This window comes from Nerophis lumbriciformis, linkage group LG26, assembly GCF_033978685.3.
Source record: "Nerophis lumbriciformis linkage group LG26, RoL_Nlum_v2.1, whole genome shotgun sequence".
Taxonomy (NCBI): Eukaryota; Metazoa; Chordata; class Actinopteri; order Syngnathiformes; family Syngnathidae; genus Nerophis; species Nerophis lumbriciformis.
The window spans coordinates 37225001-37287500 of record NC_084573.2 but is presented as its reverse complement, the minus strand read 5'-3'; the positions used below and the strand labels follow the sequence as shown (position 1 = coordinate 37287500).

At 39.5% G+C, this 62500-nt stretch overlaps 1 protein-coding gene across 2 annotated transcripts; it reads right to left on the bottom strand.

Moving 5' to 3' along the window:
* Positions 1-7740: 7740 nt before the first annotated feature.
* Positions 7741-46002, bottom strand: LOC133623670 (Golgi resident protein GCP60). 2 transcript variants are annotated; one of them, XM_061986942.1, is made up of 8 exons: positions 45688-46002; positions 34954-35095; positions 31460-31600; positions 31205-31363; positions 30953-31127; positions 23542-23788; positions 13199-13486; positions 7741-8887 (listed from the first exon to the last, which is right to left on the bottom strand). In XM_061986942.1, the coding sequence occupies exons 1-8, from the start codon at positions 45953-45955 to the stop codon at positions 8673-8675; spliced, it is 1635 nt and encodes a 544-aa protein (XP_061842926.1). In that variant the 5' UTR covers positions 45956-46002; the 3' UTR covers positions 7741-8672. The 2 variants fall into 2 exon arrangements, with proteins under 2 accessions (XP_061842926.1, XP_061842927.1); XM_061986943.1 differs by having other exon boundaries at positions 13199-13483.
* Between the last annotated feature and the right edge of the window lie 16498 nt (positions 46003-62500).

Genomic DNA, 62500 nt, shown 5'->3' with positions numbered 1-62500 from the left:
CATTGCAGTTATGTTTGGCTTCTAACAGTGAATAACTATTATTACACCATTGTTTTCATGCATTTTATTAGATTTTTTAAAAACTAAAATATAACAAAAAAATGGTTATCTGCAATAATTTCACCTTAAAATATAGTGTATATTACTGTAAATGGAAAAACAGTAGTTTTATGTTTTTAAAAAAAGGCAGCTCAGTTGCCACAATTTTACTGTAAAATGTACATGTTTTAACTGTAAATTTAAAAAAAAATTACAGTAAAATGTACATTTGTTTTTTTACAGTGAATTCAAAAATATGCAATTTTACAGTAAAATTTTGGCACTTGAGCAGCCTTTTTTTAACCATAAAAACAGCAGTAGTGTTTTTACATGCACAGTAATATACACTACATGTTGAGGTGAAATTGTTGCAACTCACCATATTATTTTTTTTACATTTTAATTTGTAAAAAAAAGCTAATAAAAGGCATTTAAAAAATGGTGTAATAATAGTGTTCAGTTAGACGCGGCCCTCTGGGGCCAAACATAACTGTGACGTGGCCCTCAGCCAAAACGGCACCACAGTTTATTACATTAAAAAAAAAAAAAAGTAGTTTTTTTTCATTTAGAGAAAAATGCTGTAAAAACCACAGTAAATGTCTAAATTTTACCACAAAATCTATTGCTACTTTTACATTGCACAATTTGATGGATAACTTGCTTTGAAATCATTATTAGTATTTATTTCCATTTTAAAAATTGTTTGATAGAATATTTTTGCATAATTTGCGATTACATGGACTTTTTTTTTTCTCTCCCAAAATAGAAAAAAATAATACATTTAGTAAGAAAAGTTACAGTACTTTGATACATATTTCCAGGCTTTTGAGGGCCATATCTGGCCCCCGGGCCTTGAGTTTGACACCTGTGCATTAGATAGTATTGAATACAAATATATGCTAAGTGTGTGTGTATATTTGTCTGTCAACAAGGAAAGACCGAATAGTAAGAAATGAAGTGCTTTGACGCATATTTGCAGGCTTTCGCTTGCCACATAAAATGTGGCGGGCCAGATCTGGCCCTCGGGCCTTGAGTTCGACACCTGTGCCCTAGTGTCTTCCTGTGATACTTTAATTGCACTCTAAAGGGTTAAAACTACACTTTAACGCTTTTTGCCTTATCTAATAGGATCCAATGCAAAACGCTTGATTTGCATTTCTATAAACACAATAAGCAGTATACTAGATGAAATAAAGCAATGAGAATAATAATAATAATATTAATTAAAGCTGCAACGGGACCGACTTTAAGGGCTCATAAAATCCAAACCGGAGCAGTAATTAAAACTCTTTCATCAACTTTTAATCAGAAGGGTTCAATCTCTCTCCTGTGCTAATTTGAAGCCGACACGACAAACGCGCTCAGAGGAGATAATGTTTGAAAAAAGGTGACCGGTTTTTACAAAAATTTTGTTTTGAAGGGGGAATAGCAAACTTCCTGTAGATTTTTGCTGGGGGTTGTCAATTTATGAAATGTAGGTCTAAGTTAGACCTACATAGAGGTTTTTGTTTCATGTCTCTCCGACCTTCCCAGTGGGAGTTACAGGCAGTTTTGTCATTTTTTTCTTCCGAGGAGCAGTTTTTTCTGTGTTTTATTAACAAATTGCGGTAGAGCGCAATTTTGAGATTTGGGGTTAGGTTTTTTTATTAGATCGCAATTTCTGCTAGTCCTGATGTGTGCATTCAGTTTGGTGAGTTTTGAAGCATGTTAAGGGGGTCAAATTACAGCTCAAAGAGGCAAAAGTGACTGTTTTTATTAAAATGTTGTTTTGAAGGGGGAATTGCCAACTTCCTGTTGATTTTTGCTGAAAGATGTCAATGTATGAAATCTAGGGCTAAGTCAGACCTACATAGAGGTTTTTGTTTCATGTCTCTACGACATTCCTACCGGAAGTTACAAGCAGTTTTGTCTGTGTTTTTTCCTAGGGGGCGCTAGAGCGCAATTTCGAGTTTTGGGGTGTGGTTTTTATTAGATGGCAATTTTTGCCAGTCCTGATGTGTGTGTCAAATATGGTGAGTTTTAAAGCATGTTAAGGGGGTCAAATTAGAGCTCAAAGAGGCGGCGGAATAATAATAATAATAAAACGCACAAAATACAATAGGGTCCTCTGTCCCAAAGGGACATTGCGGTCCCTAATAATAATTAAAGCTGCAAGCAGCGATGGACGGGACCAACTTTGAAGGCTCATAAAATCCAAACCGGAGCAGTAATTAAAACTCTTTCATCAACTTTTAATCAGAAGGATTCAATCTCTCTCCTGTGCTAATTTGAAGCCGACACGACAAACGCGCTCAGAGGAGATAATGTTTGAAAAAAAGGTGACCGTTTTTACACAACTTTTGTTTTGAAGGGGGAATTGCAAACTTCCTGTTGATTTTTGCTGGGGGTTGTCAATTTATGAAATGTAGGTCTAAGTGAGACCTACATAGAGGTTTTTGTTTCATGTCTCTATGACATTCCTACTGGGAGTTAGAGGCAGTTTTGTCTGTGTTTTCTTCCTCGAGTGCAATTTTGAGTTTTGGGGTTTGGTTTTTTGATTAGATCGCAATTTTTGCCAGTCCTGATGTGTGTGTCCAGTTTGGTGAGTTTTGAAGCATGTTAAGGGGGTCAAATTACAGCTCAAAGAGGCAAAAGTGACTGTTTTTATTAAAATGTTTTGAAGGGGGAATTGCCAACTTCCTGTTGATTTTTGCTGAAAGATGTCAATGTATGAAATCTAGGGCTAAGTCAGACCTACATAGAGGTTTTTGTTTCATGTCCCTACGACATTCCTACCGGACGTTACAAGCAGTTTTGTCTGTGTTTTTTCCTAGGGGGCGCTAGAGCGCAATTTCGAGTTTTGGGGTGTGGTTTTTATTAAATGTCAAATATGGTGAGTTTTGAAGCATGTTAAGGGGGTCAAATCAGAGCTCAAAGAGGCGGCGGAATAATAATAATAATAAAACGCACAAAATACAATAGGGTCCTCTGTCCCAAAGGGACATTGCGGTCCCTAATAATAATTAAAGCTGCAAGCAGCGATGGACGGGACCGACTTTGAGGGCTCATAAAATCCAAACCGGAGCAGTAATTAAAACTCTTTCATCAACTTTTAATCAGAAGGGTTCAATCTCTCTCCTGTGCTAGTTTGAAGCCGACACGACAAACGCGCTCAGAGGAGATAATGTTTGAAAAAAAGGTGACCGTTTTTACACAACTTTTGTTTTGAAGGGGGAATTGCAAACTTCCTGTTGATTTTTGCTGGGGGTTGTCAATTTATGAAATGTAGGTCTAAGTGAGACCTACATAGAGGTTTTTGTTTCATGTCTCTATGACATTCCTACTGGGAGTTAGAGGCAGTTTTGTCTGTGTTTTCTTCCTCGAGTGCAATTTTGAGTTTTGGAGTTTGGTTTTTTGATTAGATCGCAATTTTCGCCAGTCCTGATGTGTGTGTCTATTTTGGTGAGTTTTGAAGCATGTTAAGGGGGTCAAATTACAGGTCAAAGAGGCAAAAGTGACTTTTTATTAAAATGTTGTTTTGAAGGGGGAATTGCCAACTTCCTGTTGATTTTTGCTAAAAGATGTCAATGTATGAAATCTAGGTCTAAGTCAGACCTACATAGAGGTTTTTGTTTCATGTCTCTACGACATTCCTACCGGAAGTTACAAGCAGTTTTGTCTGTGTTTTTTCCTAGGGGGCGCTAGAGCGCAATTTCGAGTTTTGGGGTGTGTTTTTTATTAGATGGCAATTTTTGCCAGTCCTGATGTGTGTGTCAAATATGGTGAGTTTTAAAGCATGTTAAGGGGGTCAAATTAGAGCTCAAAGAGGCGGCGGAATAATAATAATAATAAAACACACAAAATACAATAGGGTCCTCTGTCCCAAAGGGACATTGCGGTCCCTAATAATAATTAAAGCTGCAAGCAGCAATGGACAGGACCGACTTTGAAGGCTCATAAAATCCAAACCGGAGCAGTAATTAAAACTCTTTCATCAACTTTTAATCAGAAGGGTTCAATCTCTCTCCTGTGCTAATTTGAAGCAGACACGACAAACGCGCTCAGAGGAGATAATGTTTGAAAAAAGGTGACTGTTTTTACACAACTTTTGTTTTGAAGGGGGAATTGCAAACTTCCTGTTGATTTTTGCTGGGGGTTGTCAATATGTCGAAATATATGAAATGTAGGTCTAAGTGAGACCTACATAGAGGTTTTTGTTTCATGTCTCTAAGACGTTCCTACTGGACGTTACAGGCAGTTTTGTCTGAGTTTTCCTCCTAGGGGGCGCTAGAGCGCAATTTCGAGTTTTGGGGTGTGGTTTTTATTAGATGGCAATTTTTGCCAGTCCTGATGTGTGTGTCAAATATGGTGAGTTTTAAAGCATGTTAAGGGGGTCAAATTAGAGCTCAAAGAGGCGGCGGAATAATAATAATAATAAAACGCACAAAATACAATAGGGTCCTCTGTCCCAAAGGGACATTGCGGTCCCTAATAATAATTAAAGCTGCAAGCAGCGATGGACGGGACCAACTTTGAAGGCTCATAAAATCCAAACCGGAGCAGTAATTAAAACTCTTTCATCAACTTTTAATCAGAAGGATTCAATCTCTCTCCTGTGCTAATTTGAAGCCGACACGACAAACGCGCTCAGAGGAGATAATGTTTGAAAAAAAGGTGACCGTTTTTACACAACTTTTGTTTTGAAGGGGGAATTGCAAACTTCCTGTTGATTTTTGCTGGGGGTTGTCAATTTATGAAATGTAGGTCTAAGTGAGACCTACATAGAGGTTTTTGTTTCATGTCTCTATGACATTCCTACTGGGAGTTAGAGGCAGTTTTGTCTGTGTTTTCTTCCTCGAGTGCAATTTTGAGTTTTGGGGTTTGGTTTTTTGATTAGATCGCAATTTTTGCCAGTCCTGATGTGTGTGTCCAGTTTGGTGAGTTTTGAAGCATGTTAAGGGGGTCAAATTACAGCTCAAAGAGGCAAAAGTGACTGTTTTTATTAAAATGTTTTGAAGGGGGAATTGCCAACTTCCTGTTGATTTTTGCTGAAAGATGTCAATGTATGAAATCTAGGGCTAAGTCAGACCTACATAGAGGTTTTTGTTTCATGTCCCTACGACATTCCTACCGGACGTTACAAGCAGTTTTGTCTGTGTTTTTTCCTAGGGGGCGCTAGAGCGCAATTTCGAGTTTTGGGGTGTGGTTTTTATTAAATGTCAAATATGGTGAGTTTTGAAGCATGTTAAGGGGGTCAAATCAGAGCTCAAAGAGGCGGCGGAATAATAATAATAATAAAACGCACAAAATACAATAGGGTCCTCTGTCCCAAAGGGACATTGCGGTCCCTAATAATAATTAAAGCTGCAAGCAGCGATGGACGGGACCGACTTTGAGGGCTCATAAAATCCAAACCGGAGCAGTAATTAAAACTCTTTCATCAACTTTTAATCAGAAGGGTTCAATCTCTCTCCTGTGCTAGTTTGAAGCCGACACGACAAACGCGCTCAGAGGAGATAATGTTTGAAAAAAAGGTGACCGTTTTTACACAACTTTTGTTTTGAAGGGGGAATTGCAAACTTCCTGTTGATTTTTGCTGGGGGTTGTCAATTTATGAAATGTAGGTCTAAGTGAGACCTACATAGAGGTTTTTGTTTCATGTCTCTATGACATTCCTACTGGGAGTTAGAGGCAGTTTTGTCTGTGTTTTCTTCCTCGAGTGCAATTTTGAGTTTTGGAGTTTGGTTTTTTGATTAGATCGCAATTTTCGCCAGTCCTGATGTGTGTGTCTATTTTGGTGAGTTTTGAAGCATGTTAAGGGGGTCAAATTACAGGTCAAAGAGGCAAAAGTGACTTTTTATTAAAATGTTGTTTTGAAGGGGGAATTGCCAACTTCCTGTTGATTTTTGCTAAAAGATGTCAATGTATGAAATCTAGGTCTAAGTCAGACCTACATAGAGGTTTTTGTTTCATGTCTCTACGACATTCCTACCGGAAGTTACAAGCAGTTTTGTCTGTGTTTTTTCCTAGGGGGCGCTAGAGCGCAATTTCGAGTTTTGGGGTGTGTTTTTTATTAGATGGCAATTTTTGCCAGTCCTGATGTGTGTGTCAAATATGGTGAGTTTTAAAGCATGTTAAGGGGGTCAAATTAGAGCTCAAAGAGGCGGCGGAATAATAATAATAATAAAACGCACAAAATACAATAGGGTCCTCTGTCCCAAAGGGACATTGCGGTCCCTAATAATAATTAAAGCTGCAAGCAGCAATGGACAGGACCGACTTTGAAGGCTCATAAAATCCAAACCGGAGCAGTAATTAAAACTCTTTCATCAACTTTTAATCAGAAGGGTTCAATCTCTCTCCTGTGCTAATTTGAAGCAGACACGACAAACGCGCTCAGAGGAGATAATGTTTGAAAAAAGGTGACTGTTTTTACACAACTTTTGTTTTGAAGGGGGAATTGCAAACTTCCTGTTGATTTTTGCTGGGGGTTGTCAATATGTCGAAATATATGAAATGTAGGTCTAAGTGAGACCTACATAGAGGTTTTTGTTTCATGTCTCTAAGACGTTCCTACTGGACGTTACAGGCAGTTTTGTCTGAGTTTTCCTCCTAGGAGCAGTTGTGTCTGTGTTTTCTTCCTAAGGGGGCGCCAGAGCGCAATTTTGAGTTTTGGGGTTGGTTTTTTTTATTAGATCGCAATTTTTGCCAGTCCTGATGTGTGTGTCCATTTTGGTGATTTTTGAAGCATGTTAAGGGGGTCAAATTACAGCTCAAAGAGGCAAAAGTGACTGTTTTTATTAAAATGTTGTTTTGAAGGGGGAATTGCCAACTTCCTGTTGATTTTTGCTGAAAGATGTCAATGTATGAAATCTAGGGCTAAGTCAGACCTACATAGAGGTTTTTGTTTCGTGTCACTACGACATTCCTACCGGAAGTTACAAGCAGTTTTGTCTGTGTTTTTTCCTAGGGGGCGCTAGAGCGCAATTTCGAGTTTTGGGGTGTGGTTTTTATTAGATGGAAATTTTTGCCAGTCCTGATGTGTGTCAAATATGGTGAGTTTTAAAGCATGTTAAGGGGGTCAAATTAGAGCTCAAAGAGGCGGCGGAATAATAATAATAATAATAATAAAACGCACAAAATACAATAGGGTCCTCTGTCCCAAAGGGACATTACGGTCCCTAATAATAATTAAAGCTGCAAGCAGCAATGGACGGGACCGACTTTGAGGGCTCATAAAATCCAAACCGGAGCAGTAATTAAAACTCCATCAACTTTTAATCAGAAGGGTTCAATCTCTCTCCTGTGCTAATTTGAAGCCGACACGACAAACGCGCTCAGAGGAGATAATATTTGAAAAAAGGGGACTATTTTTACCCAACTTTTGTTTTGAAGGGGGAATTGCAAACTTCCTGTTGATTTTTGCTGGGGGTTGTCAGTGTATGAAATATAGGTCTAAGTGAGATCTACATAGAGGTTTTTGTTTCATGTCTCTACGACATTCCTACTGGGAGTTACAGGCAGTTTTGTCTGTTTTCTTCCTAGTTTTGTGGTTTGGTTTTTCGATTAGATCGCAGTTTTCGCCAGTCCTGATGTGTGTGTCCAATTTGGTGAGTTTCGAAGCATGTTAAGGGGGTCAAATTACAGCTCAAAGAGTAATAAAACGCTAGAAATACAATAGGGTCCTCGGTCCCTAATAATAGGCAAACTAGTCCAGTCCAAGAGATGACCATAACATAATTTTAATCATGATTAAATATATGACCAAATATATCTTGGAGAACTCATGAGACCCAAACAAGTCAAAACAATACAAAAAGTGTCTCCCGACAGATTTTTTTAAACCTCCTTTTTTTTTTCTCCTATTTGTGGGGTAAAATGTATAAAGTCTTATTTCATTCCTCCTACACTTTTAACAGTGCGTCGACCTTTTTGCCCAAGTCTAAAACACACCCGCCCCATACTTAAAGTTATTTATATCATTATTTACATACAAAAAAAAAACTCCATTTAGTGAGAAACAACAAGAGAGAAACCACACACATGGTACAGGAACATTGGAGATGGACGAAAATGATGAAATGAACAAAAGGTGGTAAAATGTTTGAACGGGATATTTGTCGTTGGACTTCAATCATGCATTTGTCTATTTGCACGGGGACTTTTGTGGACCAACAAAGACATGGACTTCCTTCATTAATTGTGCCAAAAGCGCACGTCTTGACGACGTTCACAAAGAAAGTGATGGCTGTTACTCTTTACGCTGCGCCTTTTAGCGTATTTGATCTCCCTGGAGAAAGAGCAAAGAAGAAACACTGGCTGAAGAGTGCAAGATCCCAGGCTGAAAAGAGGCCGAATAAAACATGTGTGACAAGGACAGGTAGGGAGTAGATAGACACTCCTCTTCCATGGAATCAGCTTGGGACACAAATAAATCCATAACATTGGTCCCTTCACCTAAAAAAGGAAAAAAAAACAGGGCTCCAGGTGTGTCTATTTGTCTCCCTCTGGTGGTGGCTTTCAGAATTGCTCCTGACATAAACCCAGGCACCTGCTGCCTTCATACAAACACACACAGACGTATATATATATATATATATATATATGTATATATATATATATATATATGGACATAGACACTCCTCGGTTCAGGCTTATCTGGTGTAGTAGACTCTGTAATAAACACTCTTGGCGCGCCACAGCGAGTAGGAGTTGTCGAACTTGAGCAGGTAGACGCCGCGGCCGGGGTACTGGTGGCTGCCGGCGTACACCTCCTCGTGACAGTCCCGCCGGTACACCGGCACAATCTCGTCCACCTGAGGCTTCCCCGCCCCCTTCTTGGCCTTCTCCTCTTCACTCGGGGGCTCCCCTGAAGTCACACGGGCAAGTGGAGGCGTTATAAAATGGTAGAGGTGGAGGACACTTGGAGCAGTTTCTCTCATGGGCTGTGCAACACTGCCACCTACTGCTCATTTTTTATGTCTTCCCTTGGCCCAAAACAGTTTTTCCCGGTATTTTCCTGTCATGTCTTCCTTTGAGCGATATTTCCCGCATCTACTTTGTTTTAGCAATCAAGAATATTTCAGTTGTTTTTATCCTTCTTAGTGGGGACATTGTTGATTGTCATGTCATGTTCGGAAGCACATTGTCTTTGCTCCACAGTAAGTCTTTGCTGTCGTCCAGCATTCTGTTTTTGTTTACTTTGTAGCCAGTTCAGTTTTAGTTTCGTTCTGCATAGCCTTCCCTAAGCTTCAATGCCTTTTCTTAGGGGCACTCACCTTTGGTTTATTTTTGATTAAAGCATTAGACACCTTTTTACCTGCACACTGCCTCCCGCTGTTTCCCACATCTACAAAGCAATTAGCTACCTGCTGCCACCTACTGATATGGAAGAGTATTACACGGTTACTCTGCCGGGCTCTAGACCAGTGTTTTTCAACCTTTTTTGAACCAAGGCACATTTTTGTGCGTTGAAAAAATGCGGAGGCACACCACCAGCAGAAATCATTAAAAAGCGAAACTCAGTTGACAGTAAAAAGTCGCAATTGTTGGATATGACTTTAAAACATAACCAAGCATGCATCACTATAGCTCTTGTCTCAAAGTAGGTGTACTGTCACCACCTGTCACATCACACCCTGACTTATTTGGACTTTTTTGCTGTTTTCCTGTGTGTAGTGTTTTACTTCTTGTCTTGCGCTCCTATTTTGGTGGCTTTTTCTCTTTTTTTTGGTATTTTCCTGTAGCAGTTTCATGTCTTCCTTTGAGCGATATTTCCCGCATCTACTTTGTTTTAGCAATCAAGAATATTTCAGTTGTTTTTATCCTTCTTTGTGGGGACATTGTTGAATGTCATGTCATGTTCGGATGCACATTGAGGACGCCGTCTTTGCTCCACAGTAAGTCTTTGCTGTCCTCCAGCATTCTGTTTTTGTTTACTTTGTAGCCAGTTCAGTTTTAGTTTCGTTCTGCATAGCCTTTCCTAAGCTTCAATGCCTTTTCTTAGGGGCACTCACCTTTTGTTTATTTTTGATTAAAGCATTAGACACCTTTTTAACTTCACACTGCCTCCCGCTGTTTCCCACATCTACAAAGCTATTATCTACCTGCTGCCACCTACTGATATGGAAGAGTATTACACGGTTACTCTGCCGAGCTCTAGACAACACCGACACTCAACAACAACACATCATTTGCAGACTATAATTACTGCTTTGCAAAAAATATTTTTAACCCAAATAGGTGAAATTAGATAATCTCCCACGGCACACCAGACTGTATCTCATGGCACAGTGGTTGAAAAACACTGCATTAAATCATTTATAACCGACCGCATTTTCTCCTACTTAACTTTGGCCAGACACAGCAATAAGCTTGTTCATAGATGTATTATAAAACTCCTGATAGGAAGTCGCAATTTGTTATATTTGTTACATCTTTGTCATATGGGACAATGCACATTAATTAACATATAAAATGTAACGGTGCCTAATTGTAGGCAAAAGCGAGGTTCCGTCCAGCTAGGTTGATGACCTAAGATCAGGGCAGATCAGGAACCAAGGGACTATAGTAGTTAAAGTGCAAAAGGCAGATGGAGAAGTACTACATTTGTTGCATATAATAATTGTGCTGAAGGAAAAAAACTACACATCTCCTTTGGCCTAGTGCTGCTATTATTGTACATTGTCCTATTACATAAGTAGTTAGCAATAACGGATGTATTTACGCATGGAAAATTGGATCAAAAAAGCTATTATAGTGAATTTACGTATGAAATATTGCACAAAATATGAATACATAACTTTTAGAATGGAAACAGTAACCCACAGAAATTTATTAGAACTAATGCCAAGTATTTCTAGCTTTCTTATATATTCATGCTCTTGAATGTGATGCATCACCTATAACCCATCAGACACTAAAGCCAAAACAAAGCCTACTACTACCAAAAATGAGCAAAAAACTAAAGTCTATGGAGAGCTTTTATGCAAAGGGAAAAGTTCAGGTGGCTCCCACTAGTTAAATGTTATGGGGACTTTTTTCATGTATTCACTTTTCATGCACTTATTTGCGATATCATCCTGCCACACGTGGAAGGCCGGTCGGTGGAAATAATGCCGACATTAAACCGGTCCCTGGTGCAAAAAAAGGTTGGGGACCCCTGACTTATTGTATGAAAGTGAACTGATCTGGCTTGTGTTTATATTGCAGAGTGATCAGCTGTGCATAAAGTGTGACACGACACATTCTAGCACTGTCGTACTGCATTGTAAACCTCACCACTGTGTTCATACCCCTTTATAGGCCGAGTACTTAATAGAGATGTCCGATAATGGCTTTTTTGCCGATATCCGATATTGTCCAACTCTTAATTACTGATTCCGATTATCAACCGATACCGATATATACCATGTTTTTCGGACTATAAGTCCCAGTTTTTTTCATAGTTTGGCCGGGCTCCAGTGCGACTTATATTTGTTTTTTTTCTTTTTTTATTATGCATTTTCGGTAGGTGCGACTTATAGTCCGTAAAATACGGTACAGTGGTGGAATGAACACATTATTATGCCTAATTTTGTTGTGATGCCCCGCTGGATGCATTCAACAATGTAACAAGGTTTTCCAAAATAAATCAACTCAAGTTTTGGAAAAAAATGCCAACATGGCACTGCCATATTTATTATTGAAGTCACAAAGTGCTTTTTTTTTTTTAACATGCCTCAAAACAGCAGCTTGGAATTTGGGACATGCTCTCCCTGAGAGGAGGTTGAGGTGGGCGGGGTTGGGGGGCGGTGTATATTGTAGCATCCCGGAAGAGTTATTGCTGCAAGGGGTTCTGGGTATTTGTTCTGTTGTGTTTATGTTGTGTTACGGTGCGGATGTTCTCCCGAAATGTGTTTGTCATTCTTGTTTGGTGTGGGTTCACAGTGTGGCGCATATTTGTAACAGTGTTAAAGTTGTTTATACGGCCACCCTCAGTGTGACCTGTATGGCTGTTGACCAAGTATGGATTGCATTCACTTGTGTGTGTGAAAAGCCGTAGATATTATGTGACTGGGCCGGCACGCAAAGGCAGTGCCTTTAAGGTTTATTGGCGCTCTGTACTTCTCCCTACGTCCGTGTACACAGCAGCGATCTAAAAAGTCATACATTTTACTTTTTGAAACCGATACCGATAATTTTGAAACCGATAATTTCCGATATTACATTTTAAAGCATTTATCGGCCGATAATGTCGGCAGTCCGATATTATCGGACATCTCTAGTTTTTATCCTTCTTTGTCGGGACATTGTTGATTGTCATGTCATGTTCGGATGTCCATTGTGGACGCCGTCTTTGCTCCACAGTAAGTCTTTGCTGTCCTCCAGCATTCTGTTTTTGTTTACTTTGTAGCCAGTTCAGTTTTAGTTTCGTTCTGCATAGCCTTCCCTAAGCTTCAATGCCTTTTCTTAGGGGCACTCACCTTTTGTTTATTTTTGGTTTAAGCATTAGACACCTTTTTACCTGCACCCTGCCTCCCGCTGTTTCCCACATTTACAAAGCAATTAGCTAGCGGCTGCCACCTACTGATATGGAAGAGTATTACACGGTTACTCAGTACAGACACTCAACAACAACACATCATTTGCAGACTATAATTACTGGTTTGCAAGAAATATTTTTAACCCAAATAGGTGAAATTAGATAATCTAACACTGACCTAAGGACATTTTACTTTTTGAAAACGATACCGATAATTCCCGATATTACATATTAAAGCATTTATCGGCCGATAATACCGGCAGTCCGATATTATCGGACATCTCTACTCAGGACCTTCGTATTGTATGTAATAAAAGAATATAAGCAACTGGTTTAAATATTGTAATATTGTTAACTGAACTGTCAATAGCAATTAGTATAAAATGTAGTGGATACACGGTATTGGTATTGTATTGGCCGGATGATCGTGTTTGAATCTGCAGCATACAACTCTGATTCTGAACATCCCTAATGGAAACGTGCATATGCACACTATACCACATTTGCGGGTGCAAACTATATGTGGAATGTTTGGTGGTGGTCAAGTGTGAATGTGGACTAAATGACAGTTCTCACTGTAAAGCGCTTTGAGTATCGAGTATAAATCTGATCATTGTTATTATTTGGACTACACAGGACTGTTGAAAAGTGCCTCACCTTCCTCCTCCTCGTCCTCATCGGTGGACTCCGACACGTGCACGCTGACCGAGGCCGACGCCGCATCCGTCCACTCGAAGAAGACCCCGAAGCCGATGTCGTAATAGTCTGTGGCGAACTCCCAGAACAGGTAGGAGCCTTCCTCGTGCGTGGGGACGCGCACCGTCACCACCTCGCCGCGCCCCACCGTGATCACGCTGTCGGCGTCCTGGCGGATCTTCTCTTTGAAGTCTTTGATCTGCGGGCGCGTCCACATGGAGGGAGCAGCGATGACGGGTGGAGAGTCTGCTGTTGTGCCAGAAGACGTATTCATTACGATCACGGAGAGAATTGTGTCATCTGGATGTGCCGAAACACATTCCAAACCTTTGAACTGGTTAAATGTGTGGTATCTACATATACCGTATTTTCCGCACCATAAGCCGCGCCTTCAATGAACGGCATATTTCAAAACTTTGTCCACCTATAAGCCGCCCCGTGTTATAAGCCGCATCTAACTGCGCTAAAGGAATGTCAAAAAAACAGTCAGATAGGTCAGTCAAACTTTAATAATATATTAAAAACCAGCGTGATGTGGGCGCGCATGGAGTCGTATATCAACATGGACGGAGCTGCGTGAAAAAAGCCACCCGGCCTCTTCGCGTAAACTTCCCTTAACCACTCGCTCATCTTTTCTTCATCCATCCATCCCTTCGAGTTAGCTTTTATGATGACGCCGGCTGGAAAGGTCTCTTTTGGCAAGGTCTTCCTTTTGAATATCACCATGGGTGGAAGTTTCTGGCCATTAGCATGGCAAGCTAGAACCACAGTGAAGGATGACTTCTCATTCCCTGTGGTGCGAATATTCACCGTGCGTGCTCCCGTTGTATCCACAGTGCGGTTCACAGGAATATCAAAAGTCAGTGGAACCTCGTCCATGTTGATAATGTTCTCTGGCCGGATCTTTTTTTCAGCTATCTTGTTTTTACAATATGCACGGAAAGTAGCCAGCTTTTCTTGAAAGTCTTTAGGCAGTTGCTGTGAAATAGTAGTCCGTGTGCGGATGGAGAGATTGCGTCTTTTCATGAACCGGAAACCTGTCGCTTAGTAGGAGCCATTTTGTGGTCTTTACAGATGTAAACACACAAAGGTAATGAAACGTAATATCCGCGCGCTTCTTCTTCTTCTACGCGGGCGGGTGGTTGCTTACAGTAGAAGAAGAAGCGCTTCCTGTTCTATGGGGGCGGGTGCTTACCTTGGCGGTTGCTTGCGTAGAAGAAGAAGCACTTCCTCTTCTACGGGGAAAAAAGATGGCGGCTGTTTACCGTAGTTGCGAGACCGAAACTTTATGAAAATGAATCTTAATATTAATCCATATATAAAGCGCACCGGGTTATAAGCCGCACTGTCAGCTTTTGAGTAAATTTGTGGTTTTTAGGTGCGGCTAATAGTGCGGAAAATACGGTAACAGTGACAGTACCTCAGGTCCTTCAGAGTAGGATAAGTTTAAAAGGTTCAGTTACAATGCAAGCTCTTTGAGCTAAAACAAAAACAGTTTGAGCATATTTCTTCTTTGCCGTCCTAATGTTCATATTTTTACAAGGATTTGTTTCCTTAAACGTTTGTCCTTGCCTTACCCACAATATCATGCTTCGTAAGCTCCGCAGTTCAAGTAGTCGTTAACCCTTGAGGAAACCTCGGGCTCTAAACTGGCATTACATATGTTCCTTAGGTCAGTGTTAGATGATCTAATTTCACCTACCGTATTTTCCGCACTATTAGCCGCACCTAAAAACCACAAATTTACTCAAAAGCTGACAGTGCGGCTTATAACCCGGTGCGCTTTATATATGGATTAATATTAAGATTCATTTTCATAAAGTTTCGGTCTCGCAACTACGGTAAACAGCCGCCATCTTTTTTCCCCGTAGAAGAGGAAGTGCTTCTTCTTCTACGCAAGCAACCGCCAAGGTAAGCACCCGCCCCCATAGAAGAGGAAGCGCTTCTTCTTCTACTGTAAGCAACCACCCGCCCGCGTAGAAGAAGAAGCGCGCGGATATTACGTTTCATTTCCTTTGTGTGTTTACATCTGTAAAGACCACAAAATGGCTCCTACTAAGCGACAGGTTTCCGGTTCATGAAAAGACGCAATCTCTCCATCCGCACACGGACTACTATTTCACAGCAACTGCCTAAAGACTTTCAAGAAAAGCTGGCTACTTTCCGTGCATATTGTAAAAACAAGATAGCTGAAAAAAAGATCCGGCCAGAGAACATTATCAACATGGACGAGGTTCCACTGACTTTTGATATTCCTGTGAACCGCACTGTGGATACAACGGGAGCACGTACGGTGAATATTCGCACCACAGGGAATGAGAAGTCATCCTTCACTGTGGTTCTAGCTTGCCATGCTAATGGCCAGAAACTTCCACCCATGGTGATATTCAAAAGGAAGACCTTGCCAAAAGAGACCTTTCCAGCCGGCGTCATCATAAAAGCTAACTCGAAGGGATGGATGGATGAAGAAAAGATGAGCGAGTGGTTAAGGTAAGTTTACGCGAAGAGGCCGGGTGGCTTTTTTCACGCAGCTCCGTCCATGTTGATATACGACTCCATGCGCGCCCACATCACGCTGGTTTTTAATATATTATTAAAGTTTGACTGACCTATCTGACTGTTTTTTTGACATTCCTTTAGCGCAGTTAGATGCGGCTTACAACACGGGGCGGCTTATAGGTGGACAAAGTTTTGAAATATGTCGTTCATTGAAGGCGCGGCTTATAACCCAGGGCGGCTTATGGTGCGGAAAATACGGTATTTGTGTTAAAAATATTTTGTTGCAAAGCAGTAATTATAATCTGCAAATGATGTGTTGTTGCTGTCTAGAGCTCGGCAGAGTAACCGTGTAATAGTCTTCCATATCAGTAGGTGGCAGCCGGTAGCTAATTGCTTTGTAGATGTGGGAAACAGCGGGAGGCAGGGTGCAGGTAAAAAGGTGTCTAATGCTTAAACCAAAAATAAACAAAAGGTGAGTGCCCCTAAGAAAAGGCATTGAAGCTTAGGGAAGGCTATGCAGAACGAGACTAAAACTGAACTGGCTACAAAGTAAACAAAAACAGAATGCTGGAGGACAGCAAAGACTTACTGTGGAGCAAAGACGGCGTCCACAATGCACATCCGAACATGACATGACAATCAACAATGTCCCCACAAAGAAGGATAAAAACTGGAGATGTCCGATAAATGCTTTAAAATGTAATATCGGAAATTATCCGGTGGTCCTGGGTGTGACGTTAAACTACATCCAGGCATGAGATGGGAGGTTGTGTGTGGGGTTAGTGAGTCCCAACCAGAGGTGGGTAGTAACGCGCTACATTTACTCCGTTACATCTACTTGAGTAACTTTTGGGATAAATTGTACTTCTAAGAGTAGTTTTAATGCAACATACTTTTACTTTTACTTGAGTATATTTATAGAGAAGAAACGCTACTTTTACTCCGCTACTTTTATCTACATTCAGCTCGCTACTCGCTACTAATTTTTATCGATCTGTTAATGCACGCTTTGTTTGTTTTGGTCTGTCATAGTGCCTGCGTTTCAACAAATACAGTCACTGGTGACATTCACTCCGTTCCACCAATCAGATGCAGTCACTGGTGACGTTGGACCAATCAAACAGAGCCAGGCGGTCACATGACCTGACTTAAACAAGTTGAAAAACTTATTGGGGTGTTACCATTTAGTGGTCAATTGTACGGAATGTGTACTGTACTGTGCAATCTACTAATAAAAGTTTCAATCAATCAATCAAAAGTGTGAAGGAAAAAAAGACCATTTTATTTCAACCGTACATCCCGTCAAAAGCCTAAAGACTGACTGCACAGTTCCTGTCTTCACAATAAAAGTGCCGCTCCATCGCGACTGCGCTTTCAAAATAAGAGTCTCCGAAAGCCAGCGCAAACAAGCTAGCAAGCTACGGAGTTTGCCGCCAATGTATTTCTTGTAAAGTGTATAAAAACGAATATGGAAGCTGGACAAATAAAATGCCAAAAACCAACCACTTTCATGTGGTATTAGACAGAAAGGAGGAACTTTTTTTCTCCTCCATTTGAAAACGTGGACGCTATCATCACTACGGTCTGATTCCAATCAATGCAAGTCATCAGAATCAGGTAATACACCAACTTATATTCTTGTCTTCATGAAAGAAAGGAATCTATATGTGTTAAACATGCATGTATATTCATTAAAACACCTTTAACATGTAAACAAAAACGGCAAAATAAATAAATATAAATTATATACTGTATATATATATGTGTGTGTGTATATATATATATATATATATATATATATATATATATATATATATATATATGATATGAGTGTGTATGTTACTCATCAGTTACTCAGTACTTGAGTAGTTTTTTCACAACATACTTTTTACTTTTACTCAAGTAAATATTTGGGTGACTACTCCTTACTTTTACTTGAGTAATAAATCTCTAAAGTAACAGTACTCTTACTTGAGTACAATTTCTGGCTACTCTACCCACCTCTGGTCCCAACTAACGTCTATAAAATGCACACAAAGAAGCGTTTGCACCTTCTCTTGTGACTGGCGGGCGGTCAGCGCCATAAAGCTGAGCGGGTCCCTGGGTAATTGGGGCGCGGACAACCAACAGGACAGACTAAGTTCAACAGTCCAGTAAGGCAATTAGTCTAGGAGAAGGATCTCTGATATAAAATACCCCTTCCAAGCCAGCGTGGAAGGTGTAGGCTAATAACCAGCATGAAAAGTACGCCAAGAAGACGGCCCCCAGTCCCCAGCAGTTCCAGAGGGAACAGTGCAGTGGCAGGGAGCAGCTAGAGATCGTTCACTATGGCAGAAACATGCTGAGGCTTTCGTCCAGCAGTGGACTGACAACGGCTGATGATGATCGGAAATTATCGGTATCGGTTTCAAAAAGTAAAATGTATGACTTTTTAAAACGGACGTAGGGAGAAGTACAGAGCGCCAATAAACCTTAAAAGGCACTGCCTTTGCGTGCCGGCTCAGTCACATAATATCTACGGCTTTTCACACACACAAGTGAATGCAAGGCATACAGGTCACACTGAGGGTGGCCGTATAAACAACTTTAACACTGTTACAAATATGCGCCACACTGTGAACCCACACCAAACAAGAATGACAAACACATTTCGGGAGAACATCTGCACCGTACCACAACATAAACACAACAGAACAAATACCCAGAACCCCTTGCAGCACTAACTCTTCCGGGACGCTACAATATACACCCCCCGCCCAACCCCGCCCACCTCAACCTCCTCATGCTCTCTCAGGGAGAGCATGTCCCAAATTCCAAGCTGCTGTTTTGAGGCATGTTAAAAAAAAATAATGCACTTTGTGACTTCAATAATAAATATGGCATTTTTTTCCATAACTTGAGTTGATTTATTTTGGAAAACCTTGTTACATTGTTTAATGCATCCAGCAGGGCATCACAACAAAATTAGGCATAATAATGTGTTAATTCCACCACTGTATATAATGGTATCGGTTGATGTCGGAATCGGTAATTAAGAGTTGGACAATATCGGAATATCAGATATCGGCAAAAAAGCCATTATCGGACATCTCTAATAAAAACAACTGAAATATTCTTGATTGCTAAATCAAAGGAAGACATGAAACTGCTACAGGAAAATACCAAAAAAAGAGAAAAAGCCACCAAAATAGGAGCGCGTGTAATACTCTTCCATATCAGTAGGTGGCAGCAGGTAGCTAATTGCTTTGTAGATGTGGGAAACAGCGGGAGGCAGTGTGCAGGTGAAAAGGTATCTAATGCTTTAATCAAAAATAAACAAAAGGTGAGTGCCCCTAAGAAAAGGCATTGAAGCTTAGGGAAGGCTATGCAGAACGAGACTAAAACTGAACTGGCTACAAAGTAAACAAAAACAGAATGCTGGACGACAGCAAAGACTTACTGTGGAGCAAAGACGGCGTCCACAATGTACATCCGAACATGACATGACAATCAACAATGTCTCCACTAAGAAGGATAAAAACAACTGAAATATTCTTGACTGCTAAAACAAAGTAGATGCGGGAAATATCGCCTAAAGGAAGACATGAAACTGCTACAGGAAAATACCAAAAAAAAAGAAAAAGCCATCAAAATAGGAGCGCAAGACAAGAAGTAAAACACTACACACAGGAAAACAGCAAAAAAAAAGTCCAAATAAGTCAGGGTGTGATGTGACAGGTGGTGACAGTACACCTACTTTGAGACAAGAGCTATAGTGATGCATGCTTGGTTATGCTTTAAAGTCATATCCAACAATTGCGACGACGACTTTTTACTTTTTCAACGCAAAAAATGTGGCTTGGCTCAAAAAAGGTTGAAAAACACTGCCTTCGGTGATATGATTGTTTAGTTGAAAGGTTAGTTGTGTTGACCGCGAATGCAGCTGGTATAGGCTCTAGCCACCCCCGCGACCCCGAGAGGGACAAGCAGTAGAAAATGGATGGATGGGTCTTACATTTTTTCAGCAGGTGTTTTATTAGAAGTGAAAAAATAAAATAAAACAATAATAATAATTGTATTGCGTTTTGGATTGAAGCATTGTTGGACTAGAATATAAATATAAACACTCTTTAGGCCCCATTGACTCCCATTATAAGTGATATTTTTTTTTTTTGTCCATGAAAGCCGAATTAATCTCAATGATTGAAAAACAAGGAAATTGTTTTGGTGTAATTGCGCCCTTTAACCACCAGATGACGCCAGAAGACCATAGTGCTTGATTATCTGAGCTGAAATGTCCACTGTAGCAAAATTCAATTAATGAATTCTTGACCTACTCAATGCTGTAAATACCTAACCTCAACTATTCTACTTTGCAACTTATTCTTTTAGACACATTACATATTTTCCATTTTTCCATGTATTTGGACAAAAAGTCATAAAACAAATTTAAACAAATGAAAAACTTTCGACCAATAAATTGATTGGAAGACGTTAAAAGATTTCAAACGTTGAAAGTAAAACAAAAATAAATCCATCACTAACTTATTCAACTTTGATGAGAGAGTCCCTTAATATAATATAAGTGAAGAGGTGCTAAAAATAGGATTTGACTTTGGATTAATAGAACTTGTCTGTTTTACTTGATCTCAAACAAGTGACCTATTCTGTCCTGTCAGTCATTTTAAAGCATGTCCTCCAATAATTCAGACACTTTTCTTAATCCTGAAACGTTACTTTAGACGATTTCAAGCATCCTATACACAGCAAAGTTTCATGACTTCCATGCTATACCCCGCACCTGCTTTGTGTTAGCAAGCAAGGCTATTTAAGTTGTTGCTATCTTTCTTTGTGGGGACATTGTTGATTGTCATGTCATGTACGGATGTACTTTGTGGACATCGTCTCTGCTCCACATGCTGCAAGTTTTTGCTGTCGTCCAGCATTCTGTTTCTGTTGACTTTGTATCCAGTTCGGTTTTATTGTTGTTTTGCATAGCCTTCCCTATGTTTCAATGCCTTTTCCTTTTGTTCATTTTTGGTTTAAGCGTTACATACCTTTTTACCTTTTGCATATTGGGATCACGACAAGCCGTCCTCGTCTCACCCGACACGTTCCGACTTTTACAAAGCCATTAACTACCTGCTGCCACCTACTAGAGATGCGCGGATAGGCAATTATTTCATCCGCAACCGCATCACAAAAGTCGTCACTCATCCGCCATCCACCCGAACTAACATTTTATCAAAACCGCACCCGCCCGTTGTTATATATCTAATATAGACGATGCAAGGCATTAGTGAGGTTATAAAGCTTTTTGCCTGTTAAAGAAAGGAGACTGATCCAATGTAGCAGAGACATTCAATGCGTGCCACGCTGTCACGGCCCAGACGCACACCAGCGCGCAATCATCTGGGAGCCGCGCTGAGCGCACCTCCAAGCGCGCTCGCGCCACTCAAACTGCTGCAGGCAGCTGCGTTCTATCTTGTTTTAACATCCTGTGGCACTCTTCTGGGATCACGGCGGACGAAACTGCTCATGCTCAGGGTGTTTGTGGAGGTTCGGGGTTTTGCACAAATGTGATGCACCATGTTAGATGTCCCGGTTTTGTGACTGTCGTAGACATAAACAGCGTCGCAGCTCTTGCAAATCACGTAGCCAGCATTACTATCATCCTGATTTACAACCTCATAAAAACGAGTCCACGCTGAACTTTTCTGGCCTTTTTTTCCCCCTGGTCTTTAGTATTCCCTTTTTTAGTTTGTCGCGTACCACGTTTGCTGCCGGCGTTGCCATCTTTTTTTGTTTTCTTCTTCTTCTGTTGTGGCGTGCTGCAGGTGCCTGATGATAAATAATTGCCTGTTTCAAAGAGTGCTGCTCGTTTTTCGTATGTGGGTAACATTTAACTTTGTATATATATTTCCGAATTGGTTTAACTGCCCTGAGGTTGCTGAGGTAGTTAAAAAGCTCCTCGGTGGCAAGGCCCCGGGGGTAGATGAGATCCGCCCGGAGTTCCTTAAGGCTCTGGATGCTGTGGGGCTGTCTTGGTTGACAAGACTCTGCAGCATCGCGTGGACATCGGGGGCGGTACCACTGGATTGGCAGACCGGGGTGGTGGTTCCTCTCTTTAAAAAGGGGAACCGGAGGGTGTGTTCTAACTATCGTGGGATCACACTTCTCAGCCTTCCCGGTAAGGTCTATTCAGGTGTACTGGAGAGGAGGCTACGCCGGATAGTCGAACCTCGGATTCAGGAGGAACAGTGTGGTTTTCATCCTGGTCGTGGAACTGTGGACCAGCTCTATACTCTCGGCAGGGTCCTTGAGGGTGCATGGGAGTTTGCCCAACCAGTCTACATGTGTTTTGTGGACTTGGAGAAGGCAGTCGACCGTGTCCCTCGGGAAGTCCTGTGGGGAGTGCTCAGAGAGTATGGGGTATTGGACTGTCTGATTGTGGCGGTCCGCTCCCTGTATGATCAGTGCCAGAGCTTGGTCCGCATTGCCGGTAGTAAGTCGGACACGTTTCCAGTGAGGGTTGGACTACGCCAAGGCTGCCCTTTGTCACCCATTCTGTTCATAACTTTTATGGACAGAATTTCTAGGCGCAGTCAAGGCGTTGAGGGGATCTGGTTTGGTGGCTGCAGGATTAGGTCTCTGCTTTTTGCAGATGATGTGGTCCTGATGGCTTCATCTGGCCAGGATCTTCAGCTCTCACTGGATCGGTTCGCAGCGGAGTGTGAAGCGACTGGGATGAGAATCAGCACCTCCAAGTCCGAGTCCATGGTTCTCGCCCGGAAAAGGGTGGAGTGCCATCTCCGGGTTGGGGAGGAGATCTTGCCCCAAGTGGAGGAGTTCAAGTACCTCGGAGTCTTGTTCACGAGTGAGGGAAGAGTGGATCGTGAGATCGACAGGCGGATCGGTGCGGCGTCTTCAGTAATGCGGACGCTGTATCGATCCGTTGTGGTGAAGAAGGAGCTGAGCCGGAAGGCAAAGCTCTCAATTTACCGGTCGATCTACGTTCCCATCCTCACCTATGGTCATGAGCTTTGGGTTATGACCGAAAGGACAAGATCACGGGTACAAGCGGCCCAAATGAGTTTCCTCCGCCGGGTGGCGGGGCTCTCCCTTAGAGATAGGGTGAGAAGCTCTGCCATCCGGGAGGAGCTCAAAGTAAAGCCGCTGCTCCTCCACATCGAGAGGAGCCAGATGAGGTGGTTCGGGCATCTGGTCAGGATGCCACCCAAACGCCTCCCTAGGGAGGTTTTTAGGGCACGTCCGACCGGTAGGAGGCCGCGGGAAAGACACAGGACAAGTTGGGAAGACTATGTCTCCCGGCTGGCCTGGGAACGCCTCGGGATCCCACAGGAAGAGCTGGACGAAGTGGCTGGGGAGAGGGAAGTCTGGGCTTCCCTGCTTAGGCTGCTGCCCCCGCGACCCGACCTCGGATAAGCGGAAGAAGATGGATGGATGGATGGATGGTTTAACTGCCACCCGCCTGAATCTATTTAAAATCTAATTTTTTTTTATTTCAACTGCCCGACCCGCGGATAATCCGCGGACTCCGCGGTTGTGTCCGCAAACTACCACTACCACCTACTGACGTGGAGTATCACATGGTTACACTGCCGAGCTCTACACAGCACAGGCACTAAAGAAACAGCACATAATTCCCCCCCACCCCCAGTGGCGTATGACCAATAGTCGCATTAGAGAGTGCATGGACACTTGGACTTCACAAAAAAAACTAACAATTTGAAAAATCAGACTAATTTAGTGCATGGAGACGTAGTGACTTTACAGCAAAGACAACCTTAGCAAGGCTAACTTACCTAATAACGGCCCGTTCTCCGAGACCTCCTCTGCCGCCTCGGGGTCCAGCTCTCGGTCCGTGTTTTCCATGGAGGGGTCGGAGTGGCCGCCGCCGCCATTCACGGTCGGGGTGTCCTCGCTGGAAGGTGAAGCCGCGCACATCGGCCCCGCTGCCGACGCTGCGATGGGATCGCCGCTGCAGAAGCCACCGGCCTCCTGGTGGGCGTGCGCCGTCGGGTCAACCTGCTGCTGCCTCTGTAAGGCCGCCTGGGATGACAGCAGTTGGCACTCACTAATAGAAGAACGTTTTGTCACTTGACTCATTCTACATTCTGAATTGAGCAACTAGAGGGAGGGATATGCAAAAATCATGTAGTGTGTCCAAACAATCCCGCATGAGAAATGATGATGTAATAAGGGGAAGGGTGTAACGGTACGTGTATTTGTATTGAACCGTTTCGGTACGGGGGGTTCGGTTCGGTTCGGAGGTGTACCGAACGAGTTTCCACACGGACTTATTAAGTAGTGCACCACATGTGTAAACAATGCACACTGAGGCGCAACACACGGCATGCTAGCAATGACATACCTGCCAACTTTTGAAATCAGAAAAACCTAGTAGCCAGGGTCCAGGGGCCGCAGGCCCCGGTAGGTCCAGGACAAAGTCCTGGTGGGGGGTTCCCCCCGACGCAAAATGATTGATTGCATTCAGACAGGTTAAAATGTTGCTAAAACCATCACTTTTCTATCAGTCACAGTGACTTTTCAAAACAAAAATATTACAGCAAAATTCATATGGGTTGATTGACATGTTTATTCTGTAAGCTAACTTCAATAGTTTGAGATTATTTTGACAGTTAATGCCAGTTATCCTGTCAACCTTTCACAAGACTTCAATTTGTTAATTGAAAGTATAAACAGTATAAACACTTTTTACAGTAAACAAATGGTAAAACAGTACTAAACAATTCCATTTAAAAAAAAAATTGGTGTCATTAACTTTCTGTCCAAGCTTGTATAATCTACTGCCTTGTTCAATTGTATAAAATATTCTGTGCCTAAAATTCACATTTCTATCACAATTATCATACTGTAAACATGGTAAGCTAACTTCATTAAAATTAATAGTCCTGTCAATAGCATGGAATTACAATTCAAATGTAGTTTTTTTGTAAGCCTTTCAAAAGAATTCAAAATATGAAAAATGAATGAAAATTAATTTAAGCCATCAGACACTTGAAAAGTGGCACATCACATCTCTAATGTAATCATTTGAACTTTTCAACAGAAATAGCACTGCAAAAATATTAAGGACATACTTCTGTATTTTGGTAGTTATGCTGTCAACATTTAACAAGATTTCTTCAACTTGGACTTGAAAGCATAAATAGTATAAACACTTTTAACAGTACTAAACAATTCCAATAGATAACATTGGTGTCATTACCTTTTTGTGGCTAAAATCCAAATTTAGCAACGGCATTAGACTTGTGTTTTTTTGTCCCAACGTGGTCTTTTACATCGCTAATTCCTCCGTGTCCGATCGAAAAATCTTGTCTGCACAAGGTGAAATTCGCGTAGTTTTCACCCTTTTTGGAACGGATAATTATTCCCGGATAGGCTTTTGAATATTCTTCACGGAATGACTGCAGTTTTCTTTTCGGTTTAAGACTCGTTTGCGATTTTTCTCCGGCTGATTCCATGATCGTTCGCTCGTTTGGAAACAATGGGCAACAGGTGCCTCGTGCTTGGCAGCGGTGCTATAAATGCCTCGCGCATGGCATTCGGAATGGCTCGATAGGAAGTTACGGGAAGCAGTGTCGATTGTGATTGTTGTTACGCGATTTCGTGAATAAAACTTTAAAAAAACATTTTTTTTTTTAATTAATGAAAAACTGTATTTTTTATCACTGCAACCGTAACCCGGAATAGGTTGATGAAAACCGTACTAATTACGGGAAAACCGGAGTAGTTGGCAGGTATGCAACGACCAGGCTACTACAACATGTAAAAGCCAGAGCTGGAAGACCGTTTGGGAACATTTGGGCTTCGCGGTGCGATACAACAATGGATAACATCGCTTCGACGAAGAGAAAGACAAACAAACACAGCTCCCACCGCATTTCAGCAGCCTCTCCTCGGCGAGTCAGGCAGGGCTAAAGCAATAACAAATGTTTTTATAGCAGCAGATTTAAGACCACATTGCATTAAAAACTAGATTTTGAGCCACTTCTATGGTGGAAGAACAATGAGCCCATATATCCTCAGGCACTACCTCGCCCATACTTGCCAACCTTGAGACCTCCGATTTCGGGAGGTGGGGGCGGGGGCGTGGTTGGGGCGGGGGGCGTGGTTAAGATATATATATATATATATATATATATATATATATATATAAGAAATACTTGACTTTCAGTGAATTCTAGCTATATATATATATATATATATATATATATATATATATATATATAAATAAAATAAATACTTTAATTTCAGTATTCATTTACAAACTACAACTCACAAACACTTTAGAGTTAGGCTCCACCGTCAGAATGTGTACTTAAACTTATAAAGATCACATGGATATTATTCAGTGAGTTGATTCACCAAAACTAACCTGTTATACAGGAGGAAAAAGCACACAGGACGTTTCAATTGTTCACAGACTGGTCGCGCTCATCAGAATGACAAGACACTTCCGGTCTGCAGGTGATAGCATTCAATTGGGAAGAAACGCCCTACTGCCCCCTACTGACCAATGTGAATACTGATAAATGTGTAATGACAGCTCCAAAAAACGAATTCAAACCACAAAATAAAATAAATAAATCAACACAAAAATGTGACACATTATGGGTGGGTCACATATGCATGTACAGTAGATGGCAGTATTGTCCTGTTTAAAAGTGTCACAACATTGCTGTTTACGGCAGACGAACTGCTTTACGGTAGACACTGTTGTTGTGTGTTGTCAACACGTCACTCAGGTCCGCCTGAATTTCAGGAGTTTTTCGGGAGAAAATTTGTCCCGGGAGGTTTTCGGGAGAGGCGCTGAATTTCGGGAGTCTCCCGGAAAATCCGGGAGGGTTGGCAAGTATGACCTCGCCATACCTGCTACCTCCGTGCCCAGTCAAAGGGTATTTTCCACAGCTGGAGACATTTTAACTGCAAGCAGGTCTGCTCTTTCTGCAGACAATGTGGATAAACTGATTTTTCTGGCAAAAAACATGACAATTGAGTGAAAGTCACCAGGGTTAAAGACTGGGGGGGAAGAAAAGTTAATCTGAGGCTGAGTTGTATGTAGAAGAAAAGTTTTGTCATTTTATTTAATCTGAGCAACAACTTGAAGCAGTTTAATGTTGCACTTTATATGTAGAAAGGCTTTGTTAAGAAACCAATTCTGAGCCTTATCTTATTTAGTTTTTACTGTATATATGTTGACTGCATGAACCCTGGCAATGGACCCTGTGTGTATATGTATGTTATTGTTATGCTTAGCATTCATGACTGCCTGCTGTTGCACTGATCAGCCTAGTGGTGGCTCACATCCATCACACACACACACACAGCTATTTTAAAGCAATGTTCAAAGGATAAAGCCATTGTTTACACATTTTGGTAAATGAATAACCAGAAAATGGAAATTTTCTGGTTACCCCCTGAGTGGACCGCTCGCCTGTGCATCGGTTGGGGACATCTCTGCGCTGCTGACCCGTCTCCGCTCGAGATGGTCTCCTGCTGGCCTCACTATGGACTGGACTCTCACACTATTATGTTAGATCCACTATAGACTGGACTCTCACTATTATGTTAGATCCACTATGGACTGGACTCTCACACTATTATGTTAGATCCACTATGGACTGGACTCTCACTATTATGTTAGATCCACTATGGACTGGACTCTCACACTATTATGTTAGATCCACTATGGACTGGACTCTCACTATTAAGTTAGATCCACTATGGACTGGACTCTCACTATTATGTTAGATCCATTATGGACTGGACTCTCACTATTATGTTAGATCCACTATGGACTGGACTCTCACACTATTATGTTAGATCCACTATGGACTGGACTCTCACACTATTATGTTAGATCCACTATGGACTGGACTCTCACTATTATGTTAGATCCACTATGGACTGGACTCTCACACTATTATGTTAGATCCACTATGGACTGGACTCTCACTATTATGTTGGATCCACTATGGACTGGACTCTCACTATTATGTTAGATCCACTATGGACTGGACTCTCACGATTATGTTAGATCCACTGTGGACTGGACTCTCACTATTATGTTAGATCCACTATGGACTGAACTCTCACTATTATGTTAGATCCACTATGGACTGGACTTTCACTATTATGTTAGATCCACTATGGACTGGACTCTCACTATTATGTTAGATCCACTATGGACTGGACTTTCACAATATTATGTTAGATCCACTATGGACTGGACTCTCACACTATTATGTTAGATCCACTATGGACTGGACTCTCACTATTATGTTAGATCCACTATGGACTGGACTCTCACTATTATGTTAGATCCACTATGGACTGGACTCTCACTATTATGTTGGATCCACTATGGACTGGACTCTCACACTATTATGTTAGATCCACTATGGACTAGACTCTCACTATTATGTTAGATCCACTATGGACTGGACTCTCACTATTATGTTAGATCCACTATGGACTGGACTCTCACTATTATGTTAGATCCACTATGGACTGGACTCTCACTATTATGTTAGATCAACTATGGACTGGACTCTCACTATTATGTTGGATCCACTATGGACTGGACTCTCACTATTATGTTAGATCCACTATGGACTGGACTCTCACGATTATGTTAGATCCACTGTGGACTGGACTCTCACTATTATGTTAGATCCACTATGGACTGAACTCTCACTATTATGTTAGATCCACTATGGACTGGACTTTCACCATTATGTTAGATCCACTATGGACTGGACTCTCACTATTATGTTAGATCCACTATGGACTGGACTTTCACAATATTATGTTAGATCCACTATGGACTGGACTCTCACACTATTATGTTAGATCCACTATGGACTGGACTCTCACTATTATGTTAGATCCACTATGGACTGGACTCTCACACTATTATGTTAGATCCACTATGGACTGGACTCTCACACTATTATGTTAGATCCACTATGGACTGGACTCACACTATTATATTAGATCCACTATGGACTGGACTCTCTCACTATTATGTTAAATCCACTATGGACTGGACTCTCACACTATTATGTTAGATCCACTATGGACTGGACTCTCACTATTAAGTTAGATCCACTATGGACTGGACTCTCACTATTATGTTAGATCCACTATGGACTGGACTCTCACTATTATGTTAGATCCACTATGGACTGGACTCTCACACTATTATGTTAGATCCACTATGGACTGGACTCTCACACTATTATGTTAGATCCACTATGGACTGGACTCTCACTATTATGTTAGATCCACTATGGACTGGACTCTCACACTATTGTGTTAGATCCACTATGGACTGGACTCTCACTATTATGTTAGATCCACTATGGACTGGACTCTCACAATATTATGTTAGATCCACTATGGACTGGACTCTCACTATTATGTTAGATCCACTATGGACTGGACTCTCACACTATTATGTTAGATCCACTATGGACTGGACTCTCACTATTATGTTAGATCCACTATGGACTGGACTTTCACAATATTATGTTAGATCCACTATGGACTGGACTCTCACTATTATGTTAGATCCACTATGGACTGGACTCTCACACTATTATGTTAGATCCACTATAGACTGGACTCTCACACTATTATGTTAGATCCACTATGGACTGGACTCTCACACTATTATGTTAGATCCACTATAGACTGGACTCTCACACTATTATGTTAGATCCACTATGGACTGAACTCACACTATTATGTTAGATCTACTATGGACTGGACTCTCACTATTATGTTAGATCCACTATGGACTGGACTCTCACACTATTATGTTAGATCCACTATAGACTGGACTCTCACACTATTATGTTAGATCCACTATGGACTGGACTCTCACACTATTATGTTAGATCCACTATAGACTGGACTCTCACACTATTATGTTAGATCCACTATGGACTGAACTCACACTATTATGTTAGATCCACTATGGACTGGACTCTCACTATTATGTTAGATCCACTATGGACTGGACTCTCACTATTATGTTAGATCCACTATGGACTGGACTCTCACTATTATGTTAGATCAACTATGGACTGGACTCTCACTATTATGTTGGATCCACTATGGACTGGACTCTCACTATTATGTTAGATCCACTATGGACTGGACTCTCACGATTATGTTAGATCCACTGTGGACTGGACTCTCACTATTATGTTAGATCCACTATGGACTGAACTCTCACTATTATGTTAGATCCACTATGGACTGGACTTTCACCATTATGTTAGATCCACTATGGACTGGACTCTCACACTATTATGTTAGATCCACTATGGACTGGACTCTCACTATTATGTTAGATCCACTATGGACTGGACTTTCACAATATTATGTTAGATCCACTATGGACTGGACTCTCACACTATTATGTTAGATCCACTATGGACTGGACTCTCACTATTATGTTAGATCCACTATGGACTGGACTCTCACACTATTATGTTAGATCCACTATGGACTGGACTCTCACACTATTATGTTAGATCCACTATGGACTGGACTCTCACACTATTATGTTAGATCCACTATGGACTGGACTCACACTATTATATTAGATCCACTATGGACTGGACTCTCTCACTATTATGTTAAATCCACTATGGACTGGACTCTCACACTATTATGTTAGATCCACTATGGACTGGACTCTCACACTATTATGTTAGATCCACTATGGACTGGACTCACACTATTATATTAGATCCACTATGGACTGGACTCTCTCACTATTATGTTAAATCCACTATGGACTGGACTCTCACACTATTATGTTAGATCCACTATGGACTGGACTCTCACACTATTATGTTAGATCCACTATGGACTGGACTCACACTATTATATTAGATCCACTATGGACTGGACTCTCTCACTATTATGTTAAATCCACTATGGACTGGACTCTCACACTATTATGTTAGATCCACTATGGACTGGACTCTCACACTATTTAGGGCTATATAAACAAACATTGATTGATTGATTGATATTTTGTTGTTTTCTTACTGTACCGAAAATGAACCGAACCGTGACCTCTAAACCGAGGCACGTACCGAACTGAAATGTTTGTGTACCGTTACACCCCTAAATAAGGGTATAAAAACATTGTAGATTGAGAGGAGAGCAGACCTGTTGCTGGGCCAGCTGGACTTGGTAGAGCTGCTGCATGTACTGCTGGTAGTGCTGCTCCTGGAGCTGGCGGATGAGTCCGATCTGCTGCTCGGGGCTGTTTGGGTACTGCTGCGCCGCGTACTGCTGGAACTGCACGGCGGTCTGGGCGTTCAAGGCCGCCATTATCTGCTGCCTGGGGGGGGAAATATGTCACGGGGCAGGAGTCAGAGTGAGGAGGACGACGCAGGAAACATGGTTAGGATGACATACTTCTGCTGCTCTATGCGTAGCTTCTCTTCCTCTGCCAGCCGCCTTTCCTCCTCCTCACGCCTCAGCCTTTCCTCCTCCTCCAGCCGTCGTCTCTCGTCCTCTTGCCTTTGTCGCTCCCTCTCCTCCTCCTCCTGCCTCTGACGCTCCTCCTCCTCTTTCCTGTTAAAAAAGCAAACATGACCATACACGTCAGTACCAATACTCAGGTTATACCTGACTTACACGGTCTTCTACATTTGCAGCATCCAAGTATACCTTTTCCTCTCCTGCTCCTCCTTTTCTATCTTGTGTGAGGTGACGTAGGGCGCAAAGAGGTTGCAGCACTTGTTAAGCAGTTGGACAAACTCCACCATGGCCTCCTCCCTCTCCATGTTACCCAATGAGGCCCACTCTTTTCTGTGCAAAAGTAAAAAGCATAGTTTTATATGAAATTTAGAACTTTTTTGGGGGGGGCAGGATCATACAATATGTTGAATTAATAACACTGTACCGTATTTTCCGCACTATTAGCCGCACCTAAAAACCACAAATTTACTCAAAAGCTGACAGTGCGGCTTATAACCCGGTGCGCTTTATATATGGATTAATATTAAGATTCATTTTCATAAAGTTTGGGTCTCGCAACTACGGTAAACAGCCGCCATCTTTTTTCCCCGTAGAAGAGGAAGTGCTTCTTCTTCTACGCAAGCAACCGCCAAGGTAAGCACCCGCCCCCATAGAACAGGAAGCGCTTCTTCTTCTACTGTAAGCAACCACCCGCCCGCGTAGAAGAAGAAGAAGCGCGCGGATATTACGTTTCATTTCCTTTGTGTGTTTACATCTGTAAAGACCACAAAATGGCTCCTACTAAGCGACAGGTTTCCAAGACGCAATCTCTCCATCCGCACACGGACTACTATTTCACAGCAACTGCCTAAAGACTTTCAAGAAAAGCTGGCTACTTTCCGTGCATATTGTAAAAACAAGATAGCTGAAAAAAAGATCCGGCCAGAGAACATTATCAACATGGACGAGGTTCCACTGACTTTTGATATTCCTGTGAACCGCACTGTGGATACAACGGGAGCACGTACGGTGAATATTCGCACCACAGGGAATGAGAAGTCGTCCTTCACTGTGGTTCTAGCTTGCCATGCTAATGGCCAGAAACTTCCACCCATGGTGATATTCAAAAGGAAGACCTTGCCAAAAGAGACCTTTCCAGCCGGCGTCATCATAAAAGCTAACTCGAAGGGATGGATGGATGAAGAAAAGATGAGCGAGTGGTTAAGGTAAGTTTACGCGAAGAGGCCGGGTGGCTTTTTTCACGCAGCTCCGTCCATGTTGATATACGACTCCATGCGCGCCCACATCACGCTGGTTTTTAATATATTATTAAAGTTTGACTGACCTATCTGACTGTTTTTTTGACATTCCTTTAGCGCAGTTAGATGCGGCTTATAACACGGGGCGGCTTATAGGTGGACAAAGTTTTGAAATATGCCGTTCATTGAAGGCGCGGCTTATAACCCAGGGCGGCTTATGGTGCAGAAAATACGGTACTCAAAATTTGACGGAAATACAATATATCGCTGTACGCATACACGGCACCTGTATTGTCCACACGTTTAAGTCAGGACTTTAGGAAGGCCATTCTGAAACATTAATTCTAGCATGATTTAGCCATTCCTTGAACCCAGGGGTGCTCATTACGTCGATCGCGATCTACCGGTCGATCGCGGAGGGTGTGTCAGTCGATCACCAGCCAGGCATTAAAAAAATAGTCCTAAAAACGAGCGATCATAAATCTTCACTATGACGTCACTTTCGTCACTTGATTGACATTCACGGCACCCGAGGGTCTTCTGAGATGACGCTGGCTGCTGCCAGCTCATTAATATTACCGACTGGAAGGCGAGAAACACTTTATTTCAACAGACTCTGGCGCCGTACCGGTCGTCAAAACGCCAAAGACCGACTGCAGTTGCACAATAAAAGCTCTGCTTCATCCTGCCTGCGCTACCAAAATAAGAGTCTCAGAAAGCTGGCGTGCACAAGCTAGCGAGCTACGGAGTTTGCCGACAATGTATTTCTTGTAAAGTGTATACAAAGGAGTACGGAAGCTGGACAAATAAGATGCCAAAAACCAACCGCTTTCATGTGGTATTGGACAGAAAGGAGGACTTTTTTTCTCCTCCATTCGAAAATGCGGACGTTATCATCACTACTGTCTGATTCCAATCAATGCAAGTCATCACAATCAGGTAATACACCAACTTATATTCTTGTCTTCATGAAAAAAAGGAATCTATATGTGTTAAACATGCTTGTATTATCTTTAAACACCTTTAACTTATTAACAATATTAACTATATGTGTTAACCATGCTTGTATTATCTTTAAACACCTTTAACTTATTAACAATATTAACTATATGTGTTAAACATGCTTGTATTATCTTTAAACACCTTTAACTTGTTAACAATATTAACTATATGTGTTAAACATGCTTGTATTATCTTTAAACACCTTTAACTTGTTAACAATATTAACTATATGTGTTAAACATGCTTGTATTATCTTTAAACACCTTTAACTTATTAACAATATTAACTATATGTGTTAAACATGCTTGTATTATCTTTAAACACCTTTAACTTGTTAACAATATTAACTATATGTGTTAAACATGCTTGTATTATCTTTAAACACCTTTAACTTGTTAACAATATTAACTATATGTGTTAAACATGCTTGCATGATCATTAAACACCTTTAACTTGTTAACAAAAACATATATTTCATAAATAAGTAAATATAAATGATATATATGAATGAGGTAGATCCCCACGACTTGATCAATTGAAAAGTAGCTCGCCTGCAGAAAAAGTGTGAGCACCCCTGATGTAGATAGTCCAACACATACTGACTGGAATACACAAGCTATGGAGATGATATCAGTAGAAAAAACTGCATTTAGTTTGGATAATGAGTCATATATTGGAATATGGGATCCATTATTTAAATTTGTTTTAACAATTAAATGAACCAAAAATATGACTTATTTTATCTTTGTGAAAATATTGGACACAGTGTGTTGTCAAGCTTATGAGATGCGATGCAAGTGTAAGCCACTGTGACACTATTGTTCATTTTTATTTATCTTTTTTATTTTTATTTTTAATAAATGTCTGTAATGATAATGTCAATGAGGGATTTTTAATCACTGCTATATTGACATTTTTACTAATATTGATACTGTTGTTGATAATATTCATTTTTGTTTCACTACTGTTTATTGCAGTTCTGAGTGTTGCTGGGTCGGGTTTGGTTTTGGAATTGGATTGCATTGATATGGTATTGCTGTGTATTGTTTTGTTGGATTGATTAATAAAAAATAAAATATAAAAAAATATATATATATTTTTTTTAAAATAAATAAAAATAATCAGGATTCAAATGACAATCCATTTTCTTTGACATGGTACTCGGGTGAGGAAATAACCAGCCACAGTCACTGTATGAGGAAATAATAAACTTGCGAGTACATTCTTAACTTGAAACACTTGCATTTTAAAGCATAACAAAAAATCTGACAGATTGCCCATATCTTAAAATACTGGGAAATGAAAGTACAACTTTGAATCAAAACATTATTGCTTATTATATCGCCACATATAAGACATTGAAAACGGACAGCGTGTTTTCAGACAAATTAAAAAAAGGGCTCAAAGGTCACATTCCCATGCAAGCTATTCTGTGGCTTTTACCTGCGGTCGTTGCCCAGGACGTCAAAGAAGCCGACCTCGGGGGAGGCATCGGGATTATAAGGGCCCAGCAGCACCTGTTTGTGGAGGGCCACCAGGCGAAGCTTCTCCTCGTAGGTGGGGTGGAAGGCCTTTCCATCCTTATCTGGGGGGGGGGGGTGCAATGGCAGACATTTGCATTAGAGAGCAGCTGCGGGGCACTTTATGATGCCTTCAAGGTGTTGGCTAAGTAAACAGTAACACACAACTATTGACATTATAGATGTTGAATGGCCAGTAATTACTCGACTCAGTACCTATTTCCCGTCATGTTTTTTTTCACACTAACGAGACACTGCATTAGACACACCTGCACAATCTAATTAGAAGTATTTAGTTCGAAAGCTATAGCAATGATTCCGGAAAATCCCACCAGACTTGTCTACTTTAATGGACGCCATGTCTCAGTGTGTTAAAGGGGAACATTATCACAATTTCAGAAGGGTTAAAACCATTAGAAATCAGTTCCCAGTGGCTTATTATATTTTTCAAAGTTTTTTTCAAAATTTTTCCCATCACGCAATATCCCTAAAAAAAGCTTCAAAGATATTTGGATCGGATCGGCCGCCGATATTTGCCAAAAAATGCGTATCGGCAAGGCATGGGAAAATGCCGATCCAGATCCAGTTTAAAAAAGAATACTCCGGTCCGTGTTTTCCAACGCACCGATTTAAATAATACATTCCACTTTTCTGCTGCTCCCTAATTTCCGTTCCGCATTTTCCAGCACACCTTCAGCACATCCACAGGTCTGTGGATTCTCACGCAGTTGCTTTTAGCTGCTGGCATTACACGACAGGCTCTTCTCACTCTTTCCTGTGTCTCCCTCTCACAGACAGCAAGCGCACCTTCTTACACACGTCACATACTGTCACGTCATACGTCACATACGTATACGTCCTCCCCGAGCAGAGAGGTAGCAGCATGGCTAACGTTAGCTGTGATGCTAGCGCAGCCGTGTGACCAACGTTCTCTCTAAGGTGCGCGCCTGTGCGCATAGCAATTATATGCCACGCACAAAATCAAATAAAAAAATAAGCGCATAACAATTTTCGACACACCGACACGACAGAGAAAACAGTTTTCGTCATCATTGTTCAAATATTGTGACGTCTGTCGAGACGCTTATCTCCGTTCGGTGCCACACGCCCACACCATCAAAATGCTGAGGCAAAAATTTCCAGATCAACACCGTCTGAAAAAATTAGTGATCTATTTAGTTGTGATTTCCTTCTCTGCATGAAAGTTTAAAAGTAGCATATATTAATGCAGTATGAAGAAGAATGTTTTAATGTAGACATGCAAGGCTTGAAAGAAAATGTTGAAAATCAAGACTACATGTCCTGCAAATGGGTGCATTTCTACTCTATATTTTAACTTTAGATTTATTCTCATATCAAACTCTTTTGGCTGTCTTTTTGACACTTACATCCGGCGCCCCCCTCCACACCCTGGATTATAAATAATGTAAATAATTCAATGTGATTATCTTGTGTGTTGACTGTATTATGATGATAGTATATATCTGATAGTATATATCTGTATCATGAATCAATTTAAGTGGACCCGACTTAAACAAGTTGAAAAACTTATTGGGGTGTTACCATTTAGTGGTCAATTGTACGGAATATGTACTTCACTGTGCAACCTACTAATAAAAGTCTCAATCAATCAATCAAAACACATAGAATCATCATACTGCTGTGATTATATGCATCAAGTGTTCATTCAAGGCTAAGGCAAAATATCGAGATATATATCGTGTATCGCAATATGGCCTTAAAATATCGCAATATTAAAAAAAGGCCATATCGCCGAGCCCTAGTTTCAATGATGCCATTTCTGTTTGTCATGTATAATTTTGTCTATTTTGTGTTCATCCTTGAATAAACAGGTCAGTTTCTTGTTACCAACCATTGTGTATTATTCAAACTCCCCTAATTCAGCTGGCTAGTTGTTATCAAGAGTACTAAAAACCCTTTTCAACATGATTCTGACAACTAAGGAGGCTAAATAACTTTAAACTTTAATACATGCTCGGATAGGCCATTATCGGTCGGTATCGGTCAATATCGGTATCGGATCGGAAGTGCAAAAACCTGGATCGGGACATCCCTAAACACAACTACATCAGTGAATGATTAATCCAGCAGTTCTTGTAATATATAATTAAGTCAGTCATTATACACACACTTAGATTAAGAATAACCCATTTGCAATAAAGTTGAAGGTGTTTGTCATAATTCTTCTTCTTTGTACTTTTGTACGCACTATTCATTTGAACAACCTCTTAAACTGGATCATATCTGTACATTGTTTAGCTTCTTTACATAATCCATTCCATAATTGAATTCCACATACTGATATGCTAAAGGTTTTTAGTGTTGTACGAGCGTACAAATGTTTTAAATGAGTTTTTCTCCTCAGGTTATATTTCTCCTCTTTCGTTGAGAAGAATTGTTGTACATTTTTAGGCGTTATGCAACAAATCACAAAAAAAACATGCAAAATCCTGGGAAAATACACCATATTGCCAAAAGTATTTGGCCACCCATCCAAATGATGAGAATCAGGTGTCCTAATCACTTGGCCCGGTGTATCAAATCAAGCACTTAGGCATGGAGACTGTTTCTACAAACATTTGTGAAAGAATGGGCCGCTTTCAGTGATTTCCAGCGTGGAACTGTCATAGGATGCCACATATGCGACAAATCTAGTCGTGACATTTCCTTGCTCCTAAATATTCCAAAGTCAACTTTATTTTAAAGGGGAACATTATCACCAGACCTATGTAAGCGTCAATATATACCTTGATGTTGCAGAAAAAAGACCATATATTTTTTTAACCGATTTCCGAACTCTAAATGGGTGAATTTTGGCGAATTAAAACGCCATTTTCTCACTTTCGTCGGTGTGTTGTCGGAGGGTGTAACAACACGAACAGGGACGGATTCAAGTTGCACCAGTGGCCCAAAGATGCGAAAGTGGCAAGAAATTGGACGAAATGTGTTCAAAATACGAGGCTGTGGGGGAAAGCCGTCGAAAATGGTCAGTCGTTTGTTCCGCACACTTTACCGACGAAAGCTATGCTACGACAGAGATGGCAAGAATGTGTGGATATCCTGCGACACTCAAAGCAGATGCATTTCCAACCATAAAGTCAAAGAAATCTGCCGCCAGACCCCCATTGAATCTGCCGGAGTGTGTGAGCAATTCAGGGACAAAGGACCTCGGTAGCACGGCAAGCGATGGCGGCAGTTTGTTCCCGCAGACGAGCGAGCTAAACCCCCTGGATGTCTTGGCTCACACCGTCCCTTATGCCACCGAAGATGATCAAAACTGGACAGATCAGCTTTCAGGAAAAGAGAGCGGATGAGGGTATGTCTACAGAATATATTAATTGATGAAAACTTTATTCATTACTCGCGGTTTTACGTAAATTATTATACATAAACTGCGTTTACCAATAATTTAGCTTAAAAACATTACAACACTTAAAAACAAACACATACCAATCGTTGGTTAGAAGGCGATCGCCGAATTCGTCCTCGCTTTCTCCCGTGTCGCTGGCTGTCGTGTCGTTTTCGTGGGTTTCACTTGCATACGGTTCAAACCGATATGGCTCAATAGCTTCAGTTTCTTCTTCAATTTCGCTTAAGCCGCTGAAATCCGAGTCTGAATCCGAGCTAATGTCGCTATATCTTGCTGTCCATCCGCCATGTTTGTTTGTGTTGGCATCACTATGTGACGTCACAGGAAAATGGACGGGTGTATATAACGATGGTTAAAATCAGGCACTTTGAAGCTTTTTTTAGGGATATTGCGTGATGGGTAAAATTTTGAAAAAAACTTCGAAAAATAAAATAAGCACACTGGGAACTGATTTTTAATGGTTTTAACCCTTCTGAAATTGTGATAATGTTCACCTTTAAGAAAAGTGAAGACTCGAGTTTGGGAACAACAGCAACTCAGCCACCAAGTGGTAGGCCACGTAAACTGACAGAGAGGTTCAGCATAGTGCAAAGACTTTCTGCACAGTCATTTGCTACAGAGCTCCACACTTCATGTGACCTTGCAATTAGCCCACGTACAGTACGCAGACTCTAGAGCAGTGGAGACGCCTTCTCTGGAGTGATGAATCACACTTTTCCATCTGGCAATCTGATGGACCAGTCTGGGTTTGGAGGTTGCCAGGAGAACGCTACATTTCAGACTGCATTGTGCCAAGTGTGACATTTGGTGGGGGAGGAATTATGGTGTTTTATCCCGGACGAGCCCCCAATTTGTTGCGTTTTGGACCAGTTGTTCCTCCCAGGGAATTCAAGTCTCAATTCGCTCCCCAGTTCTTTCCGACACTTAAAGCTGAGTTGAAAAACCACCAGAGACAGAATAGGTATTTTGTTGCATATATTCTCAAAGCTTTGACAACATACATTTCAGATTGAGACCAGTCTATCCCTAGAACCTTCTATCCCGCACACCCAAAATGGTCTCCCTTCCCAACGCCAAAAAACTCTCTTCCCTTCCACCCTCCCTAGCCATAACAAAAGCACAACGTCTCCCTAGCCATAATACATTCCAAGGAACTCAAGGTTAACACACAGAGTTTGCTTGCTGACAGAGCATCAAGAGAAGAAGTGGAAAAGACGAGCTGTTTTCAAATATGACAAAGAAATGGAAGAAGTACAACTTAAATTCGGATATATGTAAATATCTGCCTCCGACATGAATCACACTTTTCCATCTGGCAATCTGATGGACCAGTCTGGGTTTGGAGGTTGCCAGGAGAACGCTACATTTGCCAAGTGTGACATTTGGTGGGGGAGGAATTATGGTGTGGGGTTGTTTTTCAGGAGTTGGGCTTGGCCCATTAGTTCCAGTGAAAGGAACTTTGCATGTTCCAGGATACCAAAACATGTTGGACAATTCCGTGTGATGGCACTTCCAGTTCATACGTGAGTAAAGGCAGGTGGCCAAATACTTTTGGCAAAACAACCAGGTTAGACGAATAAAGTGAATGGCTAACTGTCCTCTTAATGTTTAGAGACTTGCTCAAAACTGTCAATATGGTCTCATTCATTTTGTGCTGAGAGTAGTCTTTGTCCTGAAGTGCCTCCAATTCCATTTTGATTACAGACAGGAAACAATGGTATGGCTTGAGAATGCTGAATTAGCTGTCATTTCCCACTAGTTTGCTTCACGTTGCTATGTTAACAAAGTTAACCTGTCACGGAATGCATAGTACAGTGTTTTTCAACCTTTTTTGAGGCAAGGCACATTTTTTATCATTCTCCACCAGGTCCTCCGTGTGCCTTATTTTGTGTTTGTTGGTGTTTTCCTGTGTGTGGTGCTTTACGACTTGTCTTGTGCTGTTTTGCGACGTCCACAATGTACATCCGAACATGACATGACAATCGACAATGTCCCCACAAAAAAGGATAAAAACAACTGAAATATTATTGACTGCTAAAACAAAATAGATGCGGGAAATATCGCTCAAAGGAAAACATGAAACTGCTACAGGAAAATACCAAAAAAAGAGAAAAAGCCACCAAAATAAGAGCGCAAGACAAGAACAAAAACACTACACACAGGAAAACAGCAAAAGAGTCCAAATAAAAAACAAAAACGGAATGCTGGACGACAGCAAAGACTTACAGCGTGTGGAGCAGACGGCATCCACAAAGTACATCCGTACATGCCATGACAATGAACAACAAAATAGGAGCGCAAGACAAGAAGTAAAACACTATACACAGGAAAACAGCAAAAAAGTCCAAATAAGTCAGGGTGTGATGTGACAGGTGGTGACAGTACACCTACAAGAGTTATAGTGATGCATGCTTTTAAAAAAGGCTTAAAAAACCCTTTTTTTTATTTTATTTTTTTTAAAAGGCCTTTTTATAGATATATGCATACTACTTCTAGCTATTAGGCTGTTCTAGTTTTTTTTTTTTTTTTATTATCTTTTTATTACGGATGTCCGATAATGGCTTTTTGCCGATATTCCGATATTGTCCAACTCTTAATTACCGATACCAACCGATATATACAGTTGTGGAATTAACACATTATTATGCCTAATTTGGACAACTAGGTATGGTGAAAATAAGGTCCTTTTAAAAAAAAAAAAAAAAAAAAAAAATAAGATAAATAATTTAAAAACATTTTCTTGAATAAAAAAGGAAAGTAAAACAATATAAAAACAGTTACATAGAAACTAGTAATTGATGAAAATGAGTAAAATTAACTGTTAAAGGGGAACATTATCACAATTTCAGAAGGGTTACAACCATTAAAAATCAGTTCCCAGTTTTTTTCAACATTTTACCCATCACGCAATATCCCTAAAAAAAAGCTTCAAAGTGCCTGATTTTAACCATCGTTATATACACCCGTCCATTTTCCTGTGACGTCACATAGTGATGCCAACACAAACAAACATGGCGGATAGAACAGCAAGCTATAGCGACATTAGCTCGGATTCAGACTCGGATTTCAGCGGCTTAAGCGATTCAACAGATTACGCATGTATTGAAACGGATGGTTGTAGTGTGGAGGCAGGTAGCGAAAACCAAATTGAAGAAGAAACTGAAGCTATTGAGCCATATCGGTTTGAACCGTATGCAAGCGAAACCGACGAAAACGACACGGGAGAAAGCGAGGACGAATTCGGCGATCGCCTTCTAACCAACGATTGGTATGTGTTTGTTTGGCATTAAAGGAAACTAACAACTATGAACTAGGTTTACAGCATATGAAATACATTTGGCAACAACATGCACTTTGAGAGTGCAGACAGCCCAATTTTCATCAATTAATATATTCTGTAGACATACCCTCATCCGCTCTCTTTTCCTGAAAGCTGATCTGTCCAGTCCAGTTGGAAATGCATCTGCTTTGAGTGTCGCAGGATATCCACACATTCTTGCCATCTCTGTCGTAGCATAGCTTTCGTCGGTAAAGTGTGCGGAACAAACGTCCAATTTCTTGCCACTTTGGCATCTTTGGGCCACTGGTGCAACTTGAATCCGTCCCTGTTCGTGTTGTTACACCCTCCGACAACACACCGACGAGGCATGATGTCTCCAAGGTACGGAAAACAGTCGAAAACACGGAAAATAACAGAGCTGATTTGACTCGGTGTTTGAGAAAATGGCGGATTGCTTCCGAGAGCGAATAATAGAAAGGCGTTTAATTCGCCAAAATTCACCCATTTAGAGTTCGGAAATCGGTTAAAAAAAATATATGGTCTTTTTTCTGCAACATCAAGGTATATATTGACGCTTACATAGGTCTGGTGATAATGTTCCCCTTTAAAGTTAGTAGTATTAGTGGACCAGCAGCACGCACAATCATGTGTTTGTTTGTTTGCGCTCTCTCTCTCTCTCTCTCTCTCTCTCTCTCTCTCTCTCTCTCTCTCTAGTTGATGACTGATGATAACGGCTAACTGCTGGCCTGCTGTGCAGTGAGACCGTATTGCTATATGAATTATATTATACATTTCCATAGTTTAGTTAGCTGAGGTATATAATGTACAGTGTATTTTGTCAACAACTGTATGTGTGTAACGTATTTCTTGTGCTGAGCGATCATAAAACGGCTGCGAAGGCGCACTGTGTGAGGCTCGCAGTAACCCCGCCTCCTGGTGCCGGTTAATTCACCTTCGCCGCAGACTGCACCCCCCCGACGGGAACGCCACACCAACCGAAGCCCACACCCAAACCCTCCACGTGCAAGACCGAATCCACCCAAAAAAAGTCACTTAACAAGAAGCCAAAAAGTGCAAAAACAACATTGCTCGCGCCGGAGGAGCCGTGAACGACTGCAGGGACACAGCATTAGGTACACCTGCAGACTGCAGCACGGATTTCATATTTCATTCATTCACAACTCCTCCAACACCAACACCACTGTTCCCGCACTTATAAGTAAAGGTAAGACCATAATAACGTTTTTGTTTTTTTATTAAATGTGCTTTTTTGTCTGCTACAGTTTGTATGTGTAAAGTTAAAGTTAAGTTAAAGCAGGGGCGTCACTAGCTTTTAAGGACAGGGGGGGCTTAGCCCCCAGGAGATGCACAGGATGCAAGCGAATGTTACGCACGAGCACAAAACTTCACAAACGGCTAACAAAGACTTAGAAATTATTCATTGTTATTATTATTTTTTAAAAATGCACGGGACGAAATGTAATGCTCCCCAGGATGATGGCTTTTAACCATACATTTTCTTTTTCTTTTTATGTATTTATTCATTTTACATTTTATATTAAATGTCTTGGTTTTTCCTCCCTCTGAAAATCCTATTAAATGTTTAAAGTACTGTACTGTGCAATCTAATAATAAAAGTTCCAATCAATCAATCAAAAGTGTGAAGGAAAAAATATACTTTTTCATTCCAACCATACATCCCGTCAAAAGCCTAAAAACTGACCGCACATGAGGACGTTCCTGTCTTCACAATAAAAGTGCCGCTCCATTGCGCCTGCGCTTTCAAAACAAGAGTCTCCGAAAGCCAGCGCAAACAAGCTAGCAAGCTACGGAGTTTGACGCCAATATATTTCTTGTAAAGTGTATAAAAACGAATATGGAAGCTGGACAAATAAGATGCCAAAAACTCACCACTTTCATGTGGTATTAGACAGAAAGGAGGAATTTTTCTTCTCCTCCATTTGAAAACGTGGACGTTATCAGCACTACTGTCTGATTACAATCAATGCAAGTCATCAGAATCATGTAATACACCAACTTATATTCTAGTCTTCATGAAAGAAAGGAATCTATATGTGTTAAACATGCATGTATATTCATTAAAACACCTTTAACATGTAAACAAAAACAGCAAAATAAATACATATAAATTATATACTGTATATATCAATGTATATGTATGTATGTATCAATGTATGTATATATATATATATATATATATATATATACATATATACAGTGTATATATATATATATATGTATATATATATATATATATATATATATATATATATATATATATATATATGATATGAGTGTGTATGTTACTCATCAGTTACTCAGTACTTGAGTAGTTTTTTCACAACATACTTTTTACTTTTACTCAAGTAAATATTTGGGTGACTACTCCTTACTTTTACTTGAGTAATACATCTCTAAAGTAACAGTAGTCTTACTTGAGTACAATTTCTGGCTACTCTACCCACCTCTGGTAGTTGGCAGGTATGCGTTCGCTGTGAGCTGGTTTGTTTTCAACGAATTCAATATGGCGACCGGTTGCTAGGGGATTGGCAGGCGGAAGTGACGTAGGTCCGCCCTCGCCTATTCCGATATTACATTTTAAAGCATTTATTGACATCCCTACTAGAGATGCGCGGTTTGCAGGCACAACCGCGGAGTCCGCGGATTATCCGCGGATCGGGCGGATGAAATTAAAAAAAATTAGATTTTATCCGCGAGTCGGGTCGGGTCGGGTGGTTCAAATAAAGAAAAATTAGATTTTAAATAGATTCAGGCGGGTGGCAGTTAAACCAATTGGGAAATATATATACATAGTTAAATGTTGTTACCCACATACGAAAAACGAGCAGGCACCTGCAGCATATGCCACAACAGAAGAAAAAAAAAAAAAAAGAGATGGACACTTTTACGGAGCGGAGAAGGGACGCCTCGCCGGGGTCCGGGACCGAGGCCACTTCCCCCGAGAGGGCCCCACCGGGAGCCGTAGCTGAGGCGATCCGCGAGAAGGGCCCGACGCACGTCCAGGGTCACCACCGCACCGACACCCCGCCTCGTCCGCCTTCGCCGCGGCCGGCGTCACGCGCAGCAGGTAAGCAGCTTACCTGCCCGCCACCCCCGTGGCCGGGGGCTCGTAACAGGGGTCACTCCGCGCGCTCCGCCCGCGCAGCTTACCTGCCCGCCACCCCTGTTGCCGGGGGCGCGTAACAGGGGTCACTCCGCGCGCAGTGCGCTCACGAAAGGGGTGGGGCTCACCCTGGTTGATATAGACAGCAGCTAGGACGGTGGCCATGGACGTTGGAACCCGCTAAGGAGTGTGTAACAACCCACCTGCCGAATCAACTAGCCCTGAAAATGGATGGCGCTGGAGCGTCGGGCCCATATACCCGGCCGTCGCCGGCAGCGAGACGCGCTTGGAGGTGCGCTCAGCGCGGCTCCCATATGATTGCGCACTGGTGTGCGTCTGGGTCGTGACAGCGTGGCACGCGAATGTCTGTGCTGCATTGGATCAGTCTCCTTTCTTTAACAGGCAAAAGCTTTATAACCTCACTAATGCCTTGCATCGTCTATATTAGATATATAACAACGGGCGGGTGCGGTTCTGAGCAAATGTTAGATCGGGTGGATTGCGGATGGTTGACGACTTTCTGATGCGGTTGCGGATGAAATAATTGCCTATCCGCGCATCTCTAATCCCTACTTTTTACACGGTAGCACTTTGAGGTTGTTTGCTCAATGTAAAATGCTTTTTACAAATAAAATCTATTATTATTTTTATTATTAAACCCGCAAGTTGTGTCGCGAGAGTTGCCGTTCACGTTTGGCGAACCCGGAAGTTGTGCCTTCTTCGCGGCTAGCTAAACTCCGTGAGGTGACAGCTAGCTAGTAGCCATGTTAGCCGCAGCTATCTTCGTCCAGTTCATGTTTTGAAAAGCTCAAAGTGGACTTTTTAAAGCACACAAACGTACCTTTAAAGAATTTAAGCGCCATTCCGTACAGCTCCTGCAGAGGAAAGCCCCATTTCCCCTCCACGGCACATTTGTCAGTCTCTCCTCCATCTGCAGCCTCGGTGCCGCCCGCTGTCACACTGCCGGGCTCCGGCTGCGGCTCCTCGGACCCGCCGTGCTCGTCCTCCGGCTCAGGAGTGAGGGTGAGGCCGTCGACGGAGACGTCCAGGCGGCTGGCGGCAGCACTGTCGAGGTCGCCGCTTCGAAGCTGAACCTCCGTCGCCATCATGGAGAGACTGTCGGCTGAAGCGGCCACGTACCTACTTCCGTTTTCACCGGCCGGAACTTCCGGAATATGTATACGTTCATATATATATATCTATATATATATATATGTGTTTCAGCTCCTGAAAAATCACATAAAGCTCTAAATTGAAATGTTTGTAAATGTAATAAAACATTTTTAGTTTTAAGTAATATTTCTACAAATCAGTGCAGTATTGGAACATTTGGGCGGTATCACTAATGTAGTAAACTATAAATAAGACACGCATACAGTACACTCACTTTTTGTATGATAACTAATGTAGTTAAATATGACTAATTAAAACAAATAATTATCTATTCGATAATACTGTAATCATCTAACATGAAAAATACGATTAGGGTGTTGTTGTTTTTTATTTATTTTTATTTATTTTTTTTATTTATTAAATCAACATAGAAAAGAACACACGATACCAGAGGTGGGACCAAGTCATTGTTTTGCAAGTCACAAGTAAGTCTCAAGTCTTTGCCCTCAAGTCCGAGTCAAGTCCCGAGTCAAGTCAGGCAAGCCCCGAGTCAAGTCCAAAGTCAAGACTGGAAAGTCTCAAGTCAAGTCCTAAGTCCTGCATTTTGAGTTTCGAGTCCTTTCAAGTCCTTTTAACCACAGACTAATATATTAACACAGATTGTGTATGCTTTTCAAACGCTGTATTTATTTATTAAAACAAGTGCATTTTAAATTGCAGGAAAGAAAATTGTGCTGACATTGCACTTTATAATAGTCATTTTAAACATTAACTCATTCCTTTACAGAACAAACACATTGAAAAATAAAGTGCAAATGTACTTATTTGTACAAAAGTGTTAACATTGAAAAAACATGACATATACGTGAACATAACAAAAAAGTTGTACTTTTTATATGTCAGGGCCCTATGCTGCATTGCATTTGCAAAAGACCAAATTAGCCAAGAGTCTGTCAGTCATTTGTGCACGATGGGGGCGTAGTATGATGCCACCATGGCTGAAAACTCGCTCCGCTGGAGCACTGGAGGCAGGCACTGCCAAGACTCTCATGGCCACTCGGAACAGTGAAGGAAGAGTCTTCATGTTCAATGCCCAGAACAAAAGGGGGAGATATAGTTTTTTTGTGTTGGTGCACTACTTGTAAGTGTATCTTGTGTTTTTTATGTTGATTTAATTAAAAAAATTAAAAAAATTATTGTGCGGCCCGATACCAATCGATCCACGGACCAGTACCGGGCCGCGGCCCGGTGGTTGGGGACCACTGAGGTAAACAACCAACAGTATGTCAGAAAGCTAGCTAAAACGGTACACATATTCATAATATAGTATACATTTTAACTGACCTTTATTTTACTATTTTTGTCTTTTTTTAGGTGGCTAAAATACGCGGTGCTGCTGACCGCCGTCTAACGTTACGTGTGATATATTGACTAACGTAACCCTGCTTAAAAAAATCACTGAACAAAAAGTATGAATAAGGTAGTGAACTGCAACAGATTCCCGTGTTTGCAATAACGTTATAACGTTAGCAGTGAGTTTACAGCCTCACTGATTTAACTACACAGCAAATAAAAGTCACGTTACTTAGCCAATAAACGTTATCTTACATTCAAAACTTACCGTTCTTTGTGCAACTTCAAATGCCGGACGAAGTTGGAAGTTGTTGCCTCTCCATCAGTCATTTTCGAACCGCATGTGTTGCATACTGCAAACCGTTTTGTGTTGACCACCTCGTAATTTTTATACCCAAACAAAATTATTTTAGGTATCATTTTTTGTTCACTGGCGTGTGGTTTTACATGTCTTCTTCGTTGGTTGTCCTGCAATTTGATTGGATGAATGCTGTGTGATGAAAACAAAGTAGATCTAATTTGATTGGCTGTTGTACTGACAGCACACCAGCTGACACACGCAACGCTGATAGACAAGTACACAATGAAAAATACGGAGCGCTCCCGAATAACTTTTTCATCTTTGGGTTTTGGGGAAAGTAGCAAGTCATGTCAAGTCATGTCAATTCAAAAGGCTCAAGTCCAAGTGAAGTCACAAGTCATTGATGTTAAAGTCTAAGTCGAGTTGCAAGTCTTTGTACATTTTGTCAAGTCGAGTCTAAAGTCATCAAATTCATGACTCGAGTCTGACTCGAGTCCAAGTCATGTGACTTGAGTCCACACCTCTGCCTGAAGCACACTTGATTGTTTGTGCTGCTGGTCCACTAACATTTTCATTCAATTACTTTTTTTCTTTCTTTTTTCTCCCTTATGTAATTATTTTTATATTGTTTTACTTTCCTTTTTATCCAAGAAAATATTTATTTATCTTATCTATAAAAAAAAAAAATTAAAAATTAAAAATAAAAAAAAGGAAAGAAAGGACCCTATCTTCACCAGACCTGGCTGTAAATGAAATTAGCTTCATTTAAAGGTTTTTTTTTTTTTTTTTAAACCAGGTCCAGTCCAGATAATGTCCAAGTCGGGTCCAGCAACACACACCTTCATTCATGTACACTGAGAAAAAACCCCAAAACAAAACAAAACAAAAAAAAACTGAACATTTTTGGAACACAACAGATTGCATATAATCTATAAACAAAATTACATTTTCAAAACAAAAACAAACAAAAAATGTATGTACAGTCCATCTTATGTTCAGGTCACTAAAAATTAGGGAATACAACAACAGATAACATATAATCTATAAACATAATTACACTTTCAACATAAGCCTTTGAGGACTTCCCATCTTTTTTTTTATGTTTTTTGGCATCATTATCGTTTTCAACCATGTAACTTTCTAAAGTTAAAAAATACTGAATAAATGTTAATCGCTTAAATGTAGAGTATATGTAGTATATGTAGAATATACTTATATTATTTATATATTATATAATATATTATATTATTTATTATTATTCTTGTCTATTGTGAGCGAACTGTGGTGCTGAATTTCCCCCAGGGATCAATAAAGTACTTTCTATTCTATTCTATTCTCTTCTAAAGCTAAACATATAATAATTAAAAAAAATGCATTTAAAAATAACATCTGCTTTTTCTAATGTTTCATTTTATGATAATACCGAATCCTTTAACCTAGTGATTCTCAAATGTTTTTGACCAATTAGCACCACAATGACCAGCATTTAATACAGTAGCGTAGTAGGCCAAAGTATAACAAGTGTATTTATTATGTATTTAACATTGCACACAGTTTGAACGGTATCACTGTGTTGAATAAAATTAATGCACATGCAATTTATATAAACATTGTACCAACATAGGTATCAAAATACAGTTTTTAAAGACTAAATTAAAATGTAATTAAAAGTATTTATATATATATATATATATATATATATATATATATATATATATATATATATATATTTATTTATTTTTTGTTTTTTGTTTTTGTTTGTTTTTTTGTTTATTTGGTTTTTTTTTGTTTATGTTAGTATTTTAAACATGAAACATCTAGTTTCTAGCATTAGCTTCGGACTTATTACAAAAGATCCACTGATATGTTCTGATGAAACAGCACAAAATATGCAAATTTAGCTGCAAAATGTAATATTTGCAATGAGGTTAGTATATCGTTGACTGGGTCAATAATTGATTTTGATCCATTTTTTTGGAGCAAATTTGTTAAAAATAAATAAATAAATAAATAAAAACACTTATGTACCAAAATGACCCTCTCATAAATGACATAAAATGAAAAAAATATTGGCCAAAACTAACTGATTATATCAATAAAGTTGTTATAATTCATACACACATTTTTGAAGAAGAAACTTTTTCTTTCTTTTTTTCATTTTAGATATTTGTTTGCGAATTACAACCACACGTTTGCATCAAATTTAGTATTTGTTGCAATTTTGGGGTATATTTTGTATTAAAAAAATATTATTTTAAACAGGCTACTACATGAAACATTTAGTTTCTAGCATTAGCTTCGGACTTATTACAAAAGATCCACTGATATGTTCTGATGAAACAGCACAAAATATGCAAATTTAGCTGCAAAATGTAATATTTGCAATGAGGTTAGTATATCGTTGACTGGGTCAATTATTTGATTTTGATCCATTTTTTGGAGCAAAGTTGTTTAAAAAAACAAAAAAAAAAAAAAAAACCCACTTCTGTACCAAAATGACCCTCTCATAAATGACATAAAATGAAAAAAATATTGGCCAAAACTAACTGATTATATCAATAAAGTTGTTATAATTCATACACACATTTTCGAAGAAGAAAAAAAATGTTTTTATTTAATTTGAGATATTTGTTTGCGAATTACAAACACACATTCGCATCGAAGTTAGTATTTGTTGCAATTTTTGGGTATATTTTGTATTAGAAATATATTATTTTCATTAGGCTAGTACATGAAAAATTTAGTTTCTAGCATTAATTTCGGACTTATTACAAAAGATCCACTGATATGTTCTGATGAAACAGCACAAAATATGCAAATTTAGCTGCAAAATGTAATATTTGCAATGAGGTTAGTATATCGTTGACTGGGTCAATTATTTGATTTTGATCCATTTTTTTGGAGCAAATTTGTTAAAAATAAATAAATAAATAAACACACTTATGTACCAAAATGACCCTCTCATAAATGACATAAAATGAAAAAAATATTGGCCAAAACTAACTGATTATATCAATAAAGTTGTTATAATTCATACAAACATTTTCAAAGAAGACTTTTTTTTTTTTTTTTTTTTTCATTTTAGATATTTTTTTGCGAATTACAACCACACATTTGCACCAAAGTTAGTATTTTGTTGCAATTATTGGGGTATATTTTGTATTAAAAATATATTATTTTAAACAGGCTACTACATGAAACATCTAGTTTCTAGCATTAGCTTCGGACTTATTACAAAAGATCCACACTACCATAATTAAAATTAAATCATGTGGTCTTCTTACTATTTCAAAATGCAGATTATACGAATGACTTTAAAGTTATGCAAGACATTAAAAGCAATATAAATTGAAACATTTCCCCCCCAGAAAGCATAACGTGACGATTGGCTGCGTCCCATTCACAGTCTGGTCAAATACACAAAGACAGCTAACATATCCCTGCAAATGTACCTGTCTGGTAAATGTATAGTGGTCCAGTAAGAAAGTGGTGCATCCTTAAAAGGTGTCAAGGTGTCTTTGGGCTTGTGTCTACCGAGGCTTCTTCCATTCATTAGTCAGCGTTTGATGTTTTGACAGCACAACCTCAGACCTAAAAATACTTCCATCGGCTTACAACCGTCTTCTCGTCCAGTCCTGTAACGTGGTGACGATTGTCTAAAAGGCCAGGAACTTCGACAGCCTGGTTTTAGTTAGCATAGCAATGTGCACACACACACACACACACACACACGCACACACACTTCAGACAATACCCAATTAGGGACATGAGACAAAAGCAAGCTGTGAACTGTGTTGAAGGGACCAACAATGGTGTCAAGGTGCAGAGATCAGTGGAGTGTTTTAAAATCCTACAATACGACTTGAAAACAAACACAACTCGAAGCGCAGGAAAATAATAATTTGGTTCACAGTGAGGAAAAGCAGTAGGAAGAAGCAGAGACACCCTCTTCTTCACATTGCAAACATTTTTTTTTTGCTTCTCTTGATACTTAAAATAAAGAAAACAAAGGTAAATTAAAGCTGCAAGCAGCGATGGACGGGACTGACTTTGAGGGCTCATAAAATCCAAACCGTAGCAGTAATTAAAACTCTTTCATCAACTTTTAATCAGAAGGGTTCAATCTCTCTCCTGTGCTAACGACAAACGCGCTCAGAGGAGATAATGTTTGAAAAAAGGTGACTATTTTTACCCAACTTTTGTTTTGAAGGGGGAATTGCAAACTTCCTGTTGATTTTTGCTGGGGGTTGTCAGTGTATGAAACATAGGTCTAAGTGAGACCTACATAGAGGTTTTTGTTTCATGTCTCTACGACATTCCTACTGGGAGTTACAGGCAGTTTTGTCTGTGTTTTCTTCCTAGGGGGCGCTCGAGCGCAATTTTGAGTTTTGGGGTTTGGTTTTTTGATTAGATTGCAATTTTCGCCAGTCCTGATGTGTGTGTCCAATTTGGTGAGTTTTGAAGCATGTTAAGGGGGTCATAACATGTTTTATATTCTAGTTTCTTCAAAATAAAACATGGTTTCAGTTATAACATGTTTTATATTCTAGTTTCTTCAAAATAGCCACCCTTTTCTCTGATTACTGCTTCGCACACTCTTGGCATTCTCTCCATGAGCTTCAAGCACACCTGCGAAGTGAACACCATTTCAGGTGACTACCTCATGAAGCTCATGGAGAGAATGCCAAGAGTGTGCAAAGCAGTAATCAGAGCAAAGGGTGGCTATTTTGAAGAAACTAAAATATAAAACATGTTTTTTAGTTATTTCACCTTTTTTTTTGTTAAGTACATAACTCCACATGTGTTCATTCATAGTTTTGATGTGACAATCTACAATGTAAATAGTCATGGAAATAAAGAACAAGCATTGTAACAACGAATGAATTTATATGAATTTGATTATTATATATATTTTTTACGTACACTCAAAATCTGTATTTTTTTTTACAGTAAAAAACTAGCAACTCAATCACCAGAATTTTACTATAAAATGTACAGTGTTTTTTTTTTTAACAACATGGAAAAACTTTACCATGTTTTTATTTTATTCTGGCAAGTGAGCTGCCAATTTTTTTTACCATTTTTGTTTTCTTTTACTGTTTTATCATTAACAGTAAAAAAAATAACCATTGATCTTACAATAATTACACTGGCAGCTCAGTCGACAGAATTTCCCGTACAAAAACAGTGGTAGAGTTTTTTCAATTTACTTTATTTTATTTATTTAGTTATTTTATAAAATGTATTTATAAAATGTATTTATTTATTTTACAATTATTTATTTTATTACTTTATTTAATATGCTGTAAAAAAAAAATTAAACATCGCAGATTTCACAGTAAAATGTATTGTCATTTTTACAGTTTACAATTTGATGGATAACTGGCTCTAAAACCATAAATCAAGCAAAAATATTTTATCAAAATAAAATGTTTGGAAAGTATGATAATATATTTTTTGCTATATTGGATAAAATTAAAGTTAAAAAAGGTATGCAATGTCATGCGGTACCTGCATTTTTTTTGTTTGTTGTTAAAATGGAAAAAAACAAAATACATTTAGTAAGAAACGACGAAGTAATTTATAGTCACATATTATTTCCAGGCCAGATCGGGCCTTGAGTTCGAAATCTCTGCTCTAGTGCTATGCCTGTCATGATCTGTGGTCTGGATCATGTTTTTTGTTATTTTCTGTTAGTTTAAGACTCCAATTAGTTCCTGTTTTTGTGCATTCTTGTTTGTTTTGGTTTCCATGGCGACTGATTAGTTTCACCTGCTCTAATCAGAGACTATTATTTAAGTCAGTTAGTCGTCCTGGCGTCATTGCTTGTGTCATGCTTAGTTCATGCTGCTCGTTTCCTGCCACAGTAAGTTTTTTTTGTTTCATGTCCATAGTTCAGGCTCAGTGTTAGCGTATGTTTCCTGCTTATGTCCCTTGGCCTCTCGTGCAATCGGCACGCTTATCCTTTTGTTTTAGTTCCTGACTTTTGTCCTGTGTAGGATTTATTAATTAATAAATATGTTCCTACCTTCAAGTCCTGTCCGGAATAGTCCGTTTGCGTCCTGGGAGAACAATCCTTGCAGTAAGTTATGACAATGCCAAAGAATCACTTAATGAAATATTCAAACACAGTGTTACTGTTCAAACTGTGTGTAATGTTACAGTTGGCCAAACGATATTAAATAAACTTGTTAAATAAAAACCTCTGCCTTGTTTTATTTAACCTTTAAAAAATCCCATTATGATTAAAAACCTATTTTTCAAGGAAGTCCTGGCTAAAAGGCAGCAGAGTTACAATATACATCAAATCCCATTCACATTACACATTAAAATGACAGGATGGACATCAAGTAAAACAGTTACAGATAACTGAGGCTCCTTCAAATGCTCTCAGTTTACATTTAAAAGCATTTAAGGATAACAATTCAGTCAGCTTCCAGTCTCTTTTCTAGCATGTTCCAAGTACAAGGAGCTGCATAGACAAAATATTTTTGTTTTTAATGAACACGTAGGCCTACTACGCTACGGTATTTTAATGTTGGTCATTATGGTGCTACTTGGAAGTGTTTTCTGAGGTGGTACTTGGTGGAAAAAGTTTGGCAACACCACTGAACTATCAAATGACAACGGTGAAGTTACAGCATGTTGTAATTTTATTGTAACTCGTGTAAAATCACAGCTCTGCAGTTACTTTAAATGTGTTAATTATGCAATAATAATGTGCGGAAAGCATGTGCACATAGTGTTTATACTACAATTAGGGAAGATGTTCGAAATCGGTTCTCCCGGTTGTTTGATAAGAAAAAAAACAATTCCATTGACTCGAATCCCTTTTTGAGAACCGGCATACTTGCCAACCCTCTCAAATTTTCCGGGAGACTCCCGAAATTCAGCGCCTCTCCCGAAAACCTCCCGGGACAAATATTCTCCCGAAAATCTCCCGATTTTCAGCCGGAGCTGGAGGCCACGCCCCCTCCAGCTCCATGCGGACCTGAGTGAGGACAAACTTTTTTTCATGACGGGAGGACAACAGGGTGACAAGAACTAAATCATCCGGACTAGAGATAAATTGTATTATTATGTTTATCTTACCTAAAAATAAATATATTTATTAATTAAAAAAAAAAAATTAAAAAAAAAACATTTTTACTATATTTTGCTAAAAACATCAAAATTAATTGTATTTTTATTTGTATTTTTTCTGACTCCTTATTACATCCAGGCATTAGAATTATACATTAAAATAAACATATTGGAAATAATAAATTTTAAATGATCATAATAATTCATTTAAAATGACCATATTTAATTATTAAAATAATTGCTTGTTTATCAACAACTTTAGCATTTTATTCATTACATTTTTGAAGCTCTCAGAAGCCAAGTTATGTTATATTCCTTAAGATTTATTTATGCAAGTTTGAAGTATCAATTATCTAAACACAGTTTTGTTTGCATATTTTCAGGATGTATATATATATATATATATATATATATATATATATATATATATATATATATATATATATATATATATATATATATATATATATATATATGTATATGTATATGTATATATGTATGAAATACTTGACTTGGTGAATTCTAGCTGTCAATATACTCCTCCCCTCTTAACCACGCCCCCGTCATCAACCACGCCCCCATCCCACATCCGACCACGCCCCCCGCCCCCCACCTCCCGAAATCGGAGGTCTCAAGGTTGGCAAGTATGCTTCCCACGTACAGGAAATGCCCTGTGGGACCTGCAATGTCATGCCCATTTGATTGTAGACTCTTACTGACACCTTGTGGCGATATGAAAATACTACGCGTCATTAGTTTGGGCACGTCCGGGTTGAGACAATTGAGAAGTAGACAAGTTGTGTTAGCTCTTACAAGCCTTGGAAAAGATACGTCTGTAAGTAAACTGTTTAACTTGTTTATGTAACTCAATATTAAAGGGGAACATTATCACCAGACCTATGTAAGCGTCAATATATACCTTGATGTTGCAGAAAAAAGACCATATATTTTTTTAACCGATTTCCGAACTCTAAATGGGTGAATTTTGGCGAATTAAACCCCTTTCTAATATTCGCTCTCGGAGTGATGACGTCACAACGGGAAGCAATCCGCCATTTTCTCAAACACCGAGTCAAATCAGCTCTGTTATTTTCCGTTTTTTTCGACTGTTTTCCGTACCTTGGAGACATCATGCCTCGTCGGTGTGTTGTCGGAGGGTGTAACAACACCAACAGGGACGGATTCAAGTTGCACCAGTGGCCCAAAGATGCCAAAGTGGCAAGAAATTGGACGTTTGTTCCGCACACTTTACCGACGAAAGCTATGCTACGACAGAGATGGCAAGAATGTGTGGATATCCTGCGACACTCAAAGCAGATGCATTTCCAACCATAAAGTCAAAGAAATCTGCCGCCAGACCCCCATTGAATCTGCCGGAGTGTGTGAGCAATTCAGGGACAAAGGACCTCGGTAGCACGGCAAGCAATGGCGGCAGTTTGTTCCCGCAGACGAGCGAGCTAAACCCCCTGGATGTCTTGGCTCACACCGTCCCAAAGATGATCAAGAGAAGACTATCAACCCTAGCTTCCCTGGCCTGCTGACATCAACTCCAAAACTGGACAGATCAGCTTTCAGGAAAAGAGAGCGTATGAGGGTATGTCTACAGAATATATTAATTGATGAAAATTGGGCTGTCTGCACTCTCAAAGTGCATGTTGTTGCCAAATGTATTTCATATGCTGTAAACCTAGTTCATAGTTGTTAGTTTCCTTTAATGCCAAACAAACACATACCAATCGTTGGTTAGAAGGCGATCGCCGAATTCGTCCTCGCTTTCTCCCGTGTCGCTGGCTGTCGTGTCGTTTTCGTCGGTTTCGCTTGCATACGGTTCAAACCGATATGGCTCAATAGCTTCAGTTTCTTCTTCAATTTGGTTTTCGCTACCTGCCTCCACACTACAACCATCTGTTTCAATACATGCGTAATCTGTTGAATCGCTTAAGCCGCTGAAATCCGAGTCTGAATCCGAGCTAATGTCGCTATAGCTTGCTGTTCTTTCCGCCATGTTTGTTTGTGTTGGCATCACTATGTGACGTCACAGGAAAATGGACGGGTGTATATAACGATGGTTAAAATCAGGCACTTTGAAGCTTTTTTTAGGGATATTGCGTGATGGGTAAAATTTTGAAAAAAACTTCGAAAAATATAATAAGCCACTGGGAACTGATTTTTAATGGTTTTAACAATTCTGAAATTGTGATAATGTTCCCCTTTAAGGTGGAAAGTGGTTTGATACTAAGATGTTTATTGAAAAACGATTTTTGTGCACTGTTTCAATGGATGTTTTGAGGACTTAAAATGGCTGCCAGTCGCATATTTCCACCATCGAAATAGTTTCAACACTCAGAAGTATTTGTTTGATGATAGTACTGTATATTTGTGTGAAGCTAATATTTACATATTGTGTATTACATTTCAGTATGTTAATTGAATCACAGAGCTTATACATTTGTCATTGTGTGTATTTCAGTTTAAAAAAATAAATAATAATAACAGTCCTGTGCAAGACAAAAGTCAAGATAGGAAAAGACAAAGCAAGATCAACAACAATAAAGCGCCTAAATGGATTAATCTGCTTTGGATTGTTTGTTAGCTGTCTAACCTCAACACGTATAGTGAAGGCAAAACAAGCAATATGCAATTATTGCCAGGCTTCGCTCTCATGTAAGGGGGGGGGGAAGAATTGTTAATTGATGACTGTGGTGTTCTTAGTGTCATAGTGTGTGTAGTTAGTATGTTCCAATAGCAACAGAAGTGCACTTTTTGGAAGGCTGTATTATTTTCAGTTTTGTGCCCAACAATTTAACACTATATTATTATTTATACACCTATAGTTATCACAGAGACAGGTGGTTTTTGTGTTACTGTATATATTTGTTTTTCTGAAAAATCCCACTTAATATACTTTGGGTAACAACAGTCAATATATATATATATATATATATATATATATATATATATATATATATATATAAAAAATTTTAGGGGGGTAACAGTCAATATTTATTTATTTATTTTATTTTATTCTTATAAAATAAAAGTGAGCTTTTGTTAAACCAAATATTGTGGGTTTTTTTAAATCTGGATTCGATAAGAGAATCGAGAAGGAATCGGTTCGATAAGAGGATTCGATAATGGGCTCGAACTCGATAATTTCTTATCAAACATCATCCCTAACTACAATACTTTTTGGAGAGTTGTATTATTTTAATTTTTGTGCTCAAGGGACTGATTTTATCACAGAAACAGGTTGTTTTTGTGTTACTGTATATATTTGTTTTTCTGAAAAATCCCACTTAATATACTTTTGGTAACAACAGTCATATATATATATATATATATATATATATATATATATATATATATATATATATATATATATATATATATGTATGTGTGGGAAAAAAAATCACAAGACTATTTCATCTCTATAGGCCTGTTTCATGAGGGGGGTACCCTCAATCATCAGGAGATTTTAATGGGAGCATTCGCATACCATGGTTTATATAGGGCACAGAGTGGGTGGGTACAGGCTGGCCTAGGGGCGTGGTGATTGGCTCATGTGTTACCTAGGAGGTGTTTCCGTCTATGGCGGCATGCTGTTACAATTTCGCTGCGCTTGTTGAGGGATGACAGGTCTGGACGGTAAATAATAAACAGTTTCTCTTTCAAGCATAGGTTGCATCTTTTATTACCACTATTGTAAGGTGTGCTGGATGCAAGAATTTGCCATGTTATTGAATATTCAACATTATTGTCTTTGAGGTCCCAAATGTGTTTGCTGAGTTCTGTGGTATTTCGCAGGTTTTTGTTCCTGAAAGAAGCCTTGTGATTGTTCCATCTGGTTTTGAATTCTCCCTCGGTTAATCCTACATATGTGTCGGATGTGTTAATGTCCTTGCGTATTACCTTAGATTGGTAGACAAATGATGTTTGTAAGCACCCCCCGTTGAGAGGGCAATCAGGTTTCTTTCGACAGTTACAGCCTTTGTTGGTTTTGGAGTCGCTCTGTCTGGGGGCCGACGGCTCATTTGCAATTGTTTTGTTGTGGTTTGAGATGATTTGTCGTATATTGTTCATGCAGCTGTAGCTCAATTTAATGTTGTTCTTGTTGAATACTTTTGTTAGGGTGTTGTCTTTGGGAAAGTGTTTGTCAATCAGATTGAGGAATTTGTGTTGTTAGTTGAGACGTTTTTGCTGTATGGGGGGTTGTACCAGATGATGTCGTTTCGTTTTCTGTTCTTTTTTGGCTGGTTTCCTGGCGTGGGTTCATAGGTGAGGGTGAAATTGTATCCGCTTTCATCAAGGGCTTTTTGGTACGGGGGGGTTGCTTGGTCAAATTCAGCTTTGCTAGATGACAGCATCGATAGCCTTTTATTGATTCCGGTAGGTATTCTTTTCGTGGTGGTGGGTGGGTGGTTGCTGTCATGGTGCACGTATTGGAGTGTTGTTTTGGGTTTCGTGAATGGTTGGTAGCTGTTATTTCTCAGGTTGAAAGTGACGTCAAGGAAGTTGACGGTTTGCTTGTTGGCTTCAATCGTGATCCGTAGGCCGTTCTCTTTATATATATATATATATATATATATATATATATATTTTTTTTTTTTTTTTTTTTTTTTTTTTTAGGGGGGTAACAGTCAATATTTATTTATTTATTTAATTTAATTTTTTTCTTATAAAATAAAAGTGAGCTTTTATTAAACAAAATATTGTGTTTTTTTCCATATACAACAACCTATCTGGATTCGATAAGAGAATCGATAAGTACTCGGTTCGATAAGAGGATTCGATAATGGGCTCGAACTCGATAATTTCTTATCAAACATCATCCCTAACTTCAATACTTTTTGGAGAGTTGTATTATTTTCATTTTTGTGCTCAAGGGACTGATTTTATTTAACACTATATTATTATTTATACACCTATAGTGATCACAGAAACAGGTGGTTTTTGTGTTACTGTATATACAGCAGAGGTGGGTAGAGTAGCCAGAAATTGTACTCAAGTAAGAGTACTGTTACTTTAGAGATTTATTACTCAAGTAAAAGTAAGGAGTAGTCACCCAAATATTTACTTGAGTAAAAGTAAAAAGTATGTTGTGAAAAAACTACTCAAGTACTGAGTAACTGATGAGTAACATACACACACACATATATATATATATATATGTATATATACATATACATTGATATATACAGTATATCATTTATATGTATTTATTTTGCTGTTTTTGTTTACATGTTAAAGATGTTTTAATGAATATACATGCATGTTTAACATATAGAATCCTTTCTTTCTAGAAGACTAGAATATAAGTTGGTGTATTACCTGATTCTGATGACTTGCGTTGATTGTAATCAGACAGTAGTGATGATAGCGTCCACGTTTTCAAATGGAGGAGAAGAAAAGTTCCTCCTTTCTGTCTAATACCACATGAAAGTGGTTGGTTTTTGGCATCTTATTTGTACAGCTTCAATATTCGTTTTTATACACTTTACAAGAAATATATTGGCGTCAAACTCCTTAGCTTGCTAGCTTGTTTGCGCTGGCTTTCGGAGACTCTTGTTTTGAAAGCGCAGGCGCGATGGAGCGGCACTTTTATTGTGAAGACAGGAACTGTGCAGTCAGTCTTTAGGCTTTTGACAGGATGTACGGTTGAAATAAAAAATTGTCTTTTTTCCTTCACACTTTTGATTGATTGATTGGAACTTTTATTAGTAGATTGCACAGTACAGTACATATTCCGTACAATTGACCACTAAATGGTAACACCCCAATAAGTTTTTCAACTTGTTTAAGTCAGGTCATGTGACCGCCTGGCTCTGTTTGATTGGTCCAACGTCACCAGTGACTGCATCTGATTGGTGGAACGGAGTGAAACGTCACCAGTAAGGCAGGCACTTTGAAGGTCTGTCTGACAGACCAAAACAAACAAAGCGTGCATTAACAGATCGATAAAAATGAGTAGCGAGTAGCGAGCTGAATGTAGATAAAAGTAGCGGAGTAAAAGTAGCGTTCCTTCTCTATAAATATACTTAAGTAAAAGTAAAAGTATGTTGCATTAAAACTACTCTTAGAAGTACAATTTATCCCAAAAGTTACTCAAGTAGATGTAACGGAGTAAATGTAGCACGTTACTACCCACCTCTGATATACAGTATTTGTTTTTCAGAAAAATCCCACTTAATATACTTTGGGTAACAACAGTCTATATATATATATATATATATAAATATATATATATATATTTTTTTTTAGGGGGGTAACAGTCAATATTTATTTATTTATTTTATTTTATTTTTTTCTTATAAAATAAAAGTGAGCTTTTATTAAACCAAATATTGTGTTTTTTTTCCATATACAACAACCTATCTGGATTCCATAAGAGAATCGATAAGGAATCGGTTCGATAAGAGGATTCGATAACGAGCTCGAACTTGATCATTTCTTATCAAACATCATCCCTAACTACAATACATATTTCTTAGTACGTTTTTTTTATGATTATACTGTACATGTATGGGAGAAGATGTTAGTTTATTTATTTATTTGGCTTTTCAATACTTAAAATCATTTAAAGTGAGGCCTTAACTTGCTGCTTGTGAGCACGTCCAACCTTCACTAGCATGCAGACATGCGTCCAAATAGTCTCCTTGCCAAATATACAGGAAGAAAAAGAAAAAAGAGAGGCGCCTTAGCGCTTGACCTGATCCCCCCGCCCCCAGCAGAATTTAATGAGGCCCATTCGGCGACAAGCACCCCCTGAGTACTTTCCAACCACCGCTTTGTGTATTGTGACACACTTTGTTGTCAACGAAGGGCAGAGAGGGGTGAATGACTTCCTACGTGCGGCCGCCGGGTTCAAAGCAGACGGAGGGAGAAGATCCCCTCACCTTTTCGGACGTTAAACTCAATAATAAAGAGCAGAGTCGGTGTCGTATCATCACGTCGGTGTGAATTCTATACCTTCTTTATGCCTCCAACGGGAAGATAACTCCATTTGTAGGACATTTTAATGTATTGTATTGCCATTTATCTAACGGACGTTCTACATCTTTTTTTTTTTTTAGAACTTTAACATCAAAACTGTCGCCGCCATTAAATGACCGTAACTCTTGAACTACATTTAATGGTTGAAATCTGCACTTGTAATCTACGTCAGTAATTTTCAACCTTTTTTGAGCCAAGGCACATTTTTTGCGTTGACAAAATGCGGAGGCACACCACCAGCAGAAATCATTAAAAAAACGAAACTCAGTTGACAGTAAAAAGTTGTTGTCGCAATTGTTGGATATGACTTTAAAGCAGGGGTGCTCACACTTTTTCTGCAGGCGAGCTACTTTTCAATTGATCAAGTCGTGGGGATCTACCTCATTCATATATATCATTTACATTTACTTAACTTAATGATAATGCAAGCATGTTTAACACATATAGTTTATATTGTTAAAAAATTAAAGGTGTTTAAAGATAATACAAGCATGTTTAACACATATAGTTAATATTGTTAACAAGTTAAAGGTGTTTAAAGATAATACAAGCATGTTTAACACATATAGTTAATAAGTTAAAGGTGTTTAAAGATAATACAAGCATGTTTATCACATATAGTTAATAAGTTAAAGGTGTTTAAAGATAATACAAGCATGTTTAACACATATAGTTAATATTGTTAACAAGTTAAAGGTGTTTAAAGATAATACAAGCATGTTTAACACATATAGTTAATATTGTTAACAACTTAAAGGTGTTTAAAGATAATACAAGCATGTTTAACACATATAGTTAATATTGTTGACAACTT

What these genes read in the sequence shown, in the direction of transcription:
- LOC133623670 (XM_061986942.1), bottom strand. Translation starts at nt 45,955, where the DNA reads ATGATGGCGACGGAGGTTCAGCTTCGAAGCGGCGACCTCGACAGTGCT. An exon ending in GGCGCTTAAATTCTTTAAAG is followed by an intron (nt 35,096 to 45,687) that starts GTACGTTTGTGT and finishes CCCCCCCCCCAG; the next exon opens with ATAAGGATGGAAAGGCCTTC. An exon ending in TCCAGCTGGCCCAGCAACAG is followed by an intron (nt 23,789 to 30,952) that starts GTCTGCTCTCCT and finishes CTGTCATCCCAG; the next exon opens with GCGGCCTTACAGAGGCAGCA.